The sequence below is a fragment of the Peromyscus leucopus genome, chromosome 12 (assembly GCF_004664715.2).
Source record: "Peromyscus leucopus breed LL Stock chromosome 12, UCI_PerLeu_2.1, whole genome shotgun sequence".
NCBI lineage: Eukaryota > Metazoa > Chordata > Mammalia > Rodentia > Cricetidae > Peromyscus > Peromyscus leucopus.
This window is the reverse complement of record NC_051073.1, coordinates 82,651,150-82,723,238: the sequence shown is the minus strand read 5'-3', so window position 1 is coordinate 82,723,238 and position 72,089 is coordinate 82,651,150.

Here is a 72,089-nt window from a genome sequence, read left to right as displayed (position 1 = left end):
GAGATCTACAGAGATAACTGAACAAAGCTCGTAGGAACTCACAAACTTTAGACCAACAGCTGTGGAACCTACGTGGGACCAGACTAGGCCCTCTGCTTACGGAAGACAGTTGTGTAGCTTGGTCTGTTTCAGGGGCTCCTGGCAGTGGGATCGGGATCTATCACTAATTCATGAGTTGGCTTTCTGGAGATCATTACCTGTGCTGGGAGGCCTTGCTCACCCCTGATGGAGCGGGGAGGGGCTTGATTCTGCCTCAACTGACTTTGCTGAGTCCCCATTGGAGGTCCCATTCTTTTGAAGGATGGAATGGGGGGTGCGTTGGGGGAAGGGAAGGTATGCAGAAGGCGAGATAAGAGGGTGATCTGGGGTTGGTATGTAAAGTAAATATTTTTTTAAATAAACAACAACAAAAAAAACCCATAATGTTGGGGAACAAGAGGTAAAGCATGGTCAGTATCTGATTACAAAAAGCCATCTCCTAGACTAGCAGTTGTACATAAAAGAGCACCTGGGTCTTAGCTCCTCCAGGACATGTCCAAGGAACTCAACACTCTAGGTTTGAATGAAAAATCCTGACTTACTCCATTTAAATGGAAGAGATGTATTGAAGGAATTTCCTAAAACTTTTTTTTTTTCAACTCAGGAAACATAAATGTCCTAGACAAGAAAGAACCATTATGTCGCATTCACCATGCAGGGCTCCATTGCAAATAAAAAAAAAATCATTCCTTTCTGAATCAAGGATCATTGTCAATTGTTTTTTTGTACCCTGTACTGTGACCTCATGTGTCTCCACCTCATGGAACACAGTGCACCAACCATTTCAGGCTTTCTCCTAGATCTGGTTCATCTTGGAAACACACATACCTGTTTCTGACATTATGAAAGCTAAAATAATAATGGAAGGTTTTTTTTTTCCCAAACCCTGTTTGATGATCTGAGAGTGTGCAAATGTTAACTTTTCAAACACTGAAACATCAGAATTATTTTAAGTAACAGTGGACAAACTTCTAATTTTATTCCAAAGTTCAGTAATTTATTCATCTTTATCAAATTACTTTGAGATGATACATTAAATTAGGTATCTACCAACAAGTAAACATTTCAGGGGAGGAAGTGAAAGAATTAACTTTAAGTACTAATGAATTTTATAGGACAAAAGGCAGAAAAAATTGCCCTAAGTACTCTAGTTGAGAAGGTTGCTTCTTGTGCAGGTTGATTCTGACACTGCTATGCTGTGGATATCACTCTATGTAAATAAAACACTGATGGCCAATGACCAGGCAGGAGGTAGGTGGGACAAGGAGAGAGGAGAATTCTGGGAAGCGGAAGGCTGGGAGGGAGACTGCAGCCACCGCCAGGAGAAGAGCATGTAGAGACGCCGGTAAGCCACCAGCCACGTGGCAAGCTATAGATTTATAAAAATGGGTTAATTTAAGATAAAAGAACAGTTAGCAAGAAGCCTGCCACGGCCATACAGTTTATAAGTGATATAAGCGTCTGAGTGATTATTTTATAAGTGGATTGTGGGACTGCGGGGCTTGGGGAACCTGGAGAGAAGCCCTCCAGCAACACTGCTATAAAAGTGTAGAGGAATCGGGCAATTAAGTCATATATTTCCCTGCTCTGCTGGCTGAACACCCAGAACTGAGGAAGTACCAATAATAGTAGGTACATACAGAATTCTGAGGACAGGAATGAGGGCTTTTTGAAGAAACATAGATTCTAGTTCTGCAATAAAAGATACACCAGATGATTCTGGCTGTGACCACACATTAGCAAAATTGTAAGAAAGTTCAACAACAATATAGAGTAAAACTGAATCATAATACAAACTGAAAAATAACTATACATGAGCTTATATTAACATAGAGATATGAAACTGGTAAATAAAAATGAGTCAAAGTTTGTGTATAGGAACCAAGCAGGTGAGGACTTCACCCTAATAGAGATGTGTGAAGTGTGCACAGTGCCTGACAAAAAGAGCAACAGAGGTAGAAAGTCAGTTCCCAGTGGTGAAGCCTGAGGAGTAGCATCCTAACCAGGCAAATAAGTTTGCATCAGCAATGAAAGGCAACTCTCTGTTCCTCATGCTTATGCACATAAGAGTTGCCCTAAAATTAGGAGTCTGTTTAATGTATAAAATGAAAGTATAGATTCGGAGTACCTGGCATGGAAATGCAGTCTTCAGTGGTTTCTTTGCTGGTGTGCCCATTCTCTTCCAGTGGCCACACAGATGGCCATCATCAACCCAGAAGGACACAAATGAAACAAAAATACATGAAAGTGAGAAAGAAATGAACTAGTAGAGAAGAGGGAGCTGGACAAGGGAGGGAGAGATGAGAAAGGGTGGGGGGTGAAAGCAATCGGAAAGAATTACACATGTGAACAAACTGTCAAAGAACAAATGTAATTATTTCAAAATCTGTTTAAAAATAAATGAAATGAGAAAGTAAAGGTGATTTTTAAACCATCTTTCTTGACATAGTTGATACTTTGAGCAAAGCCTTAGTGTCTAACACTGAGCCACACTAAGCTCAGCTCCCATATCCATTACAATACACACAAGCACACATGCTAGGAAGGAAGACCTCCAAAATGTAAAGGACCATGATCTCTATGGAGGATGAGAGTGGGCACAATGTACTGTTGTCCTCTGAGACCATGGGAGAGTTTTCTGCACCAGATTAAATTCCCTAGTTGTTTACTTATCCATGGCTTCAAGATCGGAAGCTAGATAGTCGTGGGTTTTGAAAATGCACACAGAGTCAAAGATATTTCATTGCCTTGGAAAGGAAAATGCTAATGTGCACTGATTTCACAATACATCCACAATCATTTGTCACTTTCCACTGGAAGAATTCCATTCCCTTTTCATGACAGCCAAGACTTCTGGTCTACTTGGAATGACCTGAATGAAGCAACAGTAACAATAGAGGAGAGGTCATAAGGATCTGAAGATTCTGTGACACTTCTTTTCTCTTCTGGGACACTCTTCTTGAGGGAAGTTAATGCCTTGTGTAACAGTCATTCAAGTACACTGTGAAAGATGCATTCTCCAGCCACATGAATGAACTTCCTCAGGAGCAGCCCCAGCCCCAGAGTTGCCTCATAAGACATAGCTAACATTTTCCCTGTACCCTTAAACATGAGATGTGAGGCTCTAACAATTAGCTACATCTTCATTCCTTATTCTATTTATGTAAAGGCAAGGGTCTCACTAAGTTTTGTAAAGCAGTCTTGAACTTGCTCTATATCTCAAGCAGACCTTGAGCTTGCAACCCTCCTGTCTCAGCCAACTGAGTGGCTTAGATTACAAGTCTGCACTGCTAGAACTGGACCAGCTGGCATCTTGACTTCAAACTCATGAGACACCCTAAGTCCAGCAAAGTAGAAAAGCCACTTCTGAGTTTCATAGCCTTAGAAAGTATAATATTAAATATATAATATTAATAATATAATAATAATATATAACAATATTTTATTATTAATAATATGTTGTCTTAATAAAATAATTATATTATTATTAATTGATATTATTAATAACTATGTTTTATTGTTTAAAAATACTATACCTTGAGATGATTTATTAAGTAGAGATAGATAACTGATATAGAATGTTCTATGCAGATAATACATAAACACAGAAGAGAGTGGAACAAGTGTTGTTTCTGAGCCTAACCAGCCACACTGAAATCCCAAAGCAATGCCCTGTCTCCCTACAGATAATGGGGATGTGGCTGGAGAGATGGCTCAGCCATTAAAGGCTAGGCTCACAACCAAAAATATGAGATAGTGGAGATGGAAGATTAAGTTAAAGAAAATTGATCAAGACATGATTTTGGAGGGAAGAAAATAGCTTACATGACTTAAAATGAATTAGTATTTATAAAATATAAATATCTGGATCCTATCAAAGCTTATAACAAAATTTTTCAAAAATAGCCCCATAAGTAAATAGATGAAACATGGAATGGGTGACAACTGAACAACAATACAAAAGGCCACCAGAGCCAGGGATGGGGGTTCTCCAACAGTGGGATTCAAAGTTCTCAATGCACTGCTAATACTTCGGAAGGAGGTTCCAAGTGATTATCAGATCTAGTTTATGTGACAGACCTGGTATTAAATGACATGGAGAGATAAGAGTAATAAATATATAGGAACTAAGATGTGAAATGAAATTTCTTCACTTTGATTTTAAAATTCAACTATACAAATATAAATTTGGGAAAGCATGCCATTTGCTATATTTCATGTGAAAAATTGACTTAATGTGAGCCAACATGAGGACAGGGATTTTCTTTGTGCTAATAAAACCATTAGTAGAAATAAGAGAAAGTAGTAAGGGGGTGAAACCCAACTAAACTCCTCAGAGGTCAAAGTTCAGCTCCAGGAACTACTATTTCTGTTCAAGCCAATGTCCAATGGCCCCAAGAAGTTGAATGGGCAGTGAAATGAACCTACTCATGAGGGACTCAGCCCTATGCTGTGAGGAACAGTGAAAGTAGCATGAAGTGGGTATGATCAGAGGATGTTACAAATGTGGGTCAAGATAGAAAGCAGGGACATCTGTGTCAGTTCAGGAAGGAATCCTTAACTGAACTAGAAGAATGGGTAAGCATTAGAGTGAAGAATTTACTGAGTTATGGAGCTACCCAAGAGTAAGCAGCTGACCTGAAGGGTCAGTAGCACAGAGTAGATCTGCTAGAGCAGACCAGACCCCTAAGACTCCAGCGCAGCTCAATGGGACCAAAGCCTAGTTGCTCTCAAGTTAAAGTGGATTCTCACTGCTGATAACAGTACACAGCAGTCAGTTGAATAGAATTACATGTAATGTTACATGGAAATCCCATCTCAGGTGTAAGTAAGGGTGCTCTTGGTAAAGGTGAGTATGTCCTCAAACACTATCACTGGAAACCTTCAAGTCAGAAGCTGGAAAATAATTCTGGGAAAGTGTGTCAATATACTCAAAGGACTTTTGAATACCTGCAACGATAAATCTATAAAGACAAAAATTTGTTTGGGTTCACAATTTGGAGGTTTCAGTCCACTACTCTGGTCCTGTGCCAAGAATGCATGGTAGAGCAATGCCATTTAGCTTGTGGCTGAAATGTGAAAAAGAAAAAGGAAAGAGAGTGAAATCTGGGTCTCATAACCTCCTTAAGGGTACTTCTCCAATGACTTAAAACCTATCAAGAGATTCCATCCTTTTAAGGTTAATCTTTCATTAACACCAATTCTACAATAAAATCTTTATTACAGCATAGGCTTATGTGGGTCATTCAGTATCCAAACTATAATATCAGTGTTTTCAATCTTGTACATTAGTCATGTGGGAATTTAAAATTTATCCAACACTCGGCAAAACATGGTAGTAAATACCTTTAATGCCAGCACTCCAGAAGCTGAGACAGAAAAATAATGAGGTGGAAGTCAGCCTGGCCACACAGTTAAATCGTATTTCACCACATGCAGAAAGAATGAGAGACAGACAGAAACAGAGACAGAGAGAGAAGAGAAAAGTTTCTCTGCTTAGCAGATTAAGTCAAAATCTCTCAGCAGCAAAATAAGTCTTGAAACCACATGGCATGGGGTAGTTACAGGCATTACAGCTGGTGGTCAGTGTACTTGTGCTGTTTGTCAGATCTCTACATGATCCCAAAATGCAGACACATGTATGAACACTAGCCCATGTGATTTTCAAGGCTCATTTTAACTCTGTGAATTTGTAATTCTTTACCTGGATACATAATAGCTATTCCATCCATCATGTATTCCTCTTGTCTAAATGGCATCTTTAAAAGATTCCATCACACACTTGAACATCAAAATAGTCTCTGTTTAATACTTTTCAGTTCAAAATATCTGGTCTGAGCACTGTGGCCTCCACTGTAATGTCTGAGTAGGACCACTGCTTAAGATAAAGATGAGCAATAAACTGGAAAATACATGTAAAGTGCTGTGCATATCAGTCACACAGAAGGATGTAATTAAATGGAATCTTTTATTATTAATGCAGATAGCAAAGTTTTGTGCCTGTGTAAATCTTGTTTTCAATGTCATGTAAGCCAATACAACCCACAGAAAACTGTGCTATATGTGAAGTGTCATAATTCTTATAGTTTCATTCCAAGCAAAAATGTTGTTTAGAATGTACAAACTTGTTGGTTTAGCTCCCAAAACTTTATTAAAGTATGCCATGTCATCCTTTAGAAATAATTCTTTGGAAGTTCTATGACATTTTCTGTAATTATTTAAAAAGTTCACTTTTACTGAATAATTAGGATGGCACTTCTTAGATCATTTGAAATGCCAAGAGCATGCCAGAAAATTGACATGGAAGATCTTTTTTTTTTTTTTTTTTTTTTTTTTTGGTTTTTCGAGACAGGGTTTCTCTGTGTAGCTTTGCGCCTTTCCTGGAACTCGCTTTGGAGACCAGGCTGGCCTTGAACTCACAGAGATCCGCCTGGCTCTGCCTCCCAAGTGCTGGGATTAAAGGCGTGCGCCACCACCGCCCGGCGACATGGAAGATCTTAATTCTCAGAAATGTTAAAAAATTAAATAAAGAGGTGGTAAAAGAGTGAGGCTAAACAATATTTAGAAAGAAGAATACAAAAATGGTCATTCATTGTTGCTCCACTAATTGTTAAAACCTTTTTCTCACAGGGGTATAGGTACACAATATCCATGCTGCCATTTCTGTACTTTAGAAGTAAACAACTAAAATTAAAAACAATATGAAGTAGTAAAGATATAAATGACAGATTAAGAGAAGACGTTTTCAAGTCATACTTCTGGTTAATTATCCAGAGTTTTTTAAAGAATTCTTAAAACTCAACAACTTAAAATCAATAAATGAAAGGCAAGTAAAAGTTCTGAACACAGTTAAAGATTTATAAACAAATAGAATGTGGATCTAAACTTTCATTACTAAAATGCAAATAAAAATTGATAAGATGTCACTATGGCTACTTAAGGACTGATTTCCCGAAACCTGATAACAAAAGCTGGCAAGAACCTGGGAAGCCTTTAAGCAAGTGGTATGTCTTCCAAAGGGAAGGCCTCTTTCAGAAACTTTTTTGAAGTTCAGCATAGATATAACATAAAACCCAGATGTTCCACTTATGAGCGTTTATCTGTGTGTAATAAAGAAGCAAGTTAACAAAAAAAATCTTGCATATAATTGTTCACAGAAACTTTGTAACTATCAAGACTAGAGACTATAGAGAGCCAAACACCTGGTTCTTCCATGGAATGGAATAGTATCTAACAACAAAAAGAAATCAAGTCACAAAAAGACATGCAGAAGAGTTTAAAAGCATATTGCTTCATATTAAAGGCTAGTCTAAGAATCCACTATACTGTGTGATAATTATATAATATTTTCAATGTAATCAGACTACAAGGATTCTAAAATTATCACTGGTTAGTAGATTTGAGATTAGTATTGAGAGTTCAAGAAGTAGAGAACAGGCATTTAAGCCAAGGATGAAACTATTAAGAATACACACTCTACTGTAACTGGATGCCTGGTCCTTCCTAACAAAACCCACAGGACTGATTTTACAGATTCAAGAGTAAACCTTAACGAGTGTCACTGTAAAACTAAACTTAACCAGGAAGTTAAAGAATGGAGTACAAAATGGAAGAATATAATCCATGTATATTACAGATGCCTGAAACAACTGTACTAAAGGAGTTGGAGTGAATGGGGTACTAACAGGTAATTTTGAAAAGGAGCAAAATCCATAGGATTTACAGCTTTCCACTTTATTTGATAAGGCTGATTCTCGTGGAGCTCGGATTAACAATATAACTGCTGCTGTATCTATATTCATATTTCATGTCAATCACAATTATAAACTTGATGATATCTAGAATTACCTGGAAGAGGGGCCTCTGGGCATGTCCGTGGGTTATTATCCAGATTAAAATAATTGAAGTGGGAAGATTCTAAACCCTATGTGTGGCAGCATTCCCTGGGGTGGAATTATTATGTAAAGAGGAGACAGTGAACTGAGTATGAGCACTCATCTTATTCTGCTTCCTGACTAGAGATGTAATGTGTAACATGAATCCTAATTGGTCTTAATAATAAAAACCTGGAGTCAAATATCCGGGTAAATGCTGAAAGATCAGAGAAGTAAGGGAGCCAGCCACAAGAGAGACTTCTTATCTCTACTGAATCCTCATACCAAAGAGGAGAAGCTCCTGTCTTCTCTCACCTTAAATTCCTCTCTCTGCCACCAATGTATCACTTCCTGTCTCCTCCTCCATAGTGCTGGGATTAAAGGTGCATGCTTCCCCAGTACTAGAATCAAAGGAATGTGATCCCAAGTGCTGGGATTAAAGGTGTAAGCCTCCACTGCCTGTTCTGTTTCTCTTTTAGACTGGATCAATCTAATGTAGCCCAGGGTGGCCTTGAACTCCTGACCTTCCTCTTTCCTCCTCCCAAGTGCTGGGATTAAAGGTGTGTGCCACGACTGTCTGGCCTCTATGGCTAACTAGTGGCTAGTGCCACAGTCTGATCTTCAGGCAATCTTTATTTGTTAGAGCACAAACAAAATATCACCACATTGATCAGCTTCATGCTCTTTGCACCATGATTTCACTGATACTGTGGACTGTGCCTTGGAATTGTGACTAACATAAAGTTGCTTTTACCAAAGTGTTTTATCACAGTAAGAGGAAAGTGACTAATACTGCCAGCACCTCAGTTTTGTCATGAAAGCATACACATAATGAGAGGGAAAGTTTAGGGGGACTATGCTGAAAAGTAGTTGGAGATCAAAGTCTGAAATCCTGTTTTCTTTAAATTAAATGGAGCTGATTACCCACAGAAATATGTATAAATACATATATATTTCTGTCATCTCTCTCTCTCTCTCTCTCTTTCTCTCTCTCTCTCTCTCTCTCTCTCTCTCTCTCACACACACACACACACACACACACACACACACACACACACACACTTTACCTCTACATAGGATAAGACACAAGAGCAACATGTACACAGTACACACCCAGACACTCCCCATGATCTATGAGGATCAGAGCACACAGGAAGGGTAGCTGATTCTTTAATTAGACTGGAAAAGGCATCAGAAATATCTCTTGGTTCCAGAACACAAGAAAGTGCTTTTCAACAAATTTAAAAGTAAAATTACAGAAGTGGATCAAAGAGATACCAGAGTCAACTATAGAAGCTCCCATAGGATAAAATGAGAGAAATGCAAACCACAAAATAGTTCTTAACAAAATTCAAAATATGTAAGCACATTTGTTTAAAGTATCCATGAGTATATTATATATATATATATATATATATATATATATATGTGTGTGTGTGTGTGTATGTGTGTGTGTGTGTGTAGTATACTAATATAAATAAATAAGTAATAAACAGGAAGAAGAAACATATTTATCTCAAGGAGGAACTCCAAATCATTTGTACACATCTTGACCCCCTATTCCATGTGTGAGCTGTGAGTACTGGAAACTCTAAAAATCTATCCTAGCCAGGTGTCCTAGTCAGTGTTCCATTGCTGTGAAGAGACATCATGACCACAGCAACTATTATAAAAGAATGCATTTAATTGGGACTTGCTTATTGTTTCAGAAGTAGCAAGTGCCCTAAGTATGCATATAGGTTTAGTGAGGTACTTATGCCTATGGAATATATTTGTAGGCAAAGAAACATATATCCATGGTTCATCTTGGGCTGAGGACAAAGATCCTACCATTGTCAGAAGGAACTCCAAACTAAATTCAAGTGGATAAATTAATTGCAAAATCCTTGGGGATTGTAAACTATTTCTCAATGATCCTGCAGACAAAGTAGAAACTGGACCTGGATTCAAGCTATCTGAGGGTTACTTGAGACTCCTTTCACTCAACAGGCATTCCGAAGAGCTTCTTATAAGCACAAAACCAACACTTCTACATGATGGGCATCTTTTTATTCTATCCCTACCCATGGAATCAATGACTCTGGAAGATAGCAAGAGGTTTCTGCAACACCAGTATGCTGTGGGATGTAGTTCTGTATGCTGTGAATATGTGTTGCTCTGATTGGTTGATGAATAAAATGCTGATTGGCCAGTAGCCAGGCAGGAAGTATAGGCAGGGCAAGGAGAGAGGAGAATGTGGGGAAGAGGAAGGGCTGAGTCAAAAGTCACCAGCCAGACACAGAGGAAGCAAGATGACAAGGCAGAACTGAGTAGAGGTCCCAAGCCATGTGGCTAAACATAAATAAGAATTATGGGTTAATTTAAATTTAAGAGCTAGTCAATAATAAGCCTGAGCTAATGACCAAGCAGTTATAATTAATATAAACCTCTGTGTGTTTATTGGGGGTTGTGAGTGGAAGAGATTTGTCCCAAACACTGGCCAGTCAGGACACAGGAAAATTTCCAACTACATTTGGCATACCAATGTGGGGCTCTCGAATTTCCATAAGGCCTAAAAGAATTTAAAAAGGGCTTCTAAACACACAATAATGGATCCAAAAAACAGTGTTGTACTTCATGTCTCATGCGGGTCGAGATATAGAGATGCCAAGGTACAGAGATGCCATGGCATGTGGACTTGAGCTACAGTATGGTGGGTTCACAGCATATGGGCTTGAGTGCACAATGACAGATTCCTGACACTGTACACGGTGGCAACTGGGAGCCATGCAGCATGATGTGTGGTGCATATAGATTTGCTAGTACAGACAAAAATGAAAAAGGAAAGAAAAAAAAAGGTTTTGGGGATACATGCTGCTGGATGAAAGCATAGACCCACTGCTTCATAGAGTCAGTGATGAGCATGTTTCCCCCAGAGCTGGTGGTAAACGTAGTTTCGCCATGTTGGAAAACTGAGGTGGGTAGAGCCAGCAGCCAAAGCTGCCATTTCAGTCCTAATCATGCTGCAGTTTTATGCAATAGATTCACAATAAAACAGATTCAGATGGGATAAACCCTTAACAGTTTATAATGTGTGTAAAAATATATGTAGACTTGGAAGAGAGAAGAAAAGAAATATAGACAGTTATATAAAGAAATAGAAAGTTTTAAAAAATAAAGTCTTTTAAGAAAAGTAAAGATAATATAAAAATAAGCCATGTAAAGATGGAAGTTACACAGAAAGTCTGGATTATATCATCTTTGGGATTTTTAACTGCAGAGAGACATTTGCTTGTAAAGGCTACTCAGTTAAACAATATGTATATTTTAAAGATATCTTAATTTCAAAATTTATGTCAAAGGATATGTTGCTTTGAAAAAGATGTTCTACTTTTGTTTTCACAGAAGATGAGAACCTGTGGATTGCTTTCAGACTAATATGGTTTGATCAAGGAAGACCCCCTGAGAGGTGTCCAGATGATCCAACATCCAGAACAGCTTCAAAACAACTGACTCAGAGAATACAGCATCATAGACTATTCTAGTCAGGACTTGACCATAATTCTTAATTTTCTCAGAATACCCATAAGAATACAGCACCCTCAGTCAGCAGGAAGTAGCCTAGAAAACTATGCCCATATTCCCAAAAACTGAACTATAGATATTTGTCTTTGTTTAGAGATTGGTTACAAATTGTTATTGGTCATAGTAAATATCTTTATAAAGAAAAAGTGGGATATGATATAGATGTGATAGGATGAAACGGTATATTATTGAATCTACTTTTAAAGACCAACAACTTGTGTAAAATGTTTTAAATTGATATAGATGTTAGTTTATTTATACAAATTTACAGTTTATTTTGTTATACTGTGTGAATATTTCTACTCTTGTTTAAAGTATTTCGTTTGTGCAACTCATTTGAAATTGCAGTGTATAGTTGAGAAATACAGATTAGTAATTAGTCATCTGTGATAATCAAACTTATAGCCATGTTAGTTAAGTTTTCTAGGTATATATAGATATATTTCAATTAGATAGGTAATCAAATAATTCAAAGACCTACAGAATATGGCATTTAAAATGTTTTAAAAACTTAGATTTCCTGGACAATGAGACCTGTCTGCTCCTGGCAGCACCAATTACTTCAAAAAGAATGATGGGCATTGAATAAACTCACTATGGAGTTTGCTTTCTTTATGTCAAAAGTTAGCCACTGGGCAAAACAAGTGCCCTTGCATCGACTGATTGACAGTATGTTGTATAAACTGGATATGTGGGACCCGTAGGAAGGGGACCACTGAAATTTGCAAGGCAACATGGTCCTTCAGGTTCCTGTTTCACAGAAGAACCTGCCAGACATTCTACAGGACACAGAGAGAAGTGACTCTAGACCTATAGGCTGAAGATGGATGCCCCAACATTATAGAAGAAATTTGGGTGACTTTCTAGGCAGCCAGCTGTCTCTGTCATTCCAGATTTTTGGAAGTTGCTTACAATGCATTTCCTGTTTACTTAGGTAATATTATGCCCTTCTGGTGTCATTGATGTAGTTGAAGACTAGGTAGCTATAACTTTCCTTGGTTATGATAAAAGATAAATTAGATATAAAACTTTAGACTCACAAATAAAGGATAAGTGATAGAATATTTTCTTTAATTTTGCCAAATACAAATAGACTAGGTATTTTAACTGTAATTCTTGCTTGATAACTGTTCTATTATATTTTATTTTTATTATATTTTATTATGTTAAAGGTAAAACCTTCCTTTTTGGTTTTTTTTTGGTTTTTTTAATTTTATAATTTAATTTAATTTTACATATCAGCCACAAATTCCCTTGTTCTCCCCCCTCCTGCACCCCCCTCCCACCTTCCCCCAGGCCCCCCCATTACCACCTCCTCCAGGGAAAAGCCTCCCCTGAGGACTGAGATCAACCTGGTAGACTCAGTCCAGGCAGGTCCAGTCCCCTCCTCCAAGGCTGAGCCAAGTGTCCCTGTATAAGGCCCAGGTTTCAAACAGCCAACTCATGCACTGAGTACAGGACCTGCTCCCACTGCCTGGATGCCTCCCAAAGAGATCAAGCTAATCAACTGTCTCACTTATCCAGAGTGCCTGATCCAGTTGGGGGCTCCTCAGCTATTGGTTCATAGTTCATGTGTTTCCATTCGTTTGGCCATTTGTCCCTGTGATTTATTCAACCTTGGTCGCAGCAATTCTCACTCATACCAACCCTCTTCTTTCTTGCCAATTGGACTCCTGGAGCTCCACATGGGGCCTGACTGTAGATCTCTGCATCTGGTTCCCTCAGTCACTGGATGGGGTTTCTAGCATAATAATTAGGGTGTTTGGCCATCTTATCACCAGAGTAGGTCAATTTAGGTCAATTTGGGCTTTCTTTCGACCATTGCCAGTAGTCTATTGTGGGGGTATCTTTGTAGATTTCTGTGGGCCTCTCTAGCACTTTGCTTCTTCCTATTCCCATGGGGTCTTCATTTATCATGGTCTTTTATTCCTTGTTCTCCCTCTCTGTTTTTGAGCCAGCTGGGATCTCCCGCTCCCCTAAACTCTTGCTCTTCATTACCTCCACTCACGTCCATGTTGTTCATGTAGATCTCATCCATTTCTCTATCATTGGGCAATCCCTGTGTCTTTCTTGGGGTCCTGTTTTCTAGGTAGCCTCCCTGGAGTTGTGAGTAGGAGTCTAGTCATCCTTTGTTTTACATCTAGTATCCTCCTATGAGTGAGTACATACCACGTTTGTATTTCTGAGTCTGGGTTACCTCACTCAGGATGATTTTTTCTAGATCCATCCATTTGCCTGCAAACCTCATGATGTCATTGTTTTTCTCTGCTGAGTAGTACTCCATTGTATATATGTACCACATTTTATTTATCCATTCTTCAGTTGAGGGGCATCTAGGTTGTTTGCAGGTTCTGGCTATTACAAACAATGCTGATATGAACATAGCTGAGCAAGTGCTTTTGTGGTATGATTGAGCATTCCTTGGGTATATGCCCAAGAGTGGAATAGCTGGGTCTTGGGGGATATTGACTCCCAATTTTCTAAGAAAGCACCATATTGATTTCCAAAGTAGCTGTACAAGCTTGCATTCCCACCAGCAGTGGAGGAGAGTTCCCCTAGCTCCACATCCTCTCCAGCATAAGCTGTCTTCAGTGTTTTTGATCTTAACCATTCTAATGGGTGTAAAGTGGTATCTCAGAGTTGTTTTGATTTGCATTTCCCTGATGATTAGGTATGTTGAGCAATTCCTTAAATGTCTTTCAGCCATTTGAGCTTCCTCTGCTGATGATTCTCTGTTTAGCTCTATAGCCAATTTCTTAATTGGACTGTTGGGCATTTTGATGTCTAATTTCTTGAGTTCTTTATATATTCTGGATATCAGTCCTCTGTCAGATGTGGGACCAAACAATGAAGATCTTTTCCCATTCTGTGAGCTGTCACTTTGCCTTGTTGATGGTATCCTTTGCTCTACAAAAGCTTCTCAGTTTCAAGAGGTCCCATTGATAGCACAGTGTCTATGCAACTGGTGTTATATTTAGGAAGTGATCTCCTATGCCAATGTGTTCAAGACTAGTTCCTATTTTCTCTTCTATCAGGTTCAGAGTAATTGTATTTATGTTGAGGTCTTTGGTCCACTTGGATTTATGTTTTGTTCATGGTGACAGATATGGATCTATTTTCAGCCTTCTACATGTTGACATCCAGTTATGCCAGGACCATTTGTAGAAGATTCTTTCTTTTTTCCATTGTACACTTTTGACTTCTTTGTCAACAATTACATGTTCATATGTGTGTGGATTAAAGTCAGTGTCTTCAATTTGATTCCATTGGTCCACATGTCAGTTTTTATGCCAGTTCTAAGCTGTTTTTATTAATGTAGCTCCATAATAGAGCTTGAGGTCAGGGATACTGATGCCTCCAGAGGTGATTTTTATTGTACAAGATTCTTTTGGCTATCCTGTGTTTTTTTGTTTTTCCATATGAAGTTGAGTATTATTCTTTCCAGGTCTGTGAGGAATTGTGTTGGTATTTTGATGGGGATTCCATTGAATCTGTAGATTGCTTTTGGTAAGATTGCCATTTTTACTATGTTAATCCTACCTATCCATGAGCATGGGAGATCTTTCCATTTTCTGACATCTTCTTAAAGTTGTTGTCATATAGGTCCTTCACTTGCTTGGTTCATGTTACCCCAAGGTATTTTATATCATTTGTGACTATTGTAAAGGGTGATGTATCTCTGTTTTCCTTCTCAGCTTGTTTGTCAATCGTATATAGGAGGGCTACTGATTATTTTGAGTTGATCTTGTATCCTGCTATGTTGCTGAAAGTGTTTATAAGCTGTATCAGTTCCTTGGATGAAATTTGGGGGTCATTCATAAATACTATCATGTCATCAGCAAATAGCGAAAGCTTGACTTCTTCCTTTCCAATTTGTATCCCTTTAATCTTCTTATGTTGTCTTATTGCTCTGGCTAGAACTTCAAGTACTTTATTGAATAAGTATGGGGAGAGCAGACAGCCTTGCCTCGTTCCTGATTTTAGTGGAATATCTTTGTTTATCTCTCCATTTAATTTCATGTTGGCTGTTGGCTTGTTGTAAATTGCTAAACATAATAAAGGCAATTTACAACAATCTTTCCTGTGATGAGTATGTCATGCCCTTCTTGATCTCTTTTGATTGATTTTAGTTTTAAGTCTATTTTGCTGGATATTAGGATGGCTACAACTGCTTGTTTCTTAAGACCATTTGATTGGAAAGTCTTTTCCCAGGCTTTTATTCTTAGGTAGTGTCTATCTTTGAATTTGAGGTGTGTTTCTTGTATGCAGCAGAAAAGATGGGTCCTGCTTTCGTATCCATTCTGTTAGCCTGTGTCTTTTTATAGGTGAATTAAGTCCATTGATATTAAGGGATATTAATGACCAGTGATTGTTCATTCCTGGTGTGTGTGTGTGTGTGTGTGTGTGTGTGTGTGTGTGTGTGTGTGTGTACTTCTCTTCTTTGGGGGTTTACTGATGTGGTGTTATCTGTTGCCTGTGCTTTCATGGGTGTATCTGACTTTCTTAGGTTGGAATTTTCCTACTAATGCTTTCTGTAGGGCTGGGTTTGTGGATAAGTATTGTTTAAATCTGGCTTTGTCTTGAAATGTCTTGTTCACTCTGTCTATGGTGATTGAAAATTTTGCTGGGTGTATTAATCTAGGCTGGCATCCATGGTCTCTTAGTGTCTGCATTACATCTGTCCAGGTCCTTCTGGCTTTCAAAGTCTCCATTGAAAAGTCAGGTGTTATTCTGATGGGTTTGCCTTTATAAGTCACTTGGCCTTTTTCCTTTGCTGCTCTTATTATCCTTTCTTTATTCTGTATGTTTGGTTGTTTAATTATTATGTGGTGAGGGGACTTTTTTGGGGTGTCTAGTCTGTTTGGTACTCTATAGGCTTCTTGTATCTTCATAGGCACTTCCTTCTCTAAGTTGGGAAAGTTTTTTTTCTATGATCTTGGTGAATATATTTTCTGTGCCTTTGAGTTGGTATTCTTCTCCTTCCTCTATTCCTATTATTCGTAGGTTTAGTCTTTTCATGGTATCCCAAATTTCCTGAACATTTTGGGTCATGACTTTGTTGGCTTTAGTGTTTTCTTTGATTGGTGAATCTATTTCTTCTACCATATCTTCAATGGCAGAGATCTACTCTTCCATCTCTTCCATTCTGTTGGTTATACTTGCATTTGTAGGTCCTGTTGGTTTACTCAGATTTTCTATTTTCATCATTCCCTCTGTTTGTGTCTTCTTCATTTTTCTATTTCCCTTTTCAGGTCTTGGACTGTTTCCCTCATCTGTTCCATTGCTTTTTCATGGTTTTCTTTCAGGTATTTATTGTTTTCTTCTGCTTTATTTGTCTTTTCTTCTAGTTTTTTATAGCGTTCTTCCCATTTTTGTTTGTCTGTTCCTCAATTTCATTTTTGATTTTTTCTTTATAGGCCTCTGGCATCTTCATGATGTTATTCTTAAGATTGCTTTCTTCTGATTCTTCCATTTTGTGATGTTCAGGTCTTGCTGTTGGAGGAGGGCTAGGTTCTGGTGTTGCTGTATTGCTCTTTATTTTGTTGTATGTACTCTGCCTTGACATCTGCCCATCTCCTCGTGGATTCGTTCTTAGCCTTATCAGCACTCTTGGTCCAGACAGAGCTGACAGATTTGGCATTCCAGGAAGCCTTTCTGGTCCAGATGGGCGCTGGTGGCTGGTCTTCAATTATCAGGAAGGGGGGGGGGTGTCTCGGGCAGATGGGTGTGGGGACAGGGGATGTAGACTGCAGGGTCTCCTGGGGGTCTTAGAGAAGGCGAACCTTCCCAGGGGCCCTGCCCAATGGCTAGAAACTGGGGCCAAGTTGGGCAGGTCATCCCTGAAACAGCTCATGCCCAGGCTTCTCTGGGTATGACCCCAGGCACTCACCTCTGGTCTAGATGAGCCCACATGTCTGTTTTTATGACAATACCAAGCTGTTTTTATTATGATCACTCTATAGTAGAGCTTGAAGTCAGGATGGTGATGCCTCTGGAAGTTCCTTTTGTTGTACAGGATTGGTTTGGCTATCCTGGATTTGTTGTTGTTGTTGTTGTTTCATGTGAAGTTGAGTATTGCTCTTTCAAGGTCTGTGAAAAATTGTGTTAAAAATTTGATAGGGATTTCATTGAATCTGTAGACTGCTTTTGGTAATATTGATATTTTTAATGTTGATCCTACCAATCCAAGAGCATGGGAGATCTTTTCATTTTGTGATATCTTCTTCAATTTCTTTTTTCAAAGACTTAAGGTTCTTGTCATACAGTTCTTTCACTTATTTGGTTTTAGTTACACCAAAATATTTTATGTTATTCATGGCTATTGTAAAGGGTGATGTTTCTGATTTCTCCTTTCACAGTCAATTTATCATTTGTATACAGGTCTATTTTTTTTTGATAATTTTGTGCCCTGCCATACTATTAAAGCTAATAAATTATTAGCTGTAGGAGTTCCCTGATAAAATTTTTGGTGTCACACTGTCTTGAAGTAGCAAAAGTTTTACTCTTCCTTCCCAATTTGTATCCCCTTGATCTCCTTTTGTTGTCTTATTGTTTTAGCTAGAACATCAAGTACTATATTGGATAGATATGTGTAGAGTGGAGAGCCTCATCTTGTTCCTGATTATAGTGGGATTGCTTTGAGTTTCTCTCCATTTAGTTTGATGTTGGCTGTTTGCTTGCTGTAAATTGCCTTTATTATGTTCAGGTATGTTCTTTGCATTCCTGATTTCTCTAAGACCTTTATCATAAAAGGGTATTGGATTTTGTCAAAAGCTTTTTCAGCACCCAATGAAATGATCATGTGGGTTTTTTTCTTTCAGTTTCTTTTCATGATGGATTACATTGACATATTTTCTTATGTTGAACCCATCCCTGTTTCTTAGGGATGAAGCCTACTTGATCATGGTGGATGATTTTTTCATGTGTTCTTGGATTTGGTTTGCCAGTATTGTATTGAGTATTTTTGCATCAATATTCATGAGGGAGATTGGTCAGTAATTCTCTTTCTTTGATATGCCTAATTCATTTACTATTTCATTATCAATTTTATTTTGTTCAGTCCAAAGTTCTTCTGAATGTCTATGCCAGTCTCTAATGAATTCAGCAGTTTGGATTTCTTTATGGAGCACCACTCCAGCTGTTGCTGCCATAGCTGTCAATGCAATGATACCCAAAATAACTGCAACCACCAGTACAGCCATATGACATGTTTTTTTCCAATATTCTTTCAGTGAGCTTCTGTACCAGGATCATCACAGGAGAGTCTTGCCATGGCCTTGACAACTTCACTGGTATCCAGCCTTGCTTTAAAAATGTATAAACTTTCAAAAGTCAAATTTAAAAACTACTAGAAATACACAGGTATGAAGGGTGCACCATTCACAAGTGATGCTGTAATTATTTGGGTGCCATTGTACAGTTCCCTTTAATAGCAAGTAAGATAATAGTACATATGCCATAATAGGATGGCTTTGTCTAAAAGACAGAGTGTACATCATCCTTAATGTTTATTTTTCCTTCCCATGCCTTAAGAGGGTGAAAGGCACTTGCCAATTTCCACAAGTTAGTCTGAATTGAATGACCAAATTGCAGAAGAGCACTTGCCATTCCAACTCAATGCCACTGAATAGGTTCATTAATAGAAGCACTGATTTCCACAGTTCCATTTATATTATACCATTTCTATCTTAACTCTGAGTGAGAGTATTTCCCTTGAAGGTTGCTATAAAACATCAATCAATGATGTCTTCTTGGGAGATATTAATTAGCACGCAATTTTTCTCACTTTTACACTGTTGCTAATGTACCCAGTCAGATTTCTTGTTGGTAACCCTCATCTCACAGAATGGTAGATTTATTGAATTAGTAGCATTACTCTCTTGTCCTTTAAAACTGGATGCATGAAGCATATAAAACTTACTATGATAATCTTGGGTAGTATTGACTATGGATAGCCACACTTGAGAGGTTATTTTTAGGCTCTGAATTCCATTTCCCATGCAAATAGGAATTCTCCAATGGTGTAATTGTCAATCACTTTACCTTCCTCCATTGGCTGAGTGAAAACTCAGTTGTCATAAGGACCGGGTAACAAAGAAGATTCATTAATCACTACAGGAATATTCCTATCTCCCCAATTTACTGCTATGTTAATTGGAGGATTGGGGATATAAGCCCAATAATTATGATCCATCCCTTTTACCTGCACCATTACCATGGAAAGCATGGTGAGAAATAAGTTTGTAGCACTCAGAGGCTTTTGAGTCATGCAAAGTATCATCTCTCCTTTGTCACACAAACTCTTAAGCTGTCCCAGGTGGGAGGATTAGTTGTTTCTTGCAAAGGTCTACCATGTCTTGACTTTGGCAGAGGCATTTCTGCAGCAGCAGCATCTTGGAGATCTTTTGCTCATGGTGGATTTTTATCAATTTTGATGAAATTCACAATTTATTATCTCCTGTGGAAACATAAGCATAACTTCAGCCCTAACTTAATACTTTCCCTTGACTACTTTGATGTCAAAATATTTATAATACATAGGCTGACTTGATTCAACAATTCTTTCCATAACTCAATTTTGTTCCCATTTCATTAGCATTTAAAAATTTAAAGTTAGTAAAGTATTATGCAATCTATCTCTGGGGGTCCTCATATCCCCCTTCTGTTTAACAAGCATCTCTTTTAGGGTGAGGTTAGATCTCTCAACAATTGTATTGGTATAGGGTACCATAATCTCAGCTGAATCCATATCTGACAATTGACAAAGTCTTAACTGTCCCTTTATAACTAGTTTTGAAACTTTTTCTATATAGGTTTTTAATTTTTTACTCTGTGATCTAAAAATATCCATTCCAAAATACAATCCTCTGTCTGCATAATGAGTCAGGTAGGGGAAGGATTTGAAGGTAAAATTACTAAAATACACTTCTTCATAAGGTCTACTTATGTCTATCCACATAGGCATTTTGTAATTTTTTGTTTTACCAGGGCTAATTCTTTTTCAGCCTCAGCTGTTAACTGTCTTGGACTGTTTAAATCTGAGTTTCCTTGTAGAATTTGAAACACATTAATTCTCAAGTAGACAATCTAACTTTAGGCAACCAATTAATATCACCCAATATATTTGAAAATCATTAAGAGTATGCAGTCTGTTTCTCCTAATCTGTACCTTCTGCAGCTGGATTCTCAGTTTACTTAATTTATAGCCTAAATAGCTAAGAGAATCTCCTCTTTGTATTTTTTCAGGAGATATTTGTAATCCCCAATAGGGTAAATTTTTTTGTATTACCCTAAACATTTTTTCTAAGTTATCTGCATAAGAACCAGCCAATAAAATATCATCCATATAATGATAAATAATACATTGAGGAAATTGTTTATGTACCACTTTCAATGACTGGTTTACAAAATATTGACACAGACTTGCCTATTTAGCATTCCCTATGAGAAGACATTCCAATAATATCTCTTTACTGGTTGAGCATTATTATAAGTAGGAATTATAAAAGCAAATTTTTCTCTATCCTGTTCTTATAAAGGGATGGAAAAGAAGCAATCTTGTAAAACACAAACTATAATAGGCCAACTTTTAGGTAATAAAGAAGATAACATAATCCTAGACTATAAGAATCCCATAGGTTGAATTATCTTATTAATAGCTCTTAGGTCAATTAACATTCTCCACTTTCCAGACTTCTTTTTTATTACAAATACAGAAGAATTCCAAGGGCTAGCAGTTTCTTCGATGTGCTTCTAACAGTTCTTTTACAAGTTCTTCAAGTGCCTGCAATTTTTCTTTAGTTAAGGGCCACTGCTCTACCCACACAGACTTCTTAGCCATTTTAAAGACAGTTAGGCTATTGGCAGTGGCTCCTATTCTAAATTTGGATAGCCAATTCCTCTCCTACCTTGCCTTTGTATAACCTGCATAGCCTGTTATCTTCCCTTATAGTTTTTCCTGAGGCCTCTTCCAGGAATATATCCTACTTTAAGCATCAATTTTTGAGCTGTTTCTAAAATTGTAGGAATATTAATCTGAGTTCCTTATTGTGACAAATCTCTTCCCATAAATTTATGGCTATATCAGCAACATAAATCTTTACCATTCTTACCTGTCCTTTAGGCCCTATACAACTGATTCATTATATACTCTGTTTTACTTGAGATAAGGTTCCAATGCTAACAAATTAAGTGGAGACTTCTTGTAGAGACCAGTCGGGATCTCAGGATTCTTGTGAAATTATAGATATATCCAGCATCAGAATCCAATAATGCTTCAATCTCAATTCCTTTTAATTCAACTTTAATTTAGGCCACTTATCATTGATAATTGCTTTCCAAAACACCTTTTCTCCTGTACTACCAATGCCTCCACTTCTACATATATATAAGCACCACTTTGCATTTAAGATATGGAAACAATAATAATTGAGCAATTCTATCACCAGCTTCTATTTCCATGGTCCTTTTCATACGTGCCATTTATAAAAGCATTAAATACAATCTCTATAGGATTTTAAGAGGTAACTTTAGGCAATACTCTGGAGTATTTTTATAAAATCTTAAAAAGAGGGTCTTTTTTATAGATTGCTAGTAACATAGTAGTGCAAATTACCAATTATTAACAATGTGAACCAAATAATTTGTCAATATTTTATTCCATGGAAAAATAATTTTGTAACTTTTTTATTGGTAAGAGATTATTTTCTATGGGTTTTTATCCTAGCAACCATATTATTTAATAAGCTAACAAACCAATCTGTTTCAGATGTTATATTTCTATAGAATTTAACCAAGAATTTCTAGAAAGCAGCTTAAAGAGCAGAGCCAGATTCTTAGTGATGATCAAGAGGATACAGACAAGAGCATACCCAATAAATAGTTCAAAATTATGAATCCTGTTCCTTTAGTTTATCTACCATGAAAAACAAACATTCATCCAAACATTTATTAGACAATCAAAAGAAAAGAACATCCTCTCATTGACTTAGAATTCCATGTCCTGACTGCAACAGTTCTTCATCAGAAGTTGAGCCCATTTCAACCTCCTCTTTCTTGCATGAAGGGATGACTAGTAATGAGTTATTCCCACTCTGAGGGAAAAATAAAAAACATTCAAATCAAGGTTAAGCAAACAGACAACAAAATTCTAAGCTCTGGGTTTGCTCTTGTTCAAGCTGCAGCAGTGAGCCCACCTGTTGATTCTTTGTAATTCAGATGCCGCTGCTCTGTGCTGGCAGGCAGAAAGAGCTCAGAGTATTAGCTATCCTCAGTTTCTTACATTGGAAAGAGCCTTTTCTACTACTGGGAAGAGGCTTTTTTCTGTCTTTTATTTTTCTTTTATGAGGTCTTTTAATTTTTAGGCCTCATAATTTTTAGTTTTGATATTTTTCCCCTTTTTACTGGGAAAATTCTTTTTTTCTTGATAAAAAAATTTCTCCCTTTTCTAACAGGAAATTTCCTTTTACTTCCTTTCCTTTCCTCTTCTCTATTGAGAAAGGTCTTTTTCCTTGATTTATTTTCTGTCTTAGAAGCCATTGTATTTCTATCTTTAAAAATTGTGCAGCTACCACTTTTTATCTTGACAAGCATTTTAGCAATTGTATATTTTGCTGCTCCTGAGATGCAGAGTTTAAATTCCCCATGACCCTGCTGATCCTGGAGTCCTCTTACCCTAAGATCACTTTCCTCCAGTTCGTAAGATGGCCAGCTCCTCTGTTCTTCTCCAGTGCATCCTTTGTCCTTCTTCATGCTATGTGCATCGCGATGGGTGCCAATTGCAGCTGTGTGTCATGGCACAGGTGTGTGGGCTTATGTGGCTCTGTGAAAAGAAGACTCAGAGGCATCTTAAGAATGAATCTAGCCTTTCATAACTCCGGGGGAAGGACTGAAGCACTATCCCTTTGCCTAGGGCATTTTGATTTCTCTCTAATTACAGTTTAGCCAGTTAATTTCAGTACCTTCAAAGCAACCTAAAAGGAGCTCCCAGAGATAAAATGTCAAGTGCAAATTTCTCAGGTATCACAGTTTTCTGGATTTCCTGAACCAAGTTTTGCATAGGCCTTTGATCCTTAGGATACTCTATGATCCTTGACTCTCAAACAAGATTCCCTGTAGGGTGATAAGAGAAACAAAAGGTATTGGTTAAACAAGGGAAGGATTAGGGCTAGGTGCTACTCTTTGGAGCCAGGTCAGGAGCTCAGCAAGAATGCAGTCACAGACCATCATAGCAAGAAGCATGGCAGCAGTCAAGCATGGTACTAGACAAGTAGCTGAGAGCTTACATCCTGATCCATAAGCAGGAGGCAGAGCAATTTGAGAATAGTATGGATTTTCAAACCTCAAAGCCTACCCCCAGTGGCACACCTCCTTGGTCCCCAAGTATTTAAATATATGAGCATAAACTGCTAGAGAGAGATCATTCCTATTCAAACTACTATAATGTCCTTTCATGCAATCATAGAACATAAGTCTTGGCAATCGCAGGGGAATGGAGGGGACTCTGAATCAATGCTGCTCTGAACAGAGAAAAGACAGAGTTTTAGAGAGAGAGAAGTAGATACTTTTATTTTTCCTTCTTCACCCAGATCCAGTGAAATTCCTGAAGCCCATGCTACCTATTACCCTGTTGGGGAGGCATATAGAAATACAACAGAAGCTCATTCATCCTGTCCTGGGAGCTGGATTATAGAACATACTGTTGTATCATTCAATCAAAGAAAAGTAAATCTGGTTCTTACATCTTTAGAGGCTTCCAGCCTGTGCCTTCCCTTCCTGTCATAGTGACTAGCCTCCCGGTATGCAGTGAGTGAACAAAGCAAAATGGGGTTCTAATGAGTATCCACTTGCTTCTTTAATAAGTGAATTGTTGCTTCACTAGGGCTGTGCTAAGGCTATGTATGCAATTTACATCTCTGTACTCAATGCTTAGATGCTGTTTGAGAAAAGAGAGAATCATCTACCATAAGCCACCAAGAGTTATGTTATATGTCACTGTCCAGAAAGACCACCACAAGAAGGTGAATCCTGGACTCTGGGAAGAAAATGGAGGGACTACACAATTTTCTAGGAAAGCATGTGTTCCTGTCCTGGGAATACCATCCATCTGATTGATGGTGGTGGTGGTAGTGGTGGTGGTGGTGGTGGTGGATGTGTGTGTGTGTGTGTGTGTGTGTGTGTGTGTGTGTGTGTGTGTATCTGTCTGTCTGTCTGTCTGTCTGTCTTTCTGTCTTTCTGTGGTGTATTTGGGTATGTGTATATATTTGTGTAATATGCATGCATGTGAATGAAGGTGCATATACATATGTGTATGTCTGTATGTGCCTGTGAGACCAGAGGTTGATGTTATCTCTACTTCCAGTGCTCTCCATCCTTCTTTTTAAGATGGGAGCTATCGATGAACCTGGAACTCACTATTTTGCTTCAGGCTGTCCTGTGAGCCCTAAAAGACCTTTGTCTCTGTTCCTCCTCCATTCCCCAGTGTTGAGGTTATAGATAAACAGTGTAATGTGCAGCTTTTATGATAATGCTGGGTATCTGAACTCAGGTATTCATGCTTTCATGGCAAACATCTCACTGACAGAAACTGCTCCCCAGACTGCTGACAACACTTTTTGAAAGCTATCTAGGGACTCTACTGTGAAGCCTTCAAAGACAAGGAAATGACTCCTGGTCCTGTTGCCAGTCTGGGATGGACAGGATGAGCAGAGAGAATGTCATGGGCATTTTGAGGGAGAGGAAATGAAACTCATTGACAGACTACAGACTATGTGTGTGGGAGTGAGGTTTGGAGGACAGAAGGACCCTGCAAACACCATTGTTTCCACTCAGCCTCACTGAAGGGGTAGTGGTCTCATTTCCTGTGATGAGAATTCTAGGGCAGAGAGAGGGAGTTATTATAAAGCTTATTCATGGTAACTTTGATGCTTTTATTAACTACTCCAGAAGCATGGAAAGAGACAGGTGGATGTGTGAGGTAGTGCCTCTAATCACAGGCAAAAGAAGGAAAACGAAGGTTTGGACATTGTCAACTTATAAATGGAACTTAAAATCAAGCCATGGGTAAGGTCTTCCAGGTGAAAACTTCAAGTGCATGTGTAGGGGTTCAGGCCAAGCTCAGTTTACAGGAAGTAAGGGAAATAACCCCAGAATTTATGGCAGCAAGGAATGTGGCAGCCCCAGGATAGGGATGTGAGGAAATGCTGCAAAGATAGTGCTTCTAAGAGTGCCAGTGGGGACTTACTACTTGAGTAAGTAGAGGCTGAGGCAGACCCAGACAATCACACTACAGCATCTACAGCTTTTAAATGCTAGCCAACCATTCCACCCCATGGAGGTAAGTCTCTCTGAAAGGTTTTCCCATTGTGAGCATCTACTTTTGCAACTCACCAACCTGCACTCCTTTCACTTCAAACTGCAGCATGTGTTCCTAATTGCTATGGGCATTCTATGGATGCTGACAAGTTGTCCATCTCTTTGTATATCCACTTCCTTCCCCAAAGATGGATTAATATCTCCCAGGTCCTTCCAGGAATGCTATCAAAATCTCCCAGGTATGTTTTGTCCTCTGAACCATGTGACTCAGATTGTGTTTTCTGACAAGAGAAAAATCATACCATAGCCACTCATTAACCTTTACCTTTAATGTGCTTCACATTCACATAGATGAAACCTGTTTGTAGGATGAATGGGACTGGACTGTCACCTGTCATTTTCACTAGATTCTGCTTCTCAACTACGTGTCCTGTATATCCCTGGGTTAAATCCAGGATGACTCTGAATCTAGAAAGACATGAATAGCATTGAAGCTGGTACTCATAATTTCATTAAAACTATCAGAGATAGGTGAATTTTAAATAAGGAAAAGGAAAAAAATAAAGTTCAGTCAGATGAGATGCCTCCTGAATCAAAGCTGAGAAACTCCAAGGCCAGGACTGTAGTTATTTCCTTTACCCTCATGATGCTGACTTGAATAGATCAATGGCATGTTTCTTCAAAGACCTATTTCTATTCATACTTGTTGCTCTTAGAGCTTTAAATACTTGAGTGCTTTTCATCCAGGTTCTTTGCTTCTCAGTTGATGTTCCAGGCAAGTACGAGGATTCATGTGGAACAAGCTCTAAGAAGCCTTGTCTAAACCAGCCCTATCCAAAGAAGACTTCAAATCCCAGATAGCTGCATTTCCAGCATTTGAGGAGGGCTGGGAAAACAGCATCTCTAGCTGAGCCCTAGTCAGAATTGCTCAGCCTTTTTTCTTCACTAACTTTTATGCAGTGTTTTGCTTTCTGTTATACCCTGAATATATGGAATACTTGCCAGATAGCTTCATGCTGGGTACCAGTTCTCTGTCCTATAGAAATGGCCTTCTAATAAGGCATACAAAAAAAGATAAGAAAATAGACAAAGTATTTTCACTTATGATACACATCAATGAGAAAATAAAACAGAATAACAATGATAAATAGAATTATGAATATTTTTATTGCACAGACCACATGCCAGACACTGCCCCAATATTCTTCATAAATTTATTCTTTAAATTCTCAGTATGGCAGCCGGGTGGTGGTGGTGCATGCCTTTAATCCCAGCACTCAGGAGGCAGAGGCAGGTGGATCTCTGTGAGTTTGAGGCCAGCCTGGTCTCCAAAGCGAGTTCCAGGAAAGGTACAAAGCTACACAGAGAAACCCCATCTTGAACAACAACAACAAAAAAATCTCAGTATGACTATATAAGGCTGGTATTGTCATAATACCTATTAAAATATAATACATATATGACACTGAAGTAAGTCCTCTTGCCCACTGTTGCGTAGCCCCAAAAGGTGAGCTTAGGCTTCGAAGGGAAAAGAAGAAGACAAGAGCTTAAGTAGGCAGCCACAGAGGGCCACAGGGCCTCTTCATATTCATATTGCTTTTCATGTATCCACATTGTGGACTCAGGCAGTATAGCAATAGATTATACTTATTTCTCCAAACCTTAAAATTAGCTGGAATTTCAGTGCTAGAAGATTCATTCACTTTTAGGATCCAGAGTTTTACATCCAACATACACCTTTCTGCCTATTCACCAATGGCACAGCTTGAACCTAAACTGAGATTTACAAAGTATGAAAAGTAACATGAATTCTACTTCTTTAGATTTAAAAAAGAATCAGAAGTATGAAAGTATTTTAGAGGAAAAGATCTAGAAGTATGGTGGGCGCATGAAAAGGCATAGGTTTGTTCAGGTTCAGTGGAACAGTGGGCATTAAATTAAAAAAAGATCTATCTACATAATGCTTTCATTCTCCTCCCTGCCCCCCCCCCAAAAAAAAACTCTGTGAATCTTACAAAATGATGTCTGATTGAGAGATAGCCCCACAGGAACAGAATGTGGAAAGAATAGAATAGAAGGAGAAGAATGGCAGGCAGGGGTGGGGGCGATGGTAATCCTTGAGCAGAGTCAGACAATATGGAAGTAATTGCAATTCACCACCACTATTTCCATAATCACTTTGGACACACGATAGCTGAGTGTGCCTTAGATTCCAACTCACTGTATTCTGGGGTCACAACATTGTTACAGAAGGTGGTGAACCTATTGCTTTTGCAGGAATTTAGTCTTTCTCAAGATACACCACTGGAAAGAGATGAGATCCCCTCACTTTATGTAACGCAAAAGCCTTGCTGGCTGGGTCTCTATTGCCTTGTTTTCCTGGTCAACTGTCCACCTCATCTACTTCCAAGACAAGAACTGATTTTCCTGAAGTCTTTGGTAGGTTATAGGGCCCTTTATATTCAAACTGAGAAAGCACAATCAAGCAGTGTAAAAATCAATGATGTATTAAAAGTTTTAAAATCTTAATAGAAGCAATGAGACCTTCTGCTGTGTGAAAACTGGTTGTTGTCCAGTTCCCTTTTCTAGAGAACACTGAACTCTGTGTTAAGTAGACAGAAGGTACATGTCACCATCTGTAGACATCACCTGCTTCCACAGTGAGCATATGCTAATATGAGTATATTCACTACTAATGCAGGGACAGAACTACAGTCCTTAGTGATGTATACTTTTAATTTATTCCACAAGGACCTTTCTCCATTTTCATCCATGAGGTTCTGCTTTGCATCAGCTTGGAGGACATTGATACAGGGATACCCAGCCATCAAATTGCAAACTAATAATAATACCTGCCTAACAGTAGCAAGCAGTACCTAATGACTGCTTTGTAAGGGAGCTTGATGCTTCCTAGGAGTTCATAAAATGAAACATTTGGAAACTTGCCCTTAGGAACAACAGCAACAACCCCTCCTGGCCCAGAATGGGCCCATAAGCCTTGTAAGACTGAGGGACAACTTCTCCCTCAGTCCAAGCTCAGACCACCATCTTTTCTTCTACAATATATTCCAGGTACCCTTAGAGTTGAACTCAAGACCATACTTTTTCTATTCCTGGAAGGGAAGAGATGAGAGAGAGGGATATAAAGAGCTGCAATATAACACTGGTGACTATGAACATCATGACCTGAATGGCAGTCTGTGACAGGCAGGGATGTTGACTTATGAATAATCCTTGCACTGGCTTGTAGGAAGGAAACATGTGCTGCTCACCATTCTGATTTATTCTTAATCTCCTGGTAGCCAGTATGCCTCTGCCTGTTTCAACAAAAAGAAAAGCACTTAAGCTTGTCACTAGTCTTAAAGAATTGCCACCACATGCTCAGACTAACTCAGTTCATTGTAACACACAGATGATCAGCATGTCAATTGAGCTAAACTAACTTGTTATCAAACACAATGAAATAGACATAAGGGTAGTGCTAACACACATAGTGCTACTGGCAGAAATAAGCTAACTCCTGTGCAGTACTAGAGTGTTTCTGCCATTCAGCAAGCAAGCATTATATGTCAGCTATTATGTTGCTATCCTTAGTAGGTTCATGCAATAGTTGGGGTGACAGTAGAGCTAATGACATATAGGGAGTGAGACCCTGTGAAAGCCTCCATAGGGAGAGTGCAGGGCACTAAGGAGCACAGGAGCAATGGATTGGGGCAGAGAAGCCATCACTAAGCTTAGAGTATGATGGCTTATGGGCTTCTGCTGAGAGTGAAGAAGGGAACACACAGAGCACATGCTCAGCCAGAATTGGGAACTTGGTCTTCAGATTCTAGTCCTGTAGTCTAAATAGGTCCCCCAAAGTCTTGGTTTGCCTTGCCTATAAGGCCCTTATCATAGCATAACCCAGTAGTATCTTTGGGTGATTGATCAGATTCTCTCCTACAGATTAGAGAGATAAGAAGGCACAAACCAGACTTCCTGGGCTTCCATACCAGAGTGTGGTGTGGAGAGTGACTGTACCCAAGCATTTTCACAGATGCAGCAGTTTTTTCTCCAGTCCTAGAAGACAGACAGCGCAGAAAAAAGACATGCTGTAGCAAAAGATGAAGTGCAACTTAATGCACTCATCTCTTGTTAGCACAGTTCTGACTAGCTGAATCCTTACTTGAACAATACTGAGGAGAAAATGAAGTGGATCTTCAAGTCCAACAAGCTTTGTCCAACCTTGCCAATTCTTAAGTCTGAAACCATGTGCAGTCTGGTTTGTAAGCAGGTCCAGTCTTCGGACCCAAATTGCTCTGGCTCCACAGTAGCATCTGCCAATGAAGTACGCTTCCAGCAAAAACATCAGCTCTCCAGCAGCAATTATCCAGAACAGCCTCAAAATGACATTGTTACATTTGAGAGTTTTTTCCACAATTGCCAGTCATCTTGCCTATCAGCATGCCTGTGGGAAAGCACAGACCACAGCTACAGTGCAGATTTCCTAAAGTTATACCTGCCTAGTTTATAACCATAAGACATAGGGCCCAGTGGAAATGAGGTCATTACACTTAAGAATTACCCCAAAACTGTCAACCTCCTTGGAGCAAATCAGCCTACTCCCCCATGGACATGGGCCTTGACCCTTACCCTGCTGAACCCTTGCAGTTCTCATTTTCAAATCCCAGAAGGAGAATTAATCTTTTTCCATATATCACATAATGGCGAAGTACAGATTATCTTTAACTAAGAGAACATTTGTCAAAGTAGAAATTAAACCCATTTGTTAATAATAAAAGCTTAGGGTTGTCCAAGTATTCAGGAAGACACAAAGCATGTGATGGATTTTCAGCACAAATGTCATCTGGGGTTCCAAACCATTCTCTGTACTCCAGGAAACTCTTTTTCAGACAAACATCTCTCAGATGGCAAACTTGACCTTGCAAGCCATGTTTGTATCTGGTTTCCTCATAGTGCGTATTGCTGCTTTATCCTGTGGTGCCCATTGAAAGGGTGAGTTTCAGAAGTGCAGTTTACAGACTTAACTTTTCCAGCACTGCAACGATTTATGCTCAGTTTCCCTATATTTCATCCCAAGAGCTCTGGTCATTGGTTAGTCCAGAATTATATGTAACCCAATTTCTGTCAAAGACAGAGACTTCTATGTTTCCTTGATAAGGGCAAGCCCATGGGCAGCAGGATAGGTTCCTGAACCCTAAACTCCTAACTTTAACTGAAACCAAGAAAGAGAAGGAGGAGAAGGAGAGGAGGAGGAAGAGGAGGAGGAGGAGGAGGAGGAGGAAAAAAGAAAAATCTACTGCTGTAGAGACTCACAGAGGTTTCCTAGTGAGAACTTACTCAGGATCCAAGAATCTGAGCTTGCTTACTCAGGAGACTGAATAAGGGGAAGATGTGACCACCAGCATGGTTACTAGTTGTTTGGAAGGGTCTACACTTGGCTGTGCAGTGGACTTTGATCTAGCAAGTAGTGGAGGGGGGGGAGGGGTCTGCCCTGCCTCAGCATTATTATAAAAAACACTTTTGAAGAGGCAGAATGGGCCATTGGGTTTTGATACAGGTCCTCCAAAGCTATCCTGTGTTTCTGCTTTTCTCCACTTTGCTATCTTTCTATCTAAAAGTTCCTTATCCCTCTCTCTTCCTCATAGGAACCCTTTTAAAGGGTGGGAGCTAGCCTCCTACATACCAAGTCCTTGAACAATGATGCAATTTTCTCATGCCAGACCTGTCATTTTCTCAGATAAAATTCATGTTTGGGGGCAAACCACATTTAACCTTTCCCAGACTCTCCAATCAGGTGGCTGAAAAAATACCTTCAGGGGGGGACAGCTATCAGACACTAGGAGCCTCCCAGGAGGTATTTCTGCCTTACCTCTGCCACAGTGATGGGAACAGAGTCATTCTAATATCTATAGACCAGAGAGAGAAGGGCTTGCCCCAGATGTTTTCTCAGTCTGCTCTTGTGCTATTGAAGTTGGGAGTGATGACATGGATAATCTGTGAAACACTGAGAAGGCCATAGCTTTCCCAGACAAATTCTAGGAGGCACTGAGATGTTCAGCATCCTCATGAGAACAGATCTTACTGTGGACTAACTCAACTCAGTTCTACCTGTTCAGGTGGAAGATATGGGCTACTCTGGGACACACAATGAGAGAGAGAGAGAGAGAGAGAGAGAGAGAGAGAGAGAGAGAGAGAGAGAGAGAGAGAGAGAGAGAAGGATTAAGATATATAGCACCACCAACACTAGAATAGAACAGCAGCCTGGCTAGACTTCCAGTGTCCCACTGCAAGGATGTATACAAATGTACTAGGTTCAAGAACAATATAGACAGGAAAATATCTGAATTTGCTAATTACACTGTGAAAATACCTTTATTTTCTTTTGTAGGCACATTATTCAAAAGGTTAAGTTTGTTAAGTTAAGATTTCTACTGAAAAGCCAAATAATATGACACATTGGTGGCCATCATCGATTTCTTCCTCTGTGAGCATCGTACTATAGTGAATTATAAATACAGAGGTTCACTTCCCTTTCCATCCAGCTTTCTTTCTGAGTCCTCCAGGGACGTTGTTTGACTTGTTCTCAGCAGGACGTGCAGCAGCTCTGCCAAACTCTTGCAGCTGCTGTTCATGAGTCCATCTACTACAGCTTCCCTACTTGAAAGGTACTTCAGACAGCCTTGTTTTGCCATATTCCCAGGGAAATCAGAATTCTTAACACAAAGGCTAACTGATAACCCAGAGATAATGGTCTAAACATGAAAGGCCATAGCAACAAACTGTAGGAATGCAACTAAGTAAAGGCTAAAGGCTTGGATGAGATGATGTGCAGCCAGGGCAGGATGTGGGGGTGAGGGTGGAGGTGGAGCCAGAGTTGTGGTGAAGCCAGTCATTGTTTTGGGCCTGCAAATCTGTCCAGCCCTAATGCTTGATATCATAATTATTTCCATCATGCCAACTATCTTCCATATCATAAACACAAAAATGAAGATTTTCATGAGTACCTGGGCCAAATGAAAAGCAAATCTGTGAAGGAAAAAGCAAAAGTATTTTTAATAATCAAAAGAGGGATTTAAGAAACTAAGTTCTAGCCAAGAACTTCCTTTTTATCTTCTCAGCATTAGAGATGTATCCAACTAACTCCCCCCGCCCCAGCCATCCATGATGATCTAGAATACATTTTCCCCAGAGAATGTTCTGAGAAACTACAATAAGTAACTCTCTGAGAGGTGTCTTCTCCTTTCCATCCCACAGCGGGATCCACTCTCTAATGACTTTGAAGTTAAGGGATATTTATTTTGCTAAAACAATGTCTCATGGCAGGATATAGCTAATCTCCCTTGCAAATATCACAAAACATTTGATTCATTCCTGAGCAGAACTTGGCATAAGAAGATATCTTACAAGTAAGTGGCACAAACAGTCATGTACACAAGTGTTCTGAAAGTTAAACTTCTCCCAGTCAGCAAGATAAAGTGAAGAAAAGTCTGCAGACATGGTCAACCAGAAGACCAGGAACAGGGAATATCTACACCCTACAATATTGCATATGTTCTAGTAGCTTTCCAGAAGCTATGGTATCACCAGTCTCATTAAATATAATTGAAACAGATGAAGGAAAAAATACTATACATATAAATTTTACATACAATATATTATTTTCTAAAATTTAGAATGAAAGCCTTACAGCAACTAATGAATGCAATGTAAATACAGCATACATGTTCCCACAGATATACAACCCACTAGAGCTGTGCCTTAATCTCACCATCACAAACAGAGCTTCCAGAAGTAAGTGCCTCATTCTACATATGCTCATCAGTTATAAACAGATATGGGAGCACATGGCACAATGTACCTTGGATACACAGATATTAAAAAGGTCTCACTGAGTTTCCAGGTGAAGTACAAGGGTTCTAGAAACTTCTTTTGTTTTCTCCCCTTCCCTTCCAACTCCTAAAATGAAACTGTCCCACTTGTAGAGCACTTCTATAAAAGTTTGACTGAAACCATTTTTGTGAAAAGTATCCCACCCTAGGGAGCCTGGGCACCACACATCCAATGGAGAAATCCTGGAAGGAAGCCCAGTGGTCTTATGGGAGATGTTGCAAGAGTGAGCCATGTTTGCACAGGAAACACTTCCTAAAAGCCAGAAGAGAAAGTGCACATTTAGCAATCTGGGAAACAATAAGTGAGAGGAAGAGAGGAAATAACTCACAAATCTGAATTTATCCCCAAATACAATATATCCCATCCCCATCATCCCAATAGCTAGCAGAAAAAGTATTTTGACTTTTACGTCCTTCCTCCAGAAAAGGGCCTCTATATGTCACTACCCTTTGGATAAGTGTGCTTCTGGAGGACTGCTGAGAAGAAAACCTATCCTGAAAGCAGGAAGGAGCTGGTATTCTCATTATTTTACAAAGAGCTCCCAGGGGCCAGAGCCCTATCACAGAAGCATCTGAAAAGACAAAGTCTCCCCTTAAGTTGTCTCTAAAAGGACACAGAAAACAAAGCATGTACATATTTGTGTAGTACCCTTTCATATTTTGAAACACAAAGTACAATATTTAAATAAGTCTCCATCCTGTGCTAGTCCCCTCTCTCCCTGACTTCCAATAACTACACATGACTACATTTTTAGGAGATTCCTCTTCCTAGATTCCACATATCAGTGCAATCACAAAGACATCAAAGTCGAAATAGAATCAACAAAGAAAACCCAAATTGAGAGAAATCTGGAAATGAAAATATTAAGAACTTGAACAGGAACCTCAGAGACAAACGTCATCAACAGAATACAAGAAATGGAAGAAAAAAATCTCAGGCATTAAAGACAAAATAGAAGAAATGGATACATTGGTTAAAGAAAAAAATAGCTCTAAAAATATCCAGACACAAAATATTCAAAATCTGGGACATTATGAAAAGACCAAATCTATGAATAATATGAATACGGGAAGGGGAAGAAACCCAGGTCAAAAGCATAGAAAATATTTTCAACAAAATTATCAAAGAAAATTTCCCTAACCTAAAGAAAGAGAAGTGTATCAAGATACAAGAAGCATACAGATCATAAAACAGACTGGAGCAGAAAAGGAATTTCCCTTGACACATAATAGCAACACAAAAATGTACAAAACAAAGAAAATGGAAAGCTGCAAGGGAAAAAGACCAATAACATATAAAGGAAGGCCTATTAGAATTACACCTTTTTTCTCAATGAAGACTTAACAGCCAAAAGGTCCTGGACAGATGTGCTGCAGACTTTAAAAGACCACAGATGCCAGTCAGTAGCTAGAGTTTTCCTGCCTGACCCACAGTCAGGACAAATCTCTGTCACCCACCAGTCCCACAGCCGCTCAGACCCAACCAAGTAAACACAGAGACTTATATTGCTTACAAACTGTATGGCCATGGTAAGCTTCTTGCTATCTGTTCCTATAGCTTAAATTAATCCATTTCCATGAATCTATACCTTGCCGAGTGGCTCATGGCTTAACTGCGTCTTCACATGCTGCTTGACACGGCTGGCAGTGACTCCCTCTGCCTTCCTGTTCCTTCAATTCTCCTCTCTGTTAGTCCCGCCTATACTTCCTGCCTAGCCACTAACCAATCAGTGTTTTATTTATTGCCCAATCAGAACAATTTAACATACAAACCATCCCACAGTACCAGCCCAGAGTACTGTACCCAGCAAAACTTTCAATCACCATAGATGGAGAAAATAAGACATTACATGAAACTAAATTTAAGCAGTATCTATCTACAAATCCAGCCCTGTAAAATGTGCTAGAAGGAAAACTTTACCCTGAAAAGATTAATGACACCCAAGAAAACACAGGGAATTGCTGTGGGATGTCCTATATGTCCTGTGGGAGCCCGTTCTTGGGTTCCTCGTGGCTTTATCCAGCAGGTCTGCATAGAGGATGATTAGAACCACGGGCCTGAGTGCAGGTGTCTGAGATGGTCTGCAGTTGACTGTGCTGGGGGATGGTCTGTATGTCAAGTTGCTCTGATTGGTCAATAAATAAAACCTGATTGGCCGTGGCTAGGCAGGAAGTATAGGCGAGACTAACAGAGAGGAGAAATAAAAGAACAGGAAGGCAGAAGGACTCACTGCCTGCTGCCCGCCAGGACAAGCAGCATGTGAAAATGCCGGTAAGCCACGAGCCGCGTGACAGGGTATAGATTTGTGGAAATGAACTAATTTAAGCTATAAGAACAGTTAGCAAGAAGCCTGCCACGGCCATACAGTTTGAAGCAATATAAGTCTCTGTGATTACTTGGTTGGGTCTGAGTGACTGTGGGGCTGGAGGGTGACAAAGATTTGTCCTGACTGTGGGCAATGCAGGAAAACTCTAGCTACAGGGAATGAAGAATCCCTGAGCAGCAAAATCAAGAGGGAAAGACACACACACACACACACACACACACACACACACACACCACCACCACCACCACCACCAACAACAACAACAACAACAACAGCAGCAGCAGCAGCAGCAGTAACAACAACAAATAATAGGAATCAATAATCATTAGTCATTGATATCTCTCAACATCAGTGGTCTCAATTTCCCAATTAAAAGACACAGACTAACAGAATGGATGTGAAAACAGGATCCATCATTCTGCTACATCCAAGAAACACATGTTAACATCAAAGATAGACATTACCTGAGGGTAAAGAGTTGGAAAAAGATATTCCAATAGAAACAAACTGGTGTTAACTATTCTAATATCTAATAAAATAGACTTCAAAGCAAAACTAATCAGAATAGATATGGAAGGACACTACATACCCATCAAAGGAAAAATCCATCAAGAGAACAAACAGAATGGATTTGAAAATGTGGATCCTTCAACTGCATCCAAGAAACACACCTTAACTTCATGGATAACTGCACCTCAAATAAAAGGATGGGAAAAGATACCCCAAGCAAACAAACCTAAGAGGCAAGCTAGGATAGCCATTTTAATATCTGACAAATTAGACTTGAAATCAAAACTAATAATAGGAGATAGAGGACACTACATAATAATCAAAGTAAAAATACACTAGGAGTATATAACAATCCTAACATCTATAACCAAACAAAAGAGTACTCAAGTTCATAATAGAAGCATTATTACATCTTTGATCACATGTTGACCCTCACACATTAATAGTGGGAGATTTCAATTCTGACTCTTGATAATACATAGGTCATCCAGACAAAAATTAAACAGAGAAATGCTGGAGCTAACTGACATATTAAACCAAATGGACCTAATAGACATTTACACAGCTTTTAACCCAAACACAAAAAAATATACCTTCTTCTTAGCACTTTATGGAACTTTCTCCAAAATTCACCACATACTTGGACAGAAAGCAAGCCTCAATAAATGCAAGAAAATTAAAATGATGTAATGACCTAAAATGACCTAAATGACCACCACAGATTCAAGCTGGATATCAACAACAGCAACCTTACAAACTCATGGAAACTGAGCAAATCACTATTGAATGAAAATGAGTCAAGTTAGCAATTAACAAAAAAATTAAAAACTATAATTGGCTGAAAATGAACACATAATATACCCAAACCTATGGGACACAATGAAGGCAGTTCTAAGATTCAAGTTTAAAACACTAATTGCCAACATTTTTTTTAAAATTGGGAAGATTTTATACTAGGAACTTAACAGCACACATGAAGTCTCTAGAATAAAAAGAAGAAATAACACCTAAAAGTAATAGACAGCAAGAAATAACCAAACTCGTTGGGCAGTGGTGGCATATGTCTTTAATACCAGCACTTGTGAGGCAGAGGCAGGTGGATCTCTATGAGTTCCAGGACAGTCTGGTCTACAGAGTGAGTTCCAGGACAGCCAGGAATACACAGAGAAACCCTGTCTGGAAAAAAAAACAAAAAAGAAAAGAAAAATAACCAAATTCAGGGCTAAAATTCAAAACAATAGAAACAAACAAACAAAAAACTACAAAGAATCAATGAAACACAAGAGTTTGAATATGTTCTTTGAGAAAAATCAGTAAGATTTACAAACACCCAAATTAACTAAAAGATAGAAAGATAATATGCAAATTAACAAAATTAGAGGTGAAAAGGGGAACATAACAACAGACACTGATGAAATCCAAAGAATCATAGGACATATTTTAAAAACCTGTACTCCTCCAAACTGAAACATCTAAAATAAATGAATAATTTTTGCAATATATACCAACTACCAAAGTTAAATCAACATCATATAAACAATTTAAACAGTCCTATAGCCCCTAGTGAAATAGAAGCAGTTATTAAAAGTTTCTCAACAAAAGCAGGGGCAGGGCCAGATGGTTTTAGCACAGAATTCTACTAGATGTTCAAAGAAGAATTAATGCCAATATTCCAAATTATTCTGCAAAATAGAAACAGACGAAACATTGCCCAATTCTTTTTATGAGGCCACAATGACCCTGATACTCAATTACTCTGATACATCAACAAAAAAATAGAATTACAGACCAATTTCCCTTATGAACATGGGTGTAAAAATTCTCAATAAAATACTTGCAAACTGAATACAAAAACACATCAAATAAATCATTCACCATAATCAAGTAGGCTTCATCACAGAGATGCCAGGATGATTCAACGTACATGAAGTGATGAATGTAATATACTATATAAACAGACTGAGAGACAAAAAACACAAGATAATCTCATTAGATGCAGAAAGGCCTTTGATAAAATCAAACACCCCTTTATGGTAAGTCCTGGAGAGGAATTCAAGGAACATGCTGCAACATAATAAGCACTATTTAAAGCAATCTCATAGTCAACATCAACTTAAATCAAGAGACACTCAAAGCAGTTCTAAAATCAGGAACAAGATAGGGTTGTCCATTCTCTCCACAGCTATTCAATACAGTACTTGAAAACTTAACTATATCAATAAAGCAACTGAAGGAGATCAAGGGGATATAAATTGGAAGATATCAAAGAACCTCTATCTTCAGATGATAGGATAGTATATATAAGTGACCCTAAAAATTGTATGAGGAAACTTCTGCAGCTGATAAACACTTTCAGCAAACTGTTTAAATAAAAAACTAACTTATATATAAATGACAAATGGACTGAGGGAAAAAATCAGGGAAACAGTATTATTCACAGTAGCCTCAAAAATTACAAAATATCTTGGTGCTACTTTAACCAAGCATGTGAAAGAACTATAGGATAAAAACTTTAAAATACTAGAGAAAGAAATTGAAGACAATATCAGAAGATAGAAAGATTTCCGATGCTCATGGTTAGGTAGCATTAATATAGTAATAATGGCCATCCTACCAAAAGCAATCTACAGATTTCATAGAATCCCCACCAAAATTCTAACATAGTTCTGCACAGATCCTGAGAGGACAATCTTCAGCTTCACATGAAAACCTAAATCCAGGATAGATAAAACAGTCCTGAATAATAAAAGAACTGCTTGAGGTATCACCATACTGATATCAAGTTGTACTACAGAGCTATAGCAGTAAAAAAACAAACAAAAAAAAAAAAAAAAAAAACAGCATATTGGCACAGAAACAGTCACATTGATCAATGGAACCAAATTGAAGACATAAAATAAGCCCACACAACCATAGACTCCTTATTTTTGATAAACAGGCCAGAAATACACCCTGAAAAAAGGACAGTATCTTCACCAAATGGTGCTGGTCAAACTTGGTGGCTGCATGTGAAAGAATCCAAATAGATTCACACTTGTCACCCTGCACAAAACCCAACTTTAAATGGATCAAAGACCTCAACATAAAGCCTGATACACTGAATCTGATACAAGATAAAGTGAGGAATTCTTGAACTCTTTTCAACAGGAAAAGGCTTTCTTAACAGGACACCAATAGCACAGGCACCAAGAACAAGATTAATAAATGAGACTTCATAAAACTGAAAAGCTTACATAAGGCAAAGGACACCATCATTTGGCCAAAGCAGCAGGCTCCAGAATGGGAAAAGATTTTTACAGTCAATAGCTGACTATTATACAAAAAAAAAAAGCAAAGAGCACAAAAACCTGGACATCAAGAAAACAAATAACTCAATTTTAAAATTGGGTTCCTATCTAAACAGAGAATTCTCTAAAGCAGAAACTCAAATGCCTAAGAGAAGCACTTAAAAGAAGTGTTCACTATCCTTAGTCATCAGAAAAATGCAAATCAAAGCTACTTTGAGATTTCATCTTACACTAGTCATAATGATCAAGATCAATAAAGAAAGTAACAGCTCATGATGTCAAGGGTATAGGGTAAGGGGAACACCCATCCATTGGTGGTGGGAGTACAAATTTCTACAGTCACTATAGAAAGTGGTGTGGCAGTTCCTCAGGAAACTGGAAATCAATCTACTCATGATAAAGCCATACCACTCTTGAGCATATAACCACAGGATGTTTCATTCTACTATAGAGACAGTTTCTCAACCATATTAATTGCTTCTCTATTCATAATAGGCAGAAAATGGAAACAACCTTGATGTCTATTAACAGATGAATAGACTAAGAAAATGTAGTGCATCTGCACAATGGTATGTTATTCAGCCCTTAAAAATGAAATTATAAAATTCACAGGTAAATTGTATGGAACTAGAAAAATAAAATCATCCCAATTGAGGTAACCCAGCCCCAAAAGACATATGGTATGTATTCACTTATATGTGGCTGTTGGTTGTTAAGTCATTGATAAGCAAGCTACAAACTGTATAACTATAGAGGTTAGGTACAAGAGTAAGGAACTAGAGGGGAGGGATGGATCTCCCTAGGAAGGGGGAAAAGAATAGATGATTGTGAATGGGTAGGGCTAGTGTGTGTGTGGAATGGGAGGATCACAAGGAAGGGGAAGAGTGAAGGAGAATAACAGAGGGAATATGGGGAGGGACAGCTAAAACTAAGGGTCATTTGAGGAGTCATACAGGAATCTAACACAGTGAAAGCTTTCTAAAATACACACATATATGATGTTGATTTAAGTGAAATCACCAGATGAGACAGCACCCAAACTAGACATCTCTCACAACTAAATGAAAATTCCAGTACCAGAAATGGGTTACATCTAATTGAGTTGTTGGCCAAAGGGGTACTATGAGAACTGGCAAATAACCCTAGCTGTTACCAAGGCTATTGGTTGCTCTCCACAAATGATGGTAAGACCCTATTGCTGAAGGCAACACGTACACCACTCAGTGAACAAGGAGAGTCAAGCTGGTGCCTCACTACAGCCTTCACCCTTATGGACTAGTGTTCATGGTATTGGAAGGTACTTTGCATGTTACCAAAGGAGAAGGTAAACAGCAACAAATCCTTTGATCTACAATGGTGACCTGCCTGAAAGATATACTGGTGCAATAGTGGCAAAAAATCTGTGGGAATAACCAACCAAGTTTTTATTTGATTTAAGGCTCACTCAGTGAGTTGGGATCCATACCTGATATTGATTGAGTAGCCAAGAACAGAGATTAAATGGGCTAGAGACCTAGGTGAAAACCAAATACTATTGTCCTGCTAAAGGAAATAGCAATAAAATGACTCCTAACAGCATTCTGCTTTACTCATATATCAGTGTCTTCCTCAGTCATCATCAGAGAAGCTTCCTCCTGCAGCAGATGGGAACAAATACAGAGACTCATAGATAGACAATGTGCAAAAAGTGAGAGGCCTTGGAACACTCATCCTTAAATGGGATGTCTCCATCAAATCCCTCCCGTCAAGGGGGAGAGAACTCTGCAGAAGAGAAGGCATAAAGAACGTCAGAGCCAGAAGGGATGGAGGACACCAGGGAGACAAGGCCTTCTAAACACAGAGTAACTTACCCACATATGAACTCACAGAGACTATGGCAGCATGCACAGGGCCTGAAGAAGTCTGCACCAGACTGGGTCCTAGAGCTGGAAGGAGAAGAAAATGAACACTCCCATCCCTAACTTATAAGCTATCTCTAATTGATAAATACTTACAAACGAAAAATTAGTTTACTCCAAAGGAGTCTCATTGTGGGAAAGAAACCATTCTTAGGGGTAGTCCCCATGCCCCAGAGTAGATGATCAATACAAAATGAACTCAATAGCATCTTTGCCTCATAATGTTTCATGATGGTGAGTCAAGGCTTTTTTTTTTTTTTTTTTTTTTTTTTTTTAACTTACAGGTCCTTTGCATGGATATTATGGTTTCTGGATTTTGTTTTTGTGGGAACCCTATGTGTGTGAATGTGTATGTCTCTTTGTCTATATACATTTCTTGTAATTTTTCTTTGGTTATTTTTCTTCTGTTTGTTTTGTCCCATTCTGATTTGTTTGTGATTATTTTTTATCTGGTTGGATTTTATTAGTATTTCTTAGATACCTGTTTGCTTTCTAAAGAAAGAAAGACAGAAAGGATATAGATCTGGATGAGAAAGGAGGTTGGAGAGGAACTGTGAGGATAGAGGGAGGGGAAGAAAGCCATAATCACAATGTATTATATGAAGAAAATTTGTTTTCAATAAAAAAAGAAACAAAAGCAAAATAAAACAACTATCGTACTTTGAGTTTCTATTGCTGCAACAAAACACCATTATGGAAGTAACTTGAGGAGAAAAGGGCTTATGTGGCTTACACTCCACACTTCCACTTTATCATCAAAGGAAGTCAGGACAGGAACGCAAGCAGAAACCTGGAGGCAAGAGTGACGTTAGAAGCTATGGAGAGGTGTAGCTTACTGGCTTGCTTCTCATGGCCTACTCAGCCTGCTTTCTTATAAAACCCAGGACCACAAGCCCAGAGATGGCACCACCCACAAAGAGCTAGACCCTCCCCCATCAATCACTAATTAAGAAAATGCCCTACAGGCTTGCCTACACCCTGATCTTATGGAGGCATTTTCTTAATTGAGGTCTCTTCCTCTCAGATGTATTCAGTTTGTGTCAAGTTGATATAAAACTATCCAGTACAAATATTTTGTCATTTTTATTGTCTGGTAATGTATTTTTACATTTTATAAAGATATTACATAATATTCTTTATATTAATATTAAAGTAATATAAAATTATAGGACTATTTCAAAATTAAGCTTTGGGAAACACAAGTAATTTGAAACAATATGTAATAGAAAATAGTTAGAACCAAGTAGATCTTTATATAAAAAAAAAAACTCTAACTTTATAATGACACCACTGAAAACATTTTATTCATTGAATCTTTACAAGAGACTGTGATAGATCCTGAGGAAGGTAAAAAGATAAAATGGTAAAATCCCTGGCTTCCAGAAGCTTCCACTTCTCTAGTTTATGCAAATAACTAAGGCCCAGGAACACAGAATTTCCCCTGAAGTGGAGAGGTCGAGACATGAGGAAGGAAATGCCCACACTGAGTTTGGATGAAGCAGATGAAATTTTTAAACAATTAGTTAGATGCAAATAGCTTTCATCTACAAGAAAGATAGTCTTGTGTGTATGTTTTCCACTTCTGGAGAATGAACCAAAGGTCTTATGCATGCTAGACAAGCACTCTACCCCCAAGCTATACCCCAAGCCCAAAAATAGACATAATAGTATGCTGTGATCCCTGAATCTGGAAACACATTAAAAAAATGTTTGACAAGTCTCCAGAGAGAAAGCAGAGTAAGCTTAGAAATGAGTGGGAGTCATGCCCTGCTTGATGCAGATGGGTAAGGAAGTTCTAATGTGCCCCTGCCAGGAGCAGAAACCTCACAACAGATCATTGAAGGTTTTGTACAAGGATAGTGGCCAGCTCTTACATTTGTGTTGTGAAATTGAGACCAATAAAGAAGACAGTAAACCTCTGTAAGAAAAGAAGTGACATGAGATTTTTTAAACTCTCTCAGCCATTACTCCCCTAGATATTAAGTAAAAACTAATGGGGTTGCTGTGTACTAATGCTTTATCAAGAGTAAGACATATCATTGAACACAATTATCAATGACTTCAAAAGGAGATTGATCAGGAAGCAGTTGCAAGCACTGAGTAAAATAAAGCCACAGTCTCCACTGGTGCCTGTGCTGTGAAACAAGATTGCCTGAGACACATATGAAATAGAAGCAAAGAAGCATGGAAACTGAAGGCTGTGGGGGAAGATGAACCTGTGCCAGGAAGCAGTGTGAGGAGCCCCTGTTCCGCTGCTCCCTTTGGAGAAGTTGTCCTGCCCCTTTGGTATTCTCACTTTTATTTGATCTTGCTTCACCTGCTGTTTTGTTTGTTTGTTTGTTTTTGTTTTTTCTCTCATCTACCTTAAGATTTTTCTGGTCCCAGTTGCTGGCTCCTGTCATCTTGCTCTCCACACTCATATTACTCAAGCTGTAAGCAACTTCACCGGATAGTGGCCCACCAATCTCCATGTTCCTCCAACATCACCTCAGACACCTGAGTTTTTTAGTTTCATGCTGATTGCACATCTTACAGCTGTCTGATGTTGGCATTAACTTTTGGTCTTCTCTTCCTTTTTAGCAATATTCTGCCACCCTTCCTACTCCCATTTAAGCAGCAAAGACTTCAGTGAGAGAGATACAGTTTAACTGCATGTTGAAGTCCATGAAGAGCTGACTGACAGAGATTAAAATATCACTCATTCCCACTGTAACTCAAACACCTGTTTGGGTTGTTGTGTCTTCCTGGTAACAGCAGAGCACACTTACTCATTCAGTTATTCAGTAGCATATAGTGAATGAGGTTCAGAAACTATTCTATACATGAGCATTAAAGAAGTTGGAGGAAGCAACTCTAGGGCCCTTCCTCATGAAGTCAAATCTAGCAGGGTTACAGAGGCTATATGAGAGAAAGAGCTGGAGCTAGTGTTGGAGCCAGGAAGAATGAAAGGTTTGCTCCAGACGAAGGGAACAGGAAGCGAACAGAAGCATGAAGCTGTATACAAAGGTCAAATCTACTCGATATGCAATGGGAACCCAAGTAAGATTTTGCTCAGAGAAGAAACATTGTCTTACTTCATTATATAGGGAAATGGTAGACAATAAAAGTAAAACTCTGGCTTGGGGAAACTTTGTGGGGAAGCCTCAATAGCAAACCAGGGAATTTTTATTTAATTCACAAGGCCATAGAAAGTTTCCAATGATTTTGTTTTTAACAAAGCACTTATTCTAGATTTAGTATATAAGTACATGTTATAAAACAATACAATCATACAAATACAAAAAAGAACAACATACGAATGCATAATTGATCTCTTGAAAGGCAAATGTCCACAAAGCCTATGATCCCATCTGCCTCTGCATCCATCTCTACTGTTCACTGGTTCTTTAACCATCATCTTTCTCAGCCACCAGCACAGGCAGAAAGCTACACAATCCCTGGTTCTCTCAATATCTAGTATCAAGCATCCTTTAAATACTTATTTTTTAAAAAGTTTTGTTAGGTGAATGACTGGGTTGGAATGATACACAAGAATCTCAACTTTCCCCCAATAGAAATAGACCAAGAAAGATGAAGACGCAGGGCTTGATGAGTGTCTTGACCCAGAGGATTGAAAGGTAACTTCATCAGCTGAAGACACAGACAAAAATTTACTAACATTAGCTTAGAAAACAGTCACAGCTTCACTACAGTTAAGCCTTGCCAGGGGAGGTTACTGAGACGTTTGTCACAGTTTAACCTTCTGATGGTAATTTGAAAGTACTTGCTTCTAGAGGAAACAGATTAGACTCTGACCTCAAGGAGTGTGGGCCTGGCTGAGATTTCCAGAATGACTGACACAGGTTTCCTTCTGGTTACCTACATAAGATTTCGAAAGCTACACAGAGGGAGTTCCTCCAAACAGCCAAGACAAAAGACTAAGCCACTTCCACCTAAAGCAGGAAACAGACATTGAAACACACAACAGAGGCACTGCACACCTTGGAGGCAAGCCAAATGATGATGTGGGATGACTATAGGTCTGAAAAGATCTTACTGTAGTTTCTCAGGTCTAACCTAAAATTACCCACATAAACCAGCAAATCTGCTCATGGGGATATTACTGGAAGATTAAAAAACAAAATTTGCACTCAAATGTTCACAGCAGCATGATGCACGATTTATACTAGCCAAAGGATTAAACAATCTCAGTGTCCGTTCATGGTGAAGAAATAAAGTATGGTACATCTGAGTAATGGAATATTATTCAGCTGTAAAAATGAATCACAGATGTGTGCCTTAGCATGGGAAAAACTTGAAAGTATTGTGCTAAAATGCCAAATCACATGTTATATGATTCTGCTTATATGAAATGTCCAAAATTAGCTAATCTATACACACAGAAATGAGAAATCAGACTAGAAGTTGCCTAAGGCTAGAGATGAAAATAATTTAAGACTTGTGTCTCAATCTCTACCCGACACAAAGATACTGAGAATAAAGATCAAGGAACCTTCTCAAGATTTTCCAAGTGGAAAAAGTGGAGCTGAATGACTATAAACAGTGTCAGGTTCAGAGATGGAGAGTGTAGGAGTCAGTTTTTTGTTAATGTGATGAATTCCTGAGCAAAACAGACCATGGTAGGAAGTTTTGTTTTGGTTCAGTTTCCAAGGATTTAATACAACATGACAGAGAGGTCAAAGAAGAACGAAGTGGCTCACCTCATGGTGGCAGGAGAAGAAGAGGGAGGGAGGCAGAGAGAGGAGAACAGGGAAGAGGATAATAGAGAGAGAAATGGGAGTCAGAAGAAGGGGGTGGAAATGTGCTTGTGGTGATGGGATTTCTCTTTAGCTCTTTTGCTCTATCCAAGCTCCAGCCTGTGGGATGCTTGTGCTATAAGCCACAGTGGGGCCAGAGTTCCCCCTTAAGTTATCCTCTCTGGAAATGTGCTCACAAATACACCCAGAGGGACACCTTGCCAATTTCTTAAGGTTCTTCTTAATCTAATCAAGTTGAGAACCAACCGCAAAGGGAAAGAAAAATTAACAAACAAGTAACAATAACAAAAAAAAAAAAAAAAAAAAAAAAACCAAAGGTGTAGTTTCTTTGTTTTTTCTCTTTGGGAGCCCACCACTTAGCTCCCAAATAAATATGTGGCGGCTTATTCTTTTTTATGAATGCCTGGCCTTTGCTTAGCTTGTTTCTAGCCAGCTTTTCTAACTTAAATTATCCCATCTCTTTTTAACTACATTTTGCCTCTGGGCTTTTTACCTTTATTCTATTTATCTTTCTTTTCTTCTTACTCTGTGGCTGACTGTGTGGCTGGGTGGCTGGCCCCTGGCACCCTCCTTTCCTTCTTCTTTTCTCATTCTTCACTTTTCCTGTTCTTTTCTAGCCTAGATATCTCCTCCTATTTATTCTCTCTGCCTGCTAGCTCTGCATATTTCTCTCTCTGCCTAGCTATTGACCATTCAGCTCTTTATTGGACCAATCAGATGTCTTAGACAGGCAAAGTAATACAGCTTTACAGAGTTAAACAAATGCCACATAAAAGAATGCAACACATCTTTGCATCATTAATCAAATAACACACAGCATAAATGAATGTAGCACATCTTAAACTAATATTCCACAACATAAAGGCTACGATCATTGCTGGACTAGCCACCTGCTAGGGTTTAGGGAAGGAGAAAGAAAGTAGCAGAGAACAAGAGCAAGAAAAGATGGACACTGAACATCACAATGTAGAGGGGAAATCTAAAGTGAGTATCACTATGGGCTCTCTAACATCTCGTGCCCAAACACAAATAAATTATGACTGGCCTGATAAAAGAGAGGCAGGGAAAGCTATCACAAACAGAATTGTAGAGACATCCTCAATAAATAAGGACCACTCTTCCCAAGCAGTCTAGAGCAGGTGGTCACAGCAGAAGCACTGAACACCACAAACTGTCTACATTCAGCAAAACAAAACTGAGCATTTCTTTATGAGCACCAGGAACTCCCTATTTGTGGATGTCACTAATTGGTAGGCACCAGGCTAGTGGGTAGTGACCACAAGCCAGGCACCTGGGTAGGTGCTGGGATATATGTTCCTGCAGAAAACACTGGGCCTGTCCCTGGAACCCTGACACAGGTGCTAAAGACAAATCAGTGAACAAGGAAAGACATGGGAGCAGTGCCACACCAGGGATAAGTCTCTCCCAAAGACTGGTGTGTTTGAGAATTGTTTCCTGGCCTGTAGCACACTGGGAGGTAAAGTAGCAGTTCTCAACCTGTGGGTAATGACCCATTTGGAGGTTGAACAATCCTTTCACAGGGGTTGCCTATGACCATCTACTTATGAGATATCTACACTACAATTCATAACAGTGGCAAAATTACGGTTATGAAGTAGCAACAAAAATAATTTTATGGATGGGAGTCACCACAACATGAGGAACTATATTAAAGGGTCACAGCATTAGGAAGGCTGAGAGCCACTGTGATAGTCTTTAAGAACTGTGGCCTATCATCAGAGAAGCTTCCTCCTGCAGCAGATGGGAACAAACAGAGAAACTCACAGCCAGATATTACACAGGGAGAGACATTGGAACACTCAGCCCTAAATGGGATGTCTCCATCAAATCCCTCCCCTCAGGGCTCAGGGAACACCAAAGAAGAGGAGGCAGGAAAAGGGAAAGAGCCAGAAGGGATGCAGGACACGAAGAAAACAAGTTCTTCTAAATCAACACGAGCTTTGCTCTTATGAATTTACAAAGACTAAAGTAGCATGCACAGGGATTGCACAGGTCTGCACCAGGTCTTCTATGCTTAAATTATGCCTTCCAGTTTAGTGTTTTTGTGGGATTCCTGGGTATACAAAGGAGTGGGTATGTGATTCTTGCATCTTCTCTTGGGTTTTTTTCCTTCTGATGGTTTGTGTTGTCCAGCTTCAATGAGATAGTTTTTGTTTTAAAATATTTTATTTTGTTATCTTTCTTTTAAATGAATTAATGAAAACCTAGCCATTAGAGCAAAGATTAACAACTGAACTGTTACTTATACCTGCTGGAAAAGGGAAAATCAGTTTTGCCCAATAGAGTGGCACTGGGTACATCAACCACTCCAGAGCAGGCCTCATGTTCAGGAGTAGTTGACCAACATATAATAGACTCCACAATTGTGTTTAGGGGTTTATTTTTTGTTTCTTAATTTTAATATATGCTTTTATTTGGTTACAGTTTTGTGGTGTTTTTTCTTTTGTTCTTTTTGGATGTTGGATTTATTCTGTTTTCTTGTTTTAGGGGGTTTTGTTGTTGGGTTGGGTTTTGTTTGTATTATTTTAAATTTGGGTGTGTAGGGATTGGAAGATGATCTGGAAGGACTTGGGGGAGGGGAAGAATATGATCAAAATATATTTAAATTTTAAAAATTGTTTTAAATAAAATAATAATAATAAATAACAATAAAAAGAAGAAGTGTAGCCTAATGGGAGGAAGTAGGGCCCCTGAAGGTGTGTTCTTGAACGGGAATATTGGAGTCTCAGACCCTTCCTATTCTCTGCTAATGACCACTGAGAGGTAAGAAACTTCCTCTGCCATCTATTCTCTGCATAAAAGTCTGTATTTCTCAAGATTCAAAAGTAGCACAGCCAAGATTCGAGGGCTGAAATTTCTAAAACAGGAAGTAAAATAATCCTTCCATCTTATTAAGATCATTGTCTCAGGTTTTTTTTTTTTTTTTTTTTTTTTTTCCAGAAATACAAAACTTACTGACTGACTCAAACAGCATGATGGTCCAAATGTTCCACACTCCTCATAAGCCATCCCACAAGCCATGTCATGCATTTGAGATCAGCATTAAATAACTCTGGTTCATTTAGTGAAGGCTGGGTTCTTCAGATTTTACTCCCACCACCTTTTTTTCAGTGTCCTCACCTTGACAGATGTTGAATTAGTTGTGGATGGGGGATGCTCACAAGAGCGGTAACCATCCCAACACTAAAAAGTAGTGATACCTCAAACCCTCCAACCAACAGGCTCCCTTTACTAATTTGAATATCTCTGAAGCTATCAACTTTAGGGCTGCCTTAAAATCCTTGAAAACCACCACACAGATTACCTTGATATCTCTTCTTTCTTCCATATGCCTTCTTTGGCAATAAAGAGTCACGCTTTGGTTTTCATACTTCTTGGTCAATTTCCAATTGTTGCTTGGAGTAGCATCATCATCAGGGCATCTTCTTTATACTTTGAGACTGTGTGCTACAAATCAGCCATACATGATTTGATTCAGAGTTTGGAAAGTCTTTCTATCTCCTCCTCTGTATCTTAAGTTGCCAAATCAAAGTTGGACTTGAAAACCCATGCCGTTAGGCTAGTCTTTAGCATTCCACACACAACCCCCAAACCAGTGCTTTCTATGTCTGAAATCCTGTAGAACTGAAGAACCAATGAAGGGGTGAGGTGGATACGTTAATTCCTCTGGAAACATTGTCCCTGTTCCAAATTTTACCCTATTGCTGCCACTATCAGTAGTACTAATGGTGTCAATCTTGAGAGCAGACTAAGCCACACAAAGCAAAGGCTTAGTAAGAATTTCTTCCAGTGGTTGTAAAAGAGCTCTCCCAGCATTGTCATTACATGTGTTTAATGAGATAGAAGTGCCTGTTCATCTGTCCAGAGCCCTGTGGAAGCCTCTCATTTGTAGCAATAGGAGATTGGATCCTTCTGGGAACAACCATCATCACAAAGGCCTGGAGCACCTCCTGTTGTGTCTGAGAGAATGGGAGCATGTCTACCACAGAGGGCTTGATCCTGAATTTGTCTTCAAAATGCACCTTCATAAAATTCCAGCACTCAGGAGGTGGAGGCAGGAAGATTAAGGAGTTCAAGGACATCATCAACTACAAATCAACTTCAAGGCCAGTCTAGACCACATGTGATCCTGCTTCAAAAACTTACCAACAACAATAAAAACATCTTGCTATCAAGTCTGGTGTAGAGTAGAATGCCTGCTGCTGCACTACTCCATGTACAGAGCAGGACAACTATAATCCTAACTACTCAAAAAGCAAATTAGGAAGAAGGCTGTAGTCAAGAGTCTGAAACCAGACTGGCAGCATGGTGGGGAGCTGCAAATGCCTCAGTCACACCACTCAAAATGCAAAGCAGTAAGACTGGCAAGCCTAGACAACACAGTGGGGAGCTATCTCTAAAGAAATCAATCAATAAATTAATACATTATTAAGTGATCCAAGAATCAATAAGCCTGTACAGTGCATATAACATTATGTAGTTGGAAATGGTCTTGACTATTCTTCACTTCCCCCAACCCCCTCCACCAGTATCTCCAAAGAAGCAAGATCAGGACAGGAATAAAATGCTTTCTGATGGGCTCTTGCCTGTAGAAATATTTGAATTTTTATCTATACCACACACTTGAGTATTGTAGGAAAGAGAGAAAACTTCAAAGTTACTTCTTTCTGCAGGTTCATTCCTTAAGAGAGAAAAATGAAAAGCTGTTATTCTTCCATTCATCAAATAGTTTAGTACTATCAGAATTCCAGATGAGAAAGCTGCAGAGATATTTAAAGTCTTGCTTATGTCAAACTTCTAGGCAAAATGCTATTCTAAGAATACACCATAGAGAAATAAATTCTAAAAAACAAATAGGAGACAGTAATTCTCTAGATTATGTCTACATCTTATATTCTTTTTAAGCATTGGTTTAGAATTTTTAATTTGTGTAGAGAGGGTATGATGGTGCAGAGAACTTAACCATTAAACTGAAGCAAAGCCAGAGGGTAACAAATGGACAGTAACAGAGAAGAGAAGAATTAGCATATCTCCCAGAGAAGGAATACTAGGAGTCACTACAGACAACCAGTATGCAGGAAGAAAGGGAAGCTTTGAATATAAAGATAAATGTTTTCCATTTAAGAGAAGTTCATGACACTCTTTATAAAAGAAGAGAAAGGTAATTTTGAAGCATCATTGAAGAGATACTGTTTGAAGAAGGTCCAAGACAAGCAAAACGGCAAAGACTGTCACTATGAGACAGGTGAGTAAAGCATCTGGGCATGCTCATTTGCATTTGTTTCCCTCAGAAAGATCAGAGCACTTCATCACTTTCACAGATCCCCTCCCTCTCTAATCCAGAAGAGCCTTGGGAGCTAAAGTAGATGTGACAGTGACCTATGAGTCTTGTGAAGGGTGCAGCAAGGGCCACTCCCTTAGCTTACCTTCTCTGTTTCCAGAGTTCCTAGAAATCACAAAAAAAAAAAAAAAAAATCTAGCATATTGAAGGAATTCAGTTTGGGGCTTATTTTATTATGTGGTACCATCCTCTTCTTCTTCCTCCCTTTCTTCCTCCTCATTCTCCTTTTTCAAAGGAGAAAGTAAAGAAGAGAGAAGGTAGAGCAAGAGAAGGAAGAAGAGTTCTTCCAAAGCCCAGGAAGAACATACTACCCAGTTTTCATCACCACTTACTACTTTTCTGAAAATGGACAAGACTGAAAGTGATACTTCTGAGACAAAAAAATGAATTTCCAGTTTCTTTTAATCTAAAGATTATGTTTATGATACATGCTGTTGGGTTGCTTTTTAAAATTCAGGTGAAGTTTGACAAATTAAATGAGCTTTGGTATAATTAAGTTTATGAGCACAGAGGAAAACAATAAGCTTTATTAACTAGGGAAAGAACGTGGGTCCTTAGATTCCCTGGGGAAGCTTACAACGACAAAGGACATAAGTTTACAGGAGTTAAATACGCATGAGATTTTATGTTATAGACCCAATGAATTGCAACGAGTCTAAGAGCTACAGGACTTTAGTCTCTCCTGGGACACATGAACAGACACAGGAGCATGCATGCCTCTCCTGTTATTTTGTTTGTTTGTTTGTTTGTTTGTTTTTCTCACATCAGCACATGTGGCAAAGCTCTGCAGGCCTAGACATTCCTGGGTTGAAGTTCAGTAACCAGTCTATCAGGAGCAAGTTGTGAAGACTGTGTTTAGGCAAAAAAAGAAAATACATAGGAAGTCAATGCCCAGAAGAGGTGGGAGAAAGCCATGAAGTATAGCCCAAAAGAAAACAAGACTTGTAGACTGGTTGATGTTACCACTGTCACTGGGCTACTTTTTTTTGAGATGTATACAGACACATGTGGATTTCAGGCTGAAACCTGGAATTCTGTGCATCAGAGGGAAGGCCAGAGGCTAGAGGACACTGCTTTTCCTGTGGCTGCTGTTCTTCCAGAAACCAAGAATTACACAAACTAAACTTCCTTTTTTTAAGTACCATTTGGCTAACCAGAATCATGTTAATTAGTGCCAATTGCTGGCATACTAGCAATGCTTACAGAATAATATTTCAGCAATTAGAAAATCCAGGTGAGCTTGAAAGTGTAAACTTAGAATTAGAGACAGAGACACACACACAACACAAATGCTTCTCAAGTATGGAGGAACAGACTCATGCATCTTCCTGATACTTGGGCCAGAATCAAGTCAGTACACCCTCACACACATGGCATGGCACAGATTGGCTTATGTGGCCTTACAAGTTCACAGTGTGCCTCCCTCTGTGATTCGGGGTACCTCAGTTCTAGTTTCTTAGCAAAAACATGCATGCTTAAGCTCCTGTTTAGGAAACATGCTTTCCTGAAATGAGTTTCAAGTAGTAACCTGACCGGGAAGCATGCTGTGCTCTTCCCAGAAGCAAAAGGACTTCATTTATGCAGAGAGCATCACACCCTCACTGCTCACAATGAATCAACACTTTGGACTTCCTTGCCTTTATTCTGTTTGGTTCCTTGATCATCTCCAGAAAACTGAATGGTCATCCTATAAGACTGAGGGTTGGAGCTGTATGGTATTAATTATCCAACTGCTGCTATCCAACTATCTTAAACAAATAGCCACCCCCTCTGGTCCTCACACTCCAAGCATGCTGGCCTCTAGGATTCCCACTGGGTTCCCACAGGTTCCAACTGGGACCCACAGTTTCCTGGGCAATTCTAGTATTCCCCCATCGCTGGCTGACTTCCGCTTGCTATCTAGCCAGCTGCATCTCACCCACCCCCTAACGTCCTTGAAATCTCTAAGTCTTGTTTCTCCCAAGCCTTACACTCCAGCCTTGGTTGTTTCCGTTCCCTGATCCTTCCTCAAAAGACTTCATTTATTTCCCGGGCATTCCCCCTAACCTGAGCACCAAGCTCCTGCCAAGTTTGCTAAACCCAGTGCTCACTTTAGGCTCAGCCCCTTGAGCTCCTGCCCCCACCCCAAGCTCTCCCCTCCCCCTGCCTCAGGCTTCAACCTTCCCCCTTCCTCACTCCCAGCAGTGCTCCCAGCCTGCCTATCATCTTGCTCTAATTGTTTCCAGATTCGTGTGGGAGGTCAGGGCCCGGGAGTGCTGCTTCATGCCAAGTTTATAAACAGAGCAGTGTTTCCAGATGGCCGCTGGCTCCAGCCTGGCGAGCAGGTTGATTGGGACCAGAATAACAACAGGTGGAGCGCAGACAATGAGTTCCTTGACACATATTTACTCCCTCGGCGTTTTCTTTCCTTGCAGCCTCCACTCCATCTGCTGTAGCCACCACAGTGGACTTCTACAGCGACAAGTCGGGCGGAGGCAGCGGAATGCGAAGTAAAAAAAGTCATTTCCCTGAAGAGAGCACAAGCTGGGGGAGGGGTCCAACGCCTCTGGCGGGCCCAGCTGTCAGCTAACTGGGGACAAGGTGGTGTCTTTCCTTCAGGAACGGAGTCTGGAACTGCCTTAGGTTCTGTGAAAGGGGATGGACAATAGGCCAAACCCCGTTATGCGAATCCAGGGAATGAAAGACACAGGCTGGCGTTTGGGCCGCCAAAGGGCGAGGGACTGCAAGCATCCTGGGTTTCAGGCCCCTGGGGGTCCCAGTGAGCCCATCGAGGAACAGGGGGCCAGCAGAGGCCTCTAGGTAAACACGGGGTTGTTCAGTGGCCCCTTAGCAGCAAGGCACATATTCCCAATGCCCCACGACCTGGGACTGGGTCCGGATAGAAGAGCCTGTTGGGGCAGACTTTAAGATCATGAGGCAGCCCTGACAGCAGGGCGGGTGGTGCTGGGTAAGCAGGAGTGGAAGGCTGAGAGTATAGATTTACAGTCCTTCCCTACGGGGAAAAAAGAAAAGGAAGAAAGAGAGAGAGAGAGAGAGAGAGAGAGAGAGAGAGAGAGAGAGAGAGAGAGAGAGAGAGAGAGAAAGAAAGAAAGAAAGAAAGAAAGAAAGAAAGAAAGAAAGAAAGAAAGAAAGAAAGAAAGAAAGAAAGAAAGAAAGAAAAGAAAAAGAAAAAAATCACTGGCAGAAACCAGTGTCCTTGAAAGTAAGGAACATAAATATCACAAATAAGTTTTAAGGGTCTCCAAGTTAAATCTAAATTATCTCTGTGTGTCTTTTGAATCTGAGTTTCTACTTATAAAATGTAACCCGACACCAGGGCTTTGAAGCTTGGGATCTACAACCAGACTGTGCAATTTATCTGAACTGACAGACCAGGGCCTTGGAGGCTCATCTGCCCCGCACCCCCAGTTACTACACTCCACGGCTGCACTTTAAAGTGTCTCCATTCTGATGCTCTTGCTTCAGAGCAAATGCCAGGCATGTAAAATAAGGCCACACTTGGTATTTCTCTGAGTCAATGCAGAATCTTTACACAGGATATTAATCCATATTTCTTTAATTACTCCTCTAAATTTTTTACAAAGCACTTATTGAGTTTTTTTTTCCTCTGAAAAGCTCCAAGTATTATATAAGGAATTCTTAAGAAAAATAAACGCGTCTTAGACTAAAGAGCAACAAAATGAGTTAGAGGGAATACATTCACAACAGGGGACATAAATGGAGCCCATAGAGAGGGAAACAGAGCAGAAGGGTTGAGACTGGTTCTGGAATCAGCTCACATTCCAATGCCAGAAAGTCACTGGGCAAAGGGTGAAGTCAGATCCCCTCCAAGGATGTTTACCCTGCACAAGCATTTGTGGAAGATTCTGAAAATTTCTTGGTGCCCTATCATCCAATGACTGGTGCCCTGTGCAAACACTGTAGCTTCCACCAAATTCAGAAATAATCAGAAAGAACTTTACTTTTTATAACCCATAAATACTGGCACAAAATTCCCATGTTCTTTGAGAACAAGTTCTGCCCCCAAAAAATTAAATGGCAGTGGCTAAAGAAAATTCATTCCTCTGACACCATCCTGGCCTGGTGAGCACCTAGCAATTCCGCTCTGTGACTGAATGACTGAAAGCAGCTGTGCTGAAGCCGAACAATGACCATCCCTGCACTATGTGAGAATTTCCCACTTGTGCCCCAAGACTGAGCATGAGCTGACACTCTCAACCACAAAACAGGAACTACGGGGGGGGGGGGCCCCGCGTTGCTGTGGCGCCTGTGCCATGCCCATACTAATTGCAAAATGTTCAGCACAAAATAGGAGTATTTTTAGCTCTAACTACACAATGAAAATGAATAAATATATCTTTTTATAAGAAAATGTTGACATAAATGGACCTAATGATAAGAGAAAAGTGAAAATGCTGTCAGTGGTGCAGCCTGTCCTGATTTCTTTGATAAATGGGAATTTTCTGGATTAGAGTAGGTGTTGAATGGTGTGGTCTTCTAGATTACCATGTATCATCTGTTCCAATCCATGTGAAGCCCAAGATGTAGAATCTCTCAAGTTTTTGCAATTATATTGAGAAAACAAAGTTTTTCACCAGAGAACTTTTTTTCTCAAGCTAGAATTTCTTGCATCTTTCTATACGTAGATCAAGGTATTATACCTAACACAATGTATTAGTTATTATTGCTATTTTTGTACACTGATTACATTCTCAGGCCACAGCAGTGAAGTCAGGATGCTGAAGATTATAAGTCACTGCTGTATACCCTACAGAGCATGCTGAAATGCTCTGGAGTTCACTGGTTAAGCTAGCCTTTCTGTAATGCTTAAAACACTTCTAACCAGAATTAAGGGATTCCTTATCCCCTTTAAACTGTGCAAGCAGGTGAAGAGAGTGGTATGGAGAAGGTGGAAAATGCCGTTTTTAAATCTTAGGAGCCAAATAAGTAGCCCATGGTGACTTAACCCAAATTTTCTTACAAAGGACTACTTGTGAGTGCCAAGTTCAGACTCTGAGACTGTGAAGTCAAAGATTTCAAAGTGTAGATGATAAATATTTTCTTTCTACTGCTTTTCCTTTTCTGAGCATTAGCTCCTCCCAGCCTCCCCTCCTGTCTGTTTTGCCGAAAGTAGATCTCATTCATGAAATCTTCTCCCAGACAAGAAATTGTTTATGGCTGGTAGCATTTCTTAGGGCATGGGAATCACAGGGCTGGGAAACCTCTTCTGCACCCTACCCCAAGCACATGCACACTCAAGGCAGAGAGTTCGCTTGCCATATCACATTCTCTTTCAAAGACACAAGCGACAGATGTCTCTAAGTCAGCCCTAATCTCATTAGGAACCCCAGCTCATGCCAGTTGGCATGCTCTATGGAAAGAAACAGCAATTATGAACCTCATGCTGTGCCTAAGAAAGTGGCAAAGGCAGTCAAACTGATACTCCCAATTCAGTCACACTAGTAGGAATCCACCCAGGTAATAAATCTGACCTGGCCTTACAAGGTCACCAATTTAGACACTTCCTCTTCATAAACTGCTGTTCCTCAGTGTGTCTGTTCTGTCTAAAAAAATCTTTCCTTATTCTAATCTCCAAGCATGCTTCCGTAGCAGCTTAGATAAATCTATGCCATATTTTTAAGCCTCAAGTGAGACTCATGAACCAGCCATCCTTTGGTTTATAGCTGAGAGGCTGATGACTTACAAGGCCTTCAATTAAAATTTGTCTGACTATATCCCAAGATAGTCATAGAGGGGTCCAAATTGATCCAAGAAAGTGCCAAAATTAGCCATCAAGGTCTGAGTTCTTCTAAATTGTTGTGTTGATTCCACCTTTAATGTTCTTCAGTTATAATGACGTTGAAGCCGCTGTTGTATGTGAACAGTTGAGAAAATGTCTCTGACATACATAAGCACTCTCTGAGAAATCTATTGTTCTCAACCATGCATCCAATGTATGTTATCTACACAACTCCATGGAAACTTTGAAGAATACTAGTGCATTAAAGGATAGTGCAGGATCACAACTTGTTAAACTTTTGCTAAGTTTCATCTACTGGGATCCAGAGGCAGTTAATGAGCATCTTCACTGTGCAGGCAAAGTGTACAGTCCTTTCATCCAAAGGCCTCGGGCAAAGGATCACCAGGTAAAACTACCCTGTATGTTGTCCACTTTTTCCCCTCTGCTTGTGTCAATTTAACCCAAGTAATAAGAATGCATTCACGGTTATAAAAAATTGATTAGGAGCTGGGGGGATAGGCTCAGTCACTAAACTGCTTATTTTGCAAGCATGAGGACATAAATTTAATCACCAGAACCGACATTTTAAAAAAAAAAAAAAAAAGCTGGTTATGGTTATGGTGACACGGACTTGCAATCCCAGCACTGGGGAAGCAGAACAATCCTTGCAGCTTGGCCTACTTGCTGAGTTCCAGACGAAGAAGAAATCTGTTCACAAAAAGCCAAAAACATTTAAAAAACAAACAAACAACAAAAAAAAGGTGGCCGATGCTTGAGAAATGAGACAGGAAGCTGTCCTCTGAGCTCCAAATGCACATACTCACTCACCTTAAAGTATGTTCACTTTTCTGTACATCCACATGTGTGCACACAATGTTTATAAGCCCTGAACAAAAGCATCCATCAACATTTTTTTAAGTATTGTTTATGGAGTTATTTTTGTTCTTGGTTGTTTTTATTTTTGTTTTTCAAGGTCTCACTATGTAGCCTTGGCTGTCCTGGAACTCAGTAGGTAGACCAGGCTGGCCTCAAACTCACCTGCCTCTACTTCTCAAATACCGGGATTAAAGATGTGGTCCTTTGGAAAAAAAAAAAAAAGACAGTCTTGCTAGGTAGTCCAGGTTGTTTTGATCCCATCTGCTTCTGCCTTCTAAGTACCAGAATTTCAAGTATATGCTGCTGCCATACCATGGGCTCATTCCAGTTATTACTTAGAAGAAAACAATATTTCTTTTAATTTTTCTTTCAGCTCTTCTTTTCATTCAACACTGGAGATTCTATAAGCCTTTACATTTTCCAAAGGGAAACATTTTGGCTGGACAGACAGGCACCTCACCCTCAGAAGTCTTGTTCTTCCTCTACAGCCCAGGGCCTCACTCCATAACCCCCAGCTTGCAGCAGGTCAGATTCTAGGTGAGCAAAGCTCCACAATACTAGAAGCTACCTTTGTTCTGGAATACTGGAGCATCCCAAATCTGATTTGCTTAACATCCTCCTGGGACAACAGTCCTCTCTGAGACAAACAAGAGAGTTTAAAAAAACTAAAATTTGTCTTAACATGGAAAGAAATGCACAGTACAATGGAGCAAAGTTGTTTATTTGGAAAGGACTGAAAGTTACTTATATCACCTTCCTCCAGATTAAAATCCTTAAACATCCAAAAGGTTTAGGGACATAGTACTTAATAGTAACAATTTAGTTCCAGTAAAAATTATCTTTGGTACATTGCTCAGGAGGAGACAGAGAACAGGAGAGACAATGAAAGGAAGAATAATAGCAATTCTTTGTGAGTTTTAAAAAAAGATGGCCCTGAATAAGACTTAGAAAGGTGAGTCACTTAAAAATATTAAATATCCCAGATCTGCCTAATACCCACCCCCCCCATTCAGACACGCCATCTTGTGAGCCAGAAGGACACAGTTATAATAGCAGGGTAGTTTACCAGACAACCTCTAAGGGTACAAAAACTCCTGATAAGAGAAAGCTAAAGATACTGAGTAACTTCTGATCAGCAAAACTGGTACACATGAAGAGCTCACATGGCACAAATACAGATCCCACCCAAAGGCATCAGATTATGAACTGATTAAAGAGATCATCTGGTGAATCAGTCCTGGTAGATGAATGGTGGGTAATGTCAGTGCCCCACTTCTACATGGCATTAGATGTTATGAAAGATGGTAGCTCAAAGTAGCACACATTCCTGGGAAACAAGAATATATGGCAGCATGGATCAGAGGAGCTCTTGGAGACTGTCTATGGAAAGAGGAAAATGAGAGCTAGGCATTCTTATTCAGTTTAGACTTGGGTCAGAATTAAGTTAGTACTAAATTTTCAGGGGAACCCATTTCATAGTTCTCCATTTGCCCTTGGTGGCTTGGGCTATGCCTCAAAGTTGGTTGCCCAGCAACCACAGTCACATGCATCAAACAGACAGTAAACACTAAAGCACAGAGGGTATGGAGAACAAGCACAGATCTGAAATCCTATTCAGCAGAGGCCTTTGACCCAAGAGCTAGTTTCTTAACCTGTAAAATACGATGACATCATGTGAGGGTAATTCAGAAGATGTACATAAAGTTCCTTCACAATGCTCATCCTACTCATCTACTGCTAGCATCCATGTTCCCAGATCTACCCCTTAATAAATGTCCAGACATCGGTTTAAAAAAATAACCTAAGAGATATTTATCAAGGCTTGAAACAAAATACTACTTATTTAAGAAACTGAAATGTTTTTAAATCTATAAATCTTAATTCAGAATGATATTAAAAATTTATGATGTAACAATCATTAAGAACTATTTCAAGCCTCATGTTCTACAACTTTTGTTTTAAATATTTGGCATTTGAAAAGTGCTAGTAAGGCCCACAGACATCACAGCAAAACCTGAAGTTTTGTTGATTGCTTGGAGCAAATTTTGGCAGACTCTGAGAGGCAGGAAGGTCAAGTATGCATTTATTGGGCATTGGAAGTCAGAATTTCAAGTAAGACTTTCAAAGTGGGAGCTTGATTAGAATTTGGCATTGATCCCAACATCTTACTTCAGATTGGAAGAAAGAGCCAGCCCATGCTTTGAGATAAGAGGTTCCTTTGAGTCTAAGGGCAACAGTTATTTAGTCATATCTTGAGTCAGCTAATGGTAAATTATAATCAAATAGATTCATACTAAGGGGGCAAAAAGGATGTAAAACCAATATAAAGAGAAGAGCTTAGAAGTAACTAGTTGGGATCTGAAGACAGCTCAGGTGGTATAGTGTTAACTACCGTGAGAATCTGAGTTCAGATCCCTAAAGCTCGTGTAAAAAGTCAGACACAGCAAGGTATACCTGTAATTCCAGCTCCGGAGAAAAAGAGACAGGAGGTATCCCTGAAATCTAGCTGGGCAGCTATTCTAATGAAATTGGTGAGCTCCAGGTTTAGCAAGAGATGACAAAGAGGGACTGAGGAAGAAACACACACACACACACACACACACACACACAGAGAGAGAGAGAGAGAGAGAGAGAGAGAGAGAGAGAGAGAGAGAGAGAGAGAGAGAGAGAAACAGACACAAAGACACAGACACAGATAGACAGACAGAGACAGAGAGAGACATACAGAGACACAAAGAGAGAGACACACACAGAAAGAGTTAAAATATAAGTGTGCTAGCTGCTTTTTGTCAACGACCTAAACTTAGACATATCTTGGAAGAAGGAATCTCAATTGAGGAATTGCTTCCATCAGCTTGGCCTGTAGTCAAGTCTAAGGGCCATTTTCTTGATTGATGATTGATGTGAGGGAGAGAGCTCAGCCCACTGTAGGCAGTGCCACCCCTGGGCAGATAGTCCTGACTGTTTAAGAAAGAAAACTGAGCAAGCCAAACTGAACAAGTCAGTATGCAGCATTCCTTTGTGGCTTCTGCTTCAGTTCCTGCCTCAAGATTTCTGCCTTGAGTCCTTGCATTGGCTTTCTTCAGTGTACTGAGACCGAGGTATATAAGCCAAATAAGCTTTTCCCTTCCCAAATTGTTTTTGGTCATAGTCTTTATCGCAGTAATAGGAACCAAACTTAAACAATAAGTAAAAGGTTCAAAGTACTTTAAGCCAGGAAGAAGAAAGAAAGCAGCTAGAAGAGAAATGGAATGGCAATCCATATTTTAATCTAAGGGTCTGGGGTGAAGTCAAGAGTGTCCCAAGACTGGAAGTTTTTCTTCAGGAGAGCAACTGAGAACCTGTGGGAAGCCTCAGAAAAAAACATTTGAATATAAAGAGCTTATAATGGCCACAGTTATCTTGTTACTGATTCCTTCCAAAGTAAAATATTTAATGGGATTTCATTATAATAATGCAAGTAACAAAGAAATGTGTTAGTTTCCATGGTCTGCAAAACTAATTAAGATATCTAGTTTTAGAGCAAGTATCTGAAGACAGTTTTCTTTTTTTTAATTAAGAGATTTTCTATTCATTTTACATATCAACCACAGAATCTCCTGTCCTCCCTCCTCCCACCCCACAGCCTTCCCCCCAACCAAAACCCCATTCCCACCTCCTCCAAGGCAAGGGAGTCAGCAGAGCCTGGTACATTCAGATGAGGCAGGTCCAAGCCCCTCCTCCCTGCACCAAGGCTGTACAAACTGTCTCACCACAGGTACTAGGCTCCAAAAAGCCGGCTCATGCACGCACTAGATCCAGATCCCGATCCCATTGCTGTAGCTTGAGTTTTCTCCAGTCCTGCCTGGTCCATGGTCAGGACAAATCTCTCTCACCCACCAGTCCCGCAGCCGCTCAGACCCAAGGGAGTAAGCACACAGAGACTTATATTCCTTACAAACTGTATTGCTGTGGCAGGCTTCTTGTTATCTAGTTCTTCTATCTTAAATTAACCCATTTCTATTCATCTATACTTTGCCACGTGGCTCATGGCTTACCAATATCTTAAGATCTTCTCATGGCAGTGGCTCTCCACCTCAGCCTTTAAACTTCCCAGAATTCTCTTCTCTCCTTCTCCCACCTATACTTCCTGCCTGGCTACTGGCCATCAGTGTTTTATTCATTAACCAATCAGAGCAACACATTTAACATAAAGAACATCCCACAGCACACTGCCTGGGGGGCCCCTAAACAGTTCAAGCTAAACAACTGTCTCGCTTATTCAGAGGGCCTAGTTCAGTACCATGGGGGATCCTCAGCTATTGGTTCACAGTTCATGTGTTTCTACTAGTATGGCTAGTGGTCTGTGTACTTTTTCCAGTCATGATCTTGATATCTCTTGCTCATAGAATGCCCCCTCTCTCTCACCAATTGGACTCCTGGAGCTCCACCTGCGACGCAGCCATGGATCTCTGCATCTGCTTCCATCAGTCACTGGATGAGAGTTCAGCTTAGATACCCTCTCAACCATTGCCAGTAGTTTATGGTGGAGTAATCTTTGCAGATTCCTGGGGACCTCCTTAGCACTCTGCTTCTCCCTATTCCTATGATGCCTTCATTTTTCATGGTATCTCTTTCCTTGTTTTCCTACTCTGTTCCCATTTCAGTTCGAACCTCCCACTCCCCTAAGCTCTCCTTCCCACATCCCTTGCCCTCCATTACCCCCCCCCCTCACACCCAGGTTTGTTGCTGGAGGGTTTCTCTCCAGGTTCCCCAAGCCCCGCAGTCCCACAATCCACATATAAAATAATCACTCAGATGCTTATATCACTTATAAACTGTATGGCCGTGGCAGGCTTCTTGCTAACTGTTCTTTTATCTTAAATTAACCCATTTTTATAAATCTATACCTTGCCACATGACTGGTGGCTTACCAGAGTCTCTACATGCTGCTTGTCCTGGCGGTGGCTGCAGTGTCTCTCCTTCCTTCTTCCTGTTTCCCCAATTCTCCTCTCTCTTTGTCCCGCCTATACTTCTGCCTGGTCACTGGCCATCAGTGTTTTATTTATATAGAGTGATATCCACAGCACAGGTTGCTCATGTGATCTCATCCATTTCTGAATTGCTTGGCAATCCATGCATCTTTCCCAGGGTCCTCATTACTAGCTAGCCTCCCTTGAGCTGTGGGTGACAGTCTGGTTATTCTTTGCTTTACATCTAGTATCCACTTATGAGTGAGTATATACTGCATTTATCTTTCTGAGTCTGAGTTGCCTCACTCAGGATGATATTTTCTAGTTCCATCCATTTGTGTGCAAATTTCATAATGTCATTGTTTTTCTCTGCTGAGTAGTATCCCATTGTATATATGTACCACATTTTCTTTATCCATTCTTCAGTTGAGGGGCATCTAGGTTGTTTCCAGGTTATTACAAATAATGCTGCTATGAACATAGTTGAGCATGTATCCTTGTGTTATGATTGAGCATTCCTTGGGTAAATGCCCAAGAGTGGTGTAGCAGGGTCTTGAGGAAGATTCATTCCCAATTTTCTGGCAGACCACCATAATGATTTCCAAAGTGGTTGTACACGTTTGCATTCCCACCAACAGTATATGAATGTTCAGCTTGCTCTGCATCCTCTCCAACGTAAGCTGTCTTCAGTATTTTTGATCTTAGCCATTCTGACAGGTATAAGAAGTCAATTTGATTAGCATTTCCCTGATGACTAAGGATGTTGAGTGATTACTTAAATGTCTTTCAGCCATTTGAGATTTCTTCTGTTGCAAATTCTCTGTTTAGCTCCATAGCCCATTGTTTAATTGGACTGTTATGTATTTTGATGTCTAGTTTCTTGAGTTCTTTATATATTCTGGAGATCAGTGCTCTGTCAGATGTGGAGTTGGTAAAGATCTTTTCCCATTCTTAGGCTGTTGTTTTGTCTTACTGACCATGTCCTTTGCCCTACAAATGCTTCTCATTTTCAGGAGCTCCCATTTATTAATCATTGCTCTGTGTCTCTGCTACTGGTGTTATATGTAGGAAGTGATCTCCAATGCCAGTGCATTCAAGACTACTTCCTACTTTCTCTTCTAGCAGGTTCAGAGTAACTGGATTTAGGTTGAGGTCTTTGATCCACTTGGACTTAAGTTTTGTGCACTGTGGCAGATATGGATCTATTTACAGTCTTCTACATGTTGACATCCAGTTATGCCAGGACCATTTGTTGAAGATGCTTTCTTTTTTCCATTGTACAGTTTTGGCTTCTTTGTCAAAAATTAGGTGTTCATATGTGTGTGGATTAATGTCAGGGTCTTCAATTCAATTCCACTAGGCCACATGTCAGTTTTTATGCCAGTACCAAGCTGTTTTTGTTGCTATAGCTCTATAGTAGAGCTTGAAGTCAGGGATCATGATCCCTCCAGAGGTTGTTTTAATGTACAGGATTCTTTTAACTTTCCTGGGTTTTTTGTTTCTCCATATGAAGTTGAGTATTGCTTTTCAAGGTCTGTGAAGAATTGTGTAGGGATTTTGATGAGGATTGCATTAGATCTGTAGATTGCTTTTGGTAAGATTGCCATTTTTACTATGTTAATCCTACCTATCCATGAGCATGGGAGATCTTTCCATTATCTGATATCGTCTTCAATTTCTTTCTTCAGAAACTTAAAGTTCTTGTCATACAGGTCTTTCACTTGCTTAGACAGAGTTACCCCAAGGTATTTCATATCATTTGTGGCTATTGTAAAGGGTGATATTTCTCTGATTTCTTTCTCAGTCCATTTATCATTTTTATATCAGAGGGCTACTGATTTTTTTTTTAGTTAATCTTGTATCCTGCCACATTACTGAAGGTGCTTATCAGCTGTATTTGTTCCTAGTAGAATTTTTGGGGTCACTTATGTATACTATCATATCATCTGCAAATAGTGAAAGTTTGACTTCTGCCTTTCCAATTTGTATCCCCTTGATCTCCTTTTGTTGTCTTATTACTCTAATTAGAACTTCAAGTACTATATTAAATAAATATAGAAAGAGTAGACAGCATTGTCTTGTTCCTGATTTTAGTGGGATCGTTTTGAGTTTCTCTCCAATTAATTTGATGTTGGCTGTTGACTTGCTGTAAATTTCCTTTATTATGTTTAAGTATGTTTCCTGCATTCATGAAGGGGCATTGAATTTTGTCAAAGACTTTTCAGCATCTAATGAAATGATCATGTGGGGTTTTTTCTTTCAGTTTGTTTATATGGTGTGTTATGTTGACAGACTTTCATATGTTGAACCAACATTACATCTCTTGGATGAAGCCCACTTAATCACAGTGGATAATTTTTTTTGATGTTTTATTGGATTCAGTTTGGCAATATTTTATTGAGTATTTTTACATCAATGTTCATGAGGGAGATTGGTCTATAATTCTCTTTCTTTGCTGCATCTTTGTTTGGATTGGGAATCAGAGTACCTATAGCCTCATAAAAGTTTGTTAATGTTTCTTCTGTTTCTATTGAAACAACTTGAAGAGTATTGGTATTAACTCTTCTTTGAAAATCTGGTAGAATTCTGCATTGAAACCATCTAGTCCTGGACTGTTTTGGTTGGAAGACTTTTAATGACTGTTTCATATTGGTCTATTTAAGTAGTTTATCTGGTCTTGATTAAATTTCGTCTGTGGTACCTATCCAGAAAATTGTACATATCTTTTAGATTTTCCAATATTGTGGAGTATGGGTTATTGAAGTATGACCTGATGAATTTCCTTGTTGTCATTTGTCATGTCTCCCTATTCATTTCTGATTTTGTTCACTTGGATGCTCTCTCTCTGCCTTTTGGTTAGTCTGGATAAGGGCTTGTCTATCTTGTTGATTTTTACAAAGTACCAACTCTTTGTTTCATTCATTCTTTGTATTGTTCTCTTTGTTTCTCTTTTATTGATTTCAGCTCAAAATTTGATTATTTCCTGGCATCTATTCCTCCTGGATGACTTTGCTTCTTCTTGTTCTAGAGCTTCCAGGTGTGCTGTTAAGTCACCAGTGTGAGATTTCTCCAACTTCTTTATGTGGGCATTTAGTGCTATGAATTTTCCTCTTAGCACTGCTTTCATAGTGTCCCATAATTTTGGGTATGTAGTACATTCATTTTCATTGAAGTCTAGGAAGTCTTTAATTTCTTTCTTTATTTCTTCCTTGACCCATTCGTGATTCAGTTGAGCATTAATCAGTTTCCATGTGATTGTAAGCTTTCTGTAATTTTTGTTGTTGTTGAAACCATGGTTATTCCAATTTTTTGTATCTGTTGAGATTTGCTTTGCGATCGAGTACATGGTCAATTTTAGAGAAATTTAGGTTCCATGGGGTGCTGAGGAGAAGATATATTCTTTTTTGTTAGGGTGGAATGGTCTATAGATATCTATTAAGTCTATTTGAGTCATAACATCAATTAGGTCTCTTATTTCTCTAAGTTTCGACTGGCAGATTTATTCAGTGGTGGGAGTGGGGTGTTGAAGTCTCCCACTATTAATGTGTGGGTTTGATGTGTGATTTAAGCTTTAGTAATGTTTCTTTTACATATGTGGGTGCCCTTGTGTTTGGGGCATAAATGTTCAGAATTGAAACTTCATCTTGGTGGATCTTTCCTGTGATGAATATGTAATGTCCTTCTCAATCTCTTTTGATTGATTCTAGTTTGAAGTCTATTTTGTTGGATATTAGGATAGCTACACCAGCTTGCTTCTTAAGATCATTTGATTAAAAAGACTTTTCCCAGCCTTTTATTCTGAAGTAGTGTCAATCTTTAAAGTTGAGGTGTGTTACTTGTATGCAGCAAAAAGATGGATCCTACTTTTGTATCCATTCTGTTAGCCTGTGTCTTTTTATAGGTGAATTAAATCCATTGATATTAAGGGATGTTAATGACCAATGATTGTTAATTCCTGTTATTTTTTGGTGGTAGTATGTGTGTATTTCTCTTCTTTGGGATTTACTGCTGTGGGCTTATCTATTGCCTGTGTTTCATGGGTATATCTGACTTCTTTAGGTTGGAATTTTCCTTCCAGTGCTCTGTAGGGCTGGATTTGTGGATAGGTATTGTTTAAATCTGGTTTTTTATTGTAATGTCTTATTCACTCTGTCTATGGTGATTGAAAGTTTTGCTGGGTATATTAGTCTAGGCTGGCATCCATGGTCTCTTAGTGTCTGCATTACATCTGTCCAGGTCCTTTCAAAGTCTCCATTGAGAAATTGGGTGTTATTCTGATATGTCTGCCTTTATAAGTCACTTGGCCTTTTTCCTTTGCTGCTCGTAATATTCTTTCTTTATTCTGTATGTTTAGTGATTTAATTATTATGTGATGAGGGGACTTTTTTGGGGGGTCTAGGCTGTTTGGTGTTCTATATGCTTCTTGTATTTTTATAGGTATTTCTTTCTTTAAGTTTGGAAAGTTTTCTTCTGTGATATTGTTGGATATATTTTCTGTGCCTTTGAGTTGTTATTCTCCTTCTTTTGTCCCTATTATTCTTAGGTTTGGCCTTTTCATGGTGTCCCAGATTTCCTGGACATTTTGTGTTATGACATTTTTGGCTTTGGTATTTTCTTTGACTGATGAATTTATTTCTTCTATTGTATCCTCTTCACCAAATATTCTCTCTTCCATCTCTTGTATTCTGTTGGTTATGCTTCCATCTGTGTTTCCTGTTCGTTTACTCAGATTTTTCTCTTTCCAAAATTCCCTCTGTTTGTGTCTTCTTCATTGTTTCTATTTCACTTTTCAGGTCTTGAACTATTTCCCTCACATGTTTAATTGCCTTTTTGTAGTTTTCTTGGCTTTCTTTAAGGGATTTATTGATTTCTTCCTATTTTTTTGTTTGTCTTTTCCTCAATTTCTTTAAGCGAATTTTTTATTTTTTCTTGAAAGGCCTCTAGCATCTTCATGAAGCTATTTTTAAGGTCACTTTCTTCTGCTTCTTCTACATTGTCATGTTGAGGTCTTGCTGTTGGAGGAGGACTGGGTTCTGGTGATGCCATATTGCTCTTTATGTTGTTGTATGTACTTTTGCATTGGCATCTGCCCACATCCTCCTCTAATAGGTACAAGAGGAGCCTGTGTCTGAGTGGTCCACGCTGTGCTTCTTGTGTCTGTGTCTTAGGGGGCCCCTCTGGGTCTAATCTTAGCTCTTGACCTAATTGAAGCTGGCAGATTCTGTATCTTAGGAAGCTGCTCTTGGCCCAATCCAAGCTAGCTGATTCTGTGTCTCACGGAGCCACTCTTGGTCTTATCAGGGCTCTTGGTTCAGTCAGAGCTGACAGATTCTCTGTCTCAGGAAGCCTCTCTTGGTCCAATGAGAAAATGGCATATTCTGTGTCTCAGAAAGCTACTCTTGGTCCAATGAGAATTCTTGGTCCAATGAAAGCTGGTGGTTTGGTTGTGTCTCAGGAAGTTACTGGGGTCACAGGTGGGTGGGTATTGGAGCAGGGCATGGAGCTTGCAGATTGCAGGGTCTGATGGTGGGGTTGTTGGGGGCACCCTTCCTGCAAGAGTTTTTCCTGCTGGCCAGCAACTGGGGCAGAGTTGGGTGGGGGTTCCCCAGGACTGGCTGTGTTTCAGGGCCTGGGTCCTAGAGGCAGGACTTTCTGGGTGGGAGAAGAGTCACTTACCTCTTGGTCCAATGAGAGCTGGCAGTTTTTTTTCCGTGTCTCAGGAAGTTACCCTTGGTCCAATGAGAGCTCCAAAGAGAGTTTTCAAAGACAACACCTGTGCATCCAATTTATAAAAGCCTTTGTGATGTCCTAGAGGAAAAATATTGAGATATAATATACACTTATCCAGAGAAATAGAATACAGTACAGAGAATATACTAGGCATGTAAATATATATATATATATATATATATATATATATATATATATATATATATAAAATACAGCAAGAATAAACAGAGTCAGTGAATCTGGATTGAGTTCTATGTGTGTTCAAATAGATTTTGATCTACCTCAAGATCCACCTATACTACTCTTGGGCATACACCCAAAAGATGCTTCATCCTCCCACAGAGACACTTGCACAACCATGGTCATTGTTGTTCTATCCATAATAGCCAGAAATTGGAACCATGTATAAGTCCCTCAACAAATGAATGAATAAAGATACACAATGAAATATTACTCAGCTGTTAAAAAATAACATAACAAAAATTTCAGGCAAATGAATGGAACTAGAAAAAAAATCATCCTGAGTGAGGCAAGTCAGACCTATAAAGACAAACATGGTATGTATTCTGAGTGAGGCAAGTCAGACCTAGGAAGACAAACATGGTATGTATTCGCTTATATGTGGATATTAACTGAAAAGTCATTGATATCCAAGATACAATCCATATGTCCGCAGATAGTGTATATAGATTAACAAACAAGAGGGAACAGATGAATCTCATTAGGGATGGGAAATAGAATAGATAGATTTGGATGGATGGAGGTGGGTGCTGGAATGGAAGGATCAAGTAGGAAAGGAGAGGGAGCAGTTGTGGGAGAGACATCTAAAATGAAGGGTCATTTGCAGATTAGCATGGAAACAGCAGAAAGTACCTAAAATATAGACATATATGAAGGTGATCAAAATGAAATCATCAAATAATTCTGGAGACAGCATCTCATGTGGCCATCTTGTCACCAAATGAAGCTTCCAGTACCACAAAGGGGTTAAATCTATTGAGTTGTTGACCAAAGGGGTCCCACATGAATTCCCAAACAACTCAGGCTGTTGTGAATGCTATAGGCTTCTCTCCACAAACTGTCAGCAAGGTCCATTGCTGAAGACAACACCTACATTGACTATGGAGATGTTGAGCTGGTGCCTACATAGAGCCTTTACCCCTATGTCCCAATGTCTTTGGTACAGGAAAGTATTCTGAATGCTATGAAAAGAGAGACATAAGGATCAAGCCAGCCACAAACCTTTATATACATTTTGCACTACGTGCAAGATAGACTAGGGCAATGGCAGCAATGGGAGTAACCAACTAATAATTGGTTTGCCATTAGGCCCCACTCGGTAAGATGAAACCCATACCCAACAATGCTGGGTGATCAAGACTCTGACTCTGGATAGCCCAGGGACCAAGGGTAAAATCAAGTAATAATGGTCTCAAGAAGAAAAAAATGGTGATAAAAATGACCCCTAATGATATTTTGCTATACTCATAGATCAGTGCCTTGCTAAGCCATCATCAGAGAAGCTTCCTCCTGCAGCAGAGGGCAACAAATATAAAGACCACCAGCCAGACATGTAGAGAGTAAGAGACCTTGGAACACTCCTCTCTAAATGGTATGTCTCCATCAAATCCCTCCCTTCAGAGCTCAGGAAACCCCACAGAAGAGGAAGCAAAAGAATGTAAGAAGAGGGGATAGAGGACACCAAGAAAATAAGTCCCTCTAAATCAACACAAACAAGGCTCATATGAACTCACAGAGACTGAAGTACCATTCACAGAGACTGCACAGGTCTGTACAAGGTCCTCTGTGCTTAAAATTATGGCTTCCAGTGTAGTGTTTTGGTGGGATTCCTGAGGATGCAAACAAGTATATATCTGTTTCTTGTGAATTCTCTTGGGTTCATTTCCTTCTGTTTGTTTGTCTTGTCCAACATCAATATGATAACTTTTGTTTTTATTTTATTTTATGTTGTTATCTTTTTTAAAAAATAAATGAATGAATGAAAACCTAGCCACTAGAAAAAAACGGTTAGTAACTGTCTTGTCCTTGTACCTCTGGGGAGAGAAAAAAATAAGTTTTTTTCAATAGAGTGACACTGGGTACATCAACCACTCCAGGGCAGGCCTCATATTCAGAAGTAGTTAAACAACATAAAATGGACCCCGCAGTTTTTTTGGTTTGGTTTGGTTTTGGTTTTTATTCTTCTCTCATATATTATATCTAACCAGTTTTCCCTCCTCCAGTCTCTTACTCCCTCCTCCCCTCTCTTCCAGATTCAGCATCCCTCCATCTTCCCACAGAAAAGAGCAGGACTCCCAGGGATAAACATGGCATAATATGCTATAGTAAGACCAGGCACATACCATCATATCAAGGCTACACAGATGACCCAATAGGAGGAAAAGGGTCCCTTATGCAAGCAAAGAGTCAGAGACAACCTCTGCTTCCATTTTTAGAAATCTCACAAGAACACCAAGCTACTCAGTCATAATATGCATGTAGATGATCTAGGTCAGACCTCTACAGGCTCCTTGATCTCTTTGAGGCCCCATGAGTCCCAGTCAGTTGATTCTGTGGGTGGTATTCTTATGGTCTCCCTGTCCCCTTTGGTTCCTCCAATCCTTCCTCCTCCTCTTCTGCAGGACTCTCTGAGCTCCTCTGAATGTTTGGCTGTCAGACTCTGCATCTGCTCCCATCATTTGCTGGATGAAGTCCCATCCTGGTCTTTTTGATGACAGTATTCAGCTAGGCTCCAGTTCCAGAAAACTTGGCAGGCAGATAAACTGTAGGTTGAGATTTTATGGCTGGCTTAGTGTACCAATCTCTCTGCTTGGGGCCTTGCCTAGTTACAGAAGATGGCCAATTCAGGTTCCATGCCCCCCATTACTAAGAGTCTTTGCTAGGGTTCATCTTGTAAATTCCATGGAATTTCCATTACACTAACTTTCTACCTCATTCCCAAAATACC